Here is a 71,034-nt window from a genome sequence, read left to right as displayed (position 1 = left end):
TTGAAAAGTACTAAAATGTGAATCAGTGCTGAGTTACCTGGAAACTCCAGCTTAAGAAAAAAGAACAGAAGAGGATACTGATTTTGTATAGCCGGTTGTCAGAACTGTGGTCATGACCCAAGTATGCTCCCAACTTGGGATCTGTGATTTCTTCTCTATGGAATAATCTTCCTACAGATGTATGAAGACTTCTCTCCTTCTGCTCAATCTCATCTCAGTTGTGAGGTCTTCCCACCCATCTTATTTAAAATTACAACTATCTACCACACATCTCTCCTACCTCCTGGAAGTCCCTTATTTACCTTATCTGTTTGTTTTCTTCTTCTTTACTTCTTTACCTACTGACATTATATATATATATATATATTTTTAAAAATTTTTTGTTTATTTTCTGTTTCCCATAACAAGAATGTAAGTAAGCTTCATGCAGAGGGGGACTGCCTATGTTATTCTCGGCCTGGTTTCCAGCACCTAGAACAATGCTTGGCACATAGTAAGTACTCAAAAAGTCCTTGTTGAAAAAAATTTTTTAAAAAATTAAAAACAAGAGAAAAGATAATAAAAATTAAAATGGAGAAAAAAACTTAAAAAATAATCTGTTGAATGAATGGATGAATAAATTAACGAAGTAAAATTTAAACATGCATGCAGTACACAATTGTCTGTCCATTCTCTAGCCCCAGAAATAACAACTGTGACTTAGTTTTCCAAATGAGCCCCTATGTGAGGCAGTTCACCTCACTATGCTTCAGTTTCTTCATTGTTATAGTGTGGCCAGTGATGGCCTCCAACCCATACAGATACTATGCAGATTAAATAAAATAATCCATAGAAAGCCCTCTTGTAGGCATTAAATTATAGACTTTTGAACTAAAGAAATCAAATTTTTGACTACCTGGACAGCTCCCAATGAAGGCATTGTTAACATTCCCATTTGGCAAATGACATAATAAAGACTGAGGACTATACAGAGCTTGCACCTTACAGTCAGGGACCTTGGATTAAGCCAGATCTGTGACTGCCTGAATGACCCAGCGAAATAAAGCTGGATAGTTCACCGCTATCCTGATACAAAGATCTCTTGACTGTCCCTGAAGCCATTCAAATTTGCAATCCAAACAAATCTAGTTAGTTACCTGAGGGCAAACACTTTTTTATCTGTGGCCATAAAACTATTAGAGGTACCATAATTTGAATCCAAGTTCAACTAAAAACTTTTAAAGGCTTTCCCTTTTCTCCCTATTTTAGGGAAGAAAAAAGAATTTTTTCCTCAACCCTCATAAATTCTTAGTTGGAACAGACTCCTGCAAGACAAGACAGATTAACAAGAGAAAGACAAACATTATTTATTAATTTATCTTTTATATGGCTGCCCAGCACAAACATTACTTTATTAACATGTATATGGCATATATACATGGGAAACACCCAAGGAATGAGTAATTCTCAAAGAGGTGGCTTTGTTTTTTTGTTTGTTTGTTTTTGTTTTGTTTTGTTTTGTTTTTAAAAGATGACCAGTAAGGGGATCTTAACCCTTGGCTTGGTGTTGTCAGCACCACGCTCACCCAGTGAGCAAACCGGCCATCCCTATATGGGATCTGAACCTGTGGCCTTGGTGTTATCAACACCACACTCTCCCGAGTGAGCCACAGGCCAGCCCTCAAAGAGGTGGCTTTGAACTCCAGCTTATGTAGCATCTTTGAAAAGAAAAAGTAACTTTTTAGAAAAGACACAAGACAAAGGAAAAGGGACTAAGTCTTTAGGGGTGGCAATATGGGGGAAAGCAAATGGCAGATGAAAGCTAGTTTGTAAAGCCTGTCATGTAGATTCCTTTGGTGCATCTCCAGGCCCATAAGGGTGATAGTTGTCTTCAGTGGTTAACATTTGCTCCCCTGAGGTAAGAGGTGCAGGATACCTTTTGTTTTTATAAATCTGTGTCCTGCTTTCAGGCAGATAGAGGGAGTACAGAGAGTTTTCCCTGCATCTGCTCCTTCTAAATTGCCTTCAACAATCCTTATGCCAAAGAGGCATATTTTGGGGTGGCATATTTTAGTCTCACACACAATAAAAAGCTCCAGATCAACTTCAATTTTCAAGGTCTGAGTAGCACAAAACAGAAAAAAAACTGGGCCCTAATTTTTATACTGAAGCACAATTGAGACTAAAACTAAAGCAGAACCTGCTCAAATGGGAGACAGACACAAAGACTCCTGTTTAACTCCTCTCAGGGCCTTGCATCTCACTCAGAGCAAAAGCCAAATTCCTTACAGTGGCTATGTGGAAGACCAGAATACGCCATCCCAAAATATGAAAGATTGTTGAGCTGAAGGCAGTTAAGAAGCATACACAGGAAAGCTCTCTGCTGTTCCTCTATTTGCCTAAAAGCGGGACATAGATTTATAAAGATAAAAGTTATCCTGTCCCACCCAGCCCCTTTACCACGAAGAACAAAGGTTAACCACTGAAGACAACTTTCACTCTTACAGGTCTGGAAGTGCGCCAGAGGAATCTACAAGGGTACTTGAAAAAGTTCATGGAAAGATTCTGTTAAATACAAATTATGGGATGCCATTGTTTTGAACTGAGTTCCTGTACTAGGCACCAAAAGAGCAGAATAAAAATCAAAATGGAGTCACCCCTGCTAAGTTCCATATCACCAAACTTAAACAAATTTGTGGTCTGATCTTCTGAGAAATAAGGAGAGATAATAGCCAGTTTCCCAAACAGGCCAGTTTAAATCTTCAATAGGCATGATAAAGTCCTCTTTAATCCTTACAAAATAAGGATAGCCTGAAGTAACTTGAGGTTAATCAGTTATTTTTTTATTGTTCCATTTCCCTGTCCCAACCTTACAAGGAAAGTAACTTCAAAATGACCAATCTGTTTTTTGTTTTTTATTTCTGCTTTCCTCAGCCTTTTCTGTCTGTAAAACCAACCTCCTCTGTTGGGCTTATCAGAACTTATTCTATTTTACGTCAAGGAACAAAGTGTTGCCCAATTCTAGAATCGTAATAAAGCCGATTAAAATCTTTACAATTGTAATTTTACCCTTTGACAATTTGTATTATCCTTTAATTCTATTTTTCCAAGAAGTTTTCTGAAGTGCACTTGCACATAAGATTTGCTAAGCTAGCCTTCATCTGCCATTTATTTGCCTTCCCCCCCAAGATGCTGCCCTTAGAGACTCAGTCTTTTTCCTTTGTCTTCTCACTTTTCTAAAAAGTTACTTACGTTTGTTGAATATGCCATGAGGTAGAACTCAAAGTGCTGTCTCCATGTGCATGTAAAATTTAAACATGTTAATAAATTTGTATGTTCTTCTCTCGTTAATCCGTGTTTTGTTACAGGGGCCCATTTCAACAAAGAATCTACAGAAGTGTTAAAGAAAATTAGTCTCCCTCTATACCTACAAGCCCCTACATGATCTGGCTTCCTTTTGTTTCTCCAGTTTCGTCTCCTGTTGTCCTCTGCTCATTCCACATAGCCACCCTGGTAGCTACTGTTACCGGGCGACATATACAGGTTCTTGATCCATGAAAGAAGAATCTTTCGTGGAATGGCAAAAGGAAAGGAAGAAAGAGACAGAGAATTAGAACACAATAGGGCTTTATTACCAAGCAGAAGTATCTGCCAAAGTGCACAGGCATCTCCACCAGAGAGAGACACACATGCCCCCAACCTTCTCCATCCTCTCCGTCCCACTTGCAAACTCGTAATGGCCGACCTCTGCCTCTCCTGTCCCACCTAGTGCACCGACCGTGGCCGATCCTGAGTATTTATGTGCAGCCTCCCCGGGGCGCGTCCCCACTCTGCCCTACCTCATTAGCTCTCTTCCTTCTCATCTCCCTGCAGATTCCATGCAGCTTGCTTCCTCACTTTTTTCAGCTCTTTGCTGAAATATTATCTTCTGCGAGGTCTTTATTGCTCACCTTATCTAAATTTCAGCTCCCCATGACACTCCTAATTCTTGCTTTTTCTCTTTCTCATCATCTAACATGTGACATATGATATCTACGTATCTGGTTAGTCTGTTTTGTTCTCCAGATGTATTCCCAATGCAAAGGTCAACATCTTACACATTGTAAACTCTCAACAAATATATCTTGAGCAAAAAAATCTTAAAATTCGCCAATGTTAAAGAAATATTATTTGCTGGGGGAGTAATGATGACATTATAATTAGGTTTTTAAATGATACATATTGAAATATTGAGAGATGAAATGATATTTGCTTTACAATAATCAAGGCAGTGGGATGAAATGGCACAGGATAAATTGAAGCTGGATGAGAGGTACATAGATTTATTAAACCATTATCTTTTTCCATATATTCTAAAATGTCACATAAAGTTTTTAAAAAATGAAAACAATATCTGAGAAAAATTATAAATTGCTAAATAAAAGCCATGGAGAAGGACCAGCTGGGTACCCAAACAGGACTTGCACTAATCTGTACAGAAAGGGCCCCATGTGAAAACAGGAAGTTATTTTGGTCTGCCAAGACACCCAGGATAATGTCTGTTTTTCCTTGTCACATCCCTGAAAACTTGATAGTGCCAGTCACTGGAAGCAGCTCGTTGTCTCAGCATACGCTCACATTAGCCTTGCCCTGAGAAATTGCTATAAAAGCCAGGTGCTATTTGTCTCATTGCAGTGAGATAGAACAGTTGTCAAGCAAGCTAGAAAATCCTCTCTTGAAGACCAGTATATTCTCTCTGAAGGCAAAATACAGGGAAAGCCTGATTCAATTACAAGCGTTACTTCCAAAAGTTTGTGGAAAAATAGATTTAAAGATAATGTTAATCTTTCTATAGATCTTTTGAAGATCCCTCATCGATAACTACTTGTTAAACCTGAAGTCAAACAGGAGCTAATTTCAGGACTGAAATTCATGTAGCATTGAGTTTCAGCATCTGCTACCTGTTGGAAGCACCTGAGATTATTATTTTTTTCTTTTTTTTTAAAGATAACGGGTAAGGGGATCTTAACCCATGGCCTTGGTGTTATCAGCACTGCGCTCTCATGAGTGAGCCACTGGCCGGCCCTAGCACTTGAGTTTTAATAATCACTATTGCCTGGGCCCACATTCCATAGACTCCAATTAAATTATTCCTGACTGGGCCTCAGGAAAAGATATTTTTATAAAAGCTCCCCCAAGTGACTGTAACATCACATTGAGACCGCTGATTTATAATGAAATCAAACTATTTTAGGGGCTCCATGTTATGCGCACTTTCTTCAGACAATGTTTGTTATGTAAACGACCCAAGCAGTTTGCAAAGGTTCACTCGTGGTGAGAGTTCACAGGCAAGCTGCTTTTATTGATGAGACCAAAAATGACATTAAACTTGGCTCCTTAAACTAGTGTTCACAAGTATCACCCGAGGCAAACTTGGCACAATACAAATTCTTACTCTAGCCTTGGGTGAGGCCTGATAATCTATATTTTTAACAAGCTCCCAGGTACTTACTATGCTGCCAGTGGGTAGACAACCTGAGTAGCAAGAGTGTAGAAGCCACCAATTTGCTTTGGGTTGTCATCAATAAAATCATTAGATCTGGATGGAGTGCTGTAATCCTTTATTTTTTGGCAGCTGGCCAGTAAGGGGTCCATACCCTTGACCTTGGTCTACACAACATGCTCTACACAAGTGAGCTAACCGGCCAGCAAGTGCTGTAATTTTTCATGAGCCATATGACAGAAACACTAAAAGCTGCTTTATCTGTATACAGATGGGGATTGAGGAAATTACTTGGTTTCAAACGATGTCCACATATTCACACCTCCACCTTTCTCAAATGTCAATGCCAAAACCTAAGAACCTTTAGGACTAAATTGCAAAACCACGCCTCCCCTATTCACCCGAACCTAAACTTTCGTGGGTAAAAGGAAAAGCCTCTCAAGCTGTGAAGACTTCACACTTCATTACTTCTTTCAAACCGCCTAAGACGACAACCCATTCGGCCCACACCGGCTACTAAAGTCCAAGCATACCTCAAAACTCCCAGCTAATGAGAAAAGTATGCTTTAAAAGCTTGTGATCTAGCAGTTCCAGGACACTGCCAGAGTTAATCAAGCAAGTTCACACGGCTACACATAAAGCAGACCCTCAACTGAATGTCTCAAATTCAAAACGTTTCTGGAAAACTACACAGTTGTCTAAGGTAATTTACCATGTAATCGACTGGGCAATTACAGCTGCTTTAGCGAGGAAGTAGGTGGCTCTTAGAAGAGCCTTTGTGTTGGATTTAACAGAGAATGCCTTACGCCCTTTCCCCACGGATGCGGCGAGCGAGCTGGATGTCCTTGGGCATGATGGTGACGCGCTTGGCGTGGATGGCACACAGGTTGGTGTCCTCAAACAGCCCCACCAGGTAGGCCTCGCAGGCCTCCTGCAGCGCCATCACGGCCGAGCTCTGGAAGCGCAGGTCGGTCTTGAAGTCCTGCGCGATCTCGCGCACCAGGCGCTGGAACGGCAGCTTGCGGATCAGCAGCTCGGTGGACTTCTGGTAGCGGCGGATCTCGCGCAGGGCCACGGTGCCGGGCCGGTAGCGGTGGGGCTTCTTGACGCCGCCGGTGGCCGGCGCGCTCTTGCGGGCTGCCTTGGTGGCGAGCTGCTTGCGGGGCGCCTTGCCGCCGGTGGACTTGCGAGCCGTCTGCTTTGTACGGGCCATCTCCAAGTTAAACCACAGGGAATTGGCAAATAAGTCAAGAGAGACTTGCCTTTATATATCCTCAGAAACATCCTGATTGGCCTTGCTGCTTTTCAAATGCCCCGCGCAATGAAACCATTGGCTGAAGAGTCAACGACGAGATTTGTGAATTACTGGAGATTCTGATTGGATGAATTACTCCGACTTCCAATTTCCTCTTTGCTATAGTCTGCGATGCACGAGAGTTAATTTTCTAAAGATTTAATTCCGCGCTTCTCAAACTTTAATGTCCATAAAGAACCACTTGAAGATCTGGAAATATACTAATTGTGATCCAGTAGATGTGTGGTGGGGCCGGAGATTCTGAGGACACCGCGTTGAGAATAGATTTTACAATACTTGTATTTTTTGTTTTTTGTTTTTTTTCCAAGTCCTCGGACTGCCACTTCCTAACTCCATTCTGAAACCTTTTACTTATGATAGGATTTCTGGGTGGAGTACCTTGGGACATCACGGGGAAAGCCCCTGGCCGTAAAAGACAGGCACACAACAAGGCTCAACAAATGTTCATTGACTTCTGTATGTTCAGAGCTCAAATGACATTTTGCTTCGGTTCGGAATTTGAAATGCCCCGGCTAAAGAGAAATATCGCATGTTCTCACTTATTGTGGGAACAAACAAACAAATAAATAAACCAACAAGGGGAAGAAAACACAACAGTCATAACAATTTCTTGAACTTGTGAACAGATATGTTGAGGGGGGGAGGCGGGAGAGGAAGGGAGAAAAAGGAAGAATTGGTAAAGGGACACGAAAATCAGCTGCACTGTATATTGATGTTAAAATTTAGAAAATAAAAGTAAAAAATAAAACTGAGTAACTGACCTGGCTGATTTTAGTTTTAACAATGATCCTATTGCCTTGCCATTTTCACTGGGTCCTAATGACATTCCAGGGTACCAGAGTAACTTGTTTTCCCTAAAGCCCCCTAGTTCTTTACTGTTGGTTTGACCTAGTGAACACTGGTGAAGGTGCACTGGAGTGAACCTGTCCATCTAAACACTATAAGGTTTTGTAAACGCTGCTAAAGCTTGCTAACTCCCAACTATGCTAAAGTACTTACTCCAGATATTAAATATTTTTTGTTTGTGTTTTTTTTGGTACTAATTTTCCTAGACCACATTCAAGCAAAGGACGCCTAAATAACAGTATAGTAGTGACCTGAAAAAATTGAAGACCTACAACTGTCTTTAAGTCGCACAGAATGTAAAATCATGACTCTTACAATCAGTTGCAAGCTTTTTATGTGAAAATGTGAATGGGTCTTAAAAGAGCCTTTGCATAAAAAGACAGTAACTACACACTAACATCTCGATTGCTTCACTTTCCCTTGGCCTTGTGGTGACTCTCGGTCTTCTTGGGCAGCAGCACGGCCTGGATGTTGGGCAGGACGCCGTCCTGAGCGATGGTGACTTATTTACCCAGTAGCTTGTTGAGCTCCTCGTCGTTGCGGATGGCCAGCTGCAGGGGGCGCGAGATGATGCGCGTCTTCTTGTTGTCGCGGGCCGCGTTGCCCGCCAGCTCCAGGATCTCGGCGGTCAGATACTCCAGCACCGCCGCCAGGTACACGGGCGCGCCGGCTCCGACCCGCTCGGCGTAGTTGCCCTTGCGGAGCAGGCGGTGCACACGGCCCACGGGGAACTGCAGCCCGGCCCGGGAAGAGCGGATCTTGGCCTTGGCGCGAGCCTTGCCCCCCTGCTTTCCGCGTCGACATAATGACGTATCGAAATGAATATTCAGAAAAACCAGATTGATTCTGGCAAGGTGCAAGCAGCTAGGCAGTTATACTCTGCAGGAGTTTGATAAAATACCCTAAGCGATTGGCTGAACACAAATTTCAGCCAATCAAAAAGTAGGGCTGGAGTACGGGGGGCGGGGGGGAAGACCTCTTCTAATTTAAATAGTGGCTATAGTTGAAAGGTCAAGTTATTTAAGGTTGAGCTAGGGAAGAGCCAATGAGAGTTCGGAATCAAGAAATAGCCTATCAGGTAGTAGATACTGAAGAACCAATCAGAAATCAGAACTTGCCATCCCTAATTTGCATGTAGATCGCATAAATACTAAGTTCATTTGTTCTCTTAAGAGCATTGTTTCCCATCATTTGGAACTGATATCTTTGCCTTCAATATGCCGGAACCAGCCAAGTCAGCTCCGGCCCCGAAGAAAGGCTCGAAGAAGGCGGTGACCAAGGCGCAGAAGAAGGACGGCAAGAAGCGCAAGCGCAGCCGCAAGGAGAGCTACTCCGTGTACGTGTACAAGGTGCTGAAGCAGGTCCACCCCGACACCGGCATCTCGTCCAAGGCCATGGGCATCATGAACTCCTTCGTGAACGACATCTTCGAGCGCATCGCGGGGGAGGCGTCGCGGCTGGCGCATTACAACAAGCGCTCGACCATCACGTCCAGGGAGATCCAGACGGCCGTGCGCCTGCTGCTGCCCGGGGAGCTGGCCAAGCACGCCGTGTCCGAGGGCACCAAGGCCGTCACCAAGTACACCAGCTCCAAGTAAATAGATCGAGAGGTACTGCTAAACCCAAAGGCTCTTTTAAGAGCCACCCACGTGGTCCTTTGAAGATCTGTAACTCTTTAGACTTACTGAATAAAAAGACTAGGTCTTTATCAAAATGTCGCGATATATTGCTTCTTACCCTATAGTTTGTGATGTCCGTAACTGCATCACGCACCTTCCCCTGGCTATTCTGAATGGCTTGTTCTAGGTAGAGTTCACCTAGAAACAGCTCCATACTTCCTCCTCCACACTACTACCTCGAGAGATTTTGTTTTCCTTTACATTTTTTTCATAATCCCATTCATTTGGTCAAAGTCTGGAGTTGTAAATCGTCCTAAATCTAAACAAAAATTAAGGATTACCGAGAAAGCGAAACTACGTTTTGTAATTTGCTGCTGTTAGCTTGCGAATGGCTCCAGCAGCACCTGATGGCGCAACATCACCTTTGTTGGTTGCATTTACAAACCACGTCATACATTCAGATATTCTCCCCGTTGTTTCGAGTCCACTAACGTCTCTACGAATTTCTTATTTATCAGTTTATCCTTTTTGGATTATTTCACGTAGCTATAATTATTTCTTGGCAAGATCAGAAATTTCTATCGTCCGCTAGAGTTTTCTAGCCAGGTGAACGTACTGAGGTTTCAGATAACAAGCAAGAGGACAGCATGAGGGGAAAGAAAGAAGTGAAAGTTTCCCAGTGATTTTCTTGGAGTGGGGGTTGGGCGTGTGTGAATATGGGGACCTGCTTCTTTCAGCCTCTTCATTTTTAGGCTCCAAGGGCTCTCAGAATTTCCTGAGTCCTAGAACGACCTTGTCCGTGTGTACTTCATTCCCTGAAATTTCATTTTGAGAGAAGAGGGTTTCAAGGAATTCACATTTGTGTGATCATCCATAGCATACGCTAAGTCACTGATTTCACCCCCTGTGAAATGGAATATACGGTTTTACAGGTGAATTACCCGAGGAATTAGGGATCTGAATCCCATCTACCTGATTCTAAGGACTATTTCCAAACTATTAAGTGACTTTTTCTCAAGCAGGAGGTTAGTTAGTTTCACTCATAGAAATGAAATTTAGGATAAATGGAATTAAGGGAAAAGTAAAACTAGTCAGGAGACAACATATATTCTTTGTTACACGGCAAAGTCCTACAACAGCAAAACTTCTTTAAAAAAGAAAATATATATATATAGCGACCTTTGGAGCCTAAAGATCACTTGGCAGCAAGTTTAACTTTTCTGAGCACTGTGTTGTGGAAGGGAAACCATGGGCACTAACAATGTAAACCTGAGCTCCAAAATCTCATTTTCTATTTACTAGCTACAGGTCTTTATCTGCAAATGCCTATATAGCAGATTACTGTTAACATTAAGTTACCCATTTTGTAAGGGGGCTTGTGAAGAAAAATTCCCCAAGCTCCATATGTAATTAAGGCATTCATTTCTTGCTCTCCAAAGCTAATTTTAAATATATTTTAAAACAATGTATTTGTGAAATGAAATATTTAAGCATGGTTTAAGGGGGAAAAAATCCCTTAGGATGTGATACAGTTTGAATTCTGAATTTGGACAATTTATTTAATCCCTCTGTGAGCATTTCCTTACCATTAAACGTAGTAACTACCACATGACGTTGCTGGGGTAACTGATAAAAGAACACAGTAAAGCACTTAAGATGATGCTCCCAACAGTGTGAGCTGTGGCTAAAGCCTCTGCTTGAAGCGATGGGGAAGGCACCTTTGTCCTGCCCACATTGGAAGTTCAGAATTCTGAGGCCTTGAACCTGGCAGAAGTTTGCCAATCCTACTAGCTTTTGATGCCAGTTAGGGTTCCTTGTCTGGCAGTGTAAACAAGAACTTTCTAATAGTCCAGTGCTCTCTTTAGAACCATTTCTTTCCTCTGGCTTGTTCTGAGGACATCCTAGATCCTGTGGCTGTTGGACTTTCCTGCCTTTGCTTTCCGGTTCAAGCAGCACATGTCATATTTTCCAGGAACCTTCCCATGCCCTGACTAGAACTATGGGTACCTCCTTCAATAGTCAGATGCATTGGGCTGTAAGGAAAGAAACCTAGAAACTCAAATAAAAATTGCTCAGTAATTTTTAAATTTTTTTCTCCCCGTGCTTTCTGCCCATTTTGCTAACCCGCCAACATTTATTTTCTCCCCATTATTTAACGTTTCCCTCATACCTCCAAACTGGAACCATTTTTTTTAGATGGACTTCTGCAACTTGATAAGTATGCTTTTTAACTGGAACATAGGAAATTAGCTGCCTAATTAGGGCCAAACTGGCCTGAATCCATTCTATTCCTGAGTCACTGGTCACTTCAAAGGAAACTAATTCATGTAAATTCCTTTGCTTAAAAAGCTGAAGAATACAACCTAACCCCCAAAGTAGAGGTAACATTATCTTTAGGCTGTGATTCAAGTAGCTGCTACCTCTGTATTTGTCATTCCTATAGTAAATCATTCCTGAAATCTACAAAAAAGAGGGTTACTACCTCTCATCTACCCTCAGCAGTGTATATATTGATGGTTTTCAGGACACGCTACCCCCAAATATGGCACCTTGACATAGTGAATATTTTAAGGTGAAGGAATTTGAGAAACAGCATGTGCAGGAAGATCCCCTTGACCTTTCCCAATTCCTCTCCCCTACAGCACATCATAAGACCCTCAAGTGAGACCCGTGGAGGCTGAGAGGAATCTGAACCAAGAGGCCTTGCTAGGTTTCCCCTCATTCATTACCCTTAGCTCATTCTCTTCTTTTTGTCCTACTGCATTTCTCTACCATGACTCTCCACTCTTCATCACCTTTGTTAATCTGTCTTTTGTTACAGGGGCCCCAGCCAATGAACCTAAGATAGGTAAAAGGAAAAGATAAGTATTCTCCCTTACAGCATACACTAGTTGTGGGTTTGTGTCTGTGTTCTGTGTGTTTGTCTATCTTTCTAGGGTAGAGAAGCAGGCATAACAATGAAAAGAGCCAGAGAAGGTGAGAGCATGGTGTTACAACACCAAGGTCAAGGGTTTGGACCTCCTTACCAGCCAGCCTCTCAAAAAAAAAAAGAAAGAAAGAAAGAAAGAAAAAGAAAAGAGCCAGAGAAAAACAATCATAGAATGAAAATGTTTGAGAAGTATAGTAGTTTTCTAGGGCTGCCATAACACAGTATCATAGACTGGGTAGCTTAAACAAATTTATGTTCTTACAATCCTGAAAGCTAGAAATTAAATATCAAATTTGTGAGCAGGTTTGATTTTTTCTGGGGCCTCTCTCCTTGGCTTGTAGATGGCCATCTTCTCCCTGAGTCTCACATGGTCTTTTCTCTGTGTGTGTCTGTGTCCTAATCTCCTCTTATAGAGACATCTCACATTGGATAAGGACCCACCCCGATAACTTCATTTTACATCTTTAAAAACCCTATCTGCAAATACACTTACGTTTTCAGGTTCTAGGTGTTAGAACTATTTCAACATAAAAAGGGGGCAAGAGGGGAACAATTCAACCCATAACAAGAAGTATGGCAATTAGGCTTCTAAATACTACATTAACCAAGTATCCCACAGGCACCTCAAACTCAGCAGGACCTAGAATGTCCTCATTATACTCCCCAGCTATGCTTACTCATCCAGGTGCAAAATGTAGTCCCCATCCTAGGTTACTATCTTTCCTTTTTTGCATATATTTAATAATATACACAGTCATATTAATTCTAACTTCTAATTTTAATATTGTTCATATTTTTGTTTACTTTAGCTAAAAACTAAAAATATAAATGTTGAAGCCTAGGAGTTTGGCTAAAAGTAGGTTTTATCCATAAAGAAATAGTATGTAGCTGTTAAAAATAATGTTGTAGAAAAAATAAACAAACATAAAATATGCTTATGGGCTAGTCTGAGGGAAAAGCAATTTTTCAAATAGTGTATTCTCATTTATATACATTATATTATATTACACACATATGCACACATAATGTAGTCATAGGAAAAACAAAAACAAAGAAAATAACAACTAGAAGGATCAATGCCAAAACACTACAGTGCTGCTACATTTTTTTGGGTGAAAGAACCAACTCCTCTTAAAACTTTTTCTATTTGGTTCTCTCTAAAACTCCCAATGGTGTGGTTAAGAAACAGGAAGTTGTCCCTCAGACCCTTTTATCTCCAAGTTTCTTTGTCCTATGTTAACAAAATTAAAAGTAATTAACTCAACAAATAATTATTGAGCACTAACTATATACCAGGTAATGCTAGGCCGTTGGTATAAAAAAAAATGAATAAGATATTTTTAAGGTATAAAAATAATAAGATATTTTAAAGATATAATTCCTTACTAAGAAAATTGAAAAATAAGGCAAGAGAAAAATATCCTAGCATAAAACAAAAAAACTGAGAATTATTTGTAAACTACTTAGTAAGTTATGTGACTCTAAGTGTATGTTGTTGTTTATAAAATAATTGGACAGTGACCTCAAAGAAGATCAAATGGGAAATTTAAGGAAAATATGCAATGTGATTGTAAAGGCCAGAAAAGTGTAAGGAATTTTTAAGGCAAGAAATGGACAGAATTCAGGGTCACAATTACCTCTGGTGGGGTAGCAGGAGGATGAGATTAGGTCAAAGCAATTATTGGTAATATTTGTTATACCTGGTTGGTAATTGGGCCAGCCTGTGGCTCACTCGGTAGAGTGCGGTGCTGATAACACCAAGGCCATGGGTTCGGATCCTATGTAGGGATGGCCGGTTTGCTCACTGGCTGAGCGTGGTACTGACAACACCAAGCCAAGGGTTGAGATCCCCTTACCGGTCATCTTTAAAAAAAAAAAAAAAAAAAGATACCTGGTTGGTAATTGGGTTCAAGCATGGTCATCATATTATCTTTACAACTTGTACATGTATTTAATATATTCTTCTATATGTATCTAGAATATGAATAAATAATAACATTCAAAGTGGAAAAGTCACTTCACCTTCCACAAAAAAGACAGACTCCCTCCCATGAGCTATTAAATGTTGCTTGTATTGGAAATTTGGTTAAAAGAAAAAAATTTTTTTAATTTAAAAAAAAAAACCACCCCTTATAACCCAATAGTCTGTAGATACCCAGAAAAGACAAGTAGGGCACTTTGCAATTGTAAATTCATTTAGATTTGTATTCATTTCATTCATTTTCACTCATCCAGGAACTTGTTCAGATAAATTAAACACATAATTTAAATACAATATGCTCAGTGCAACAACTGTTTCTTGTCAAAGATTAGAGAATTGTTCCATAATCAGAACCAATGGAGGGAAGGGCAGATTTTGCGTGGCTCCCTGTTATCCAGAGTAAATTCCAGATTCCTGTCATTGCCTTAACAGGCCTCCAAAACCTTACACCAAGCCTCGTATCCAATGCATCAGCTATCACTCCTGATACTAACTTGAATTATACTCTCTTCTGACATCCCATATAGTATTCCATTTCTGTTTCGCTTTTTATGGGGGTATGTTTTGACTCTCTAAATAGACTGCAGGCCTTTCAAGGGCAGTTAAAATAAAGCGCAGGGGGTGGGGGTGGAGTTTGCAATGTTAACACGGCGTGGTCACAGACAGCCTTAGTGAGAGGATATTGGAATACAAACCTGAGGGAAGTTAGGGAGCAATACCTACAGACATCTGGAAGCTGAGCAGACGAAGCAGAGGAAACCGTCACTACATAGTCCCCGAGAGAGAGATGTACTTCAAGAAAGTTCGAGGGGCTAGTGGAGCTGGGCTTAAAAAGGAGCGGAAGAATAGCTGGATTTGAGGCCCAAAACATAACAATGACCAGAGAGTCGGGCCTTGTAGGCCACTGAAAGAATTGGGTTTTACTTTGAGTGAAATGAGAGCCTTTGGAGGGTTTTCAGCAGAATGACCTGATCTGATTTGCCCTTTATTGCAATCCTTCTGGCTGCTGTGGAACCAGGTGATGAGGGTCTGGCAGTAATGAAGGTAAGAAATGGCAAGGAAGTGACCAGAGTGTTAGCAGTAGTAGGAATAAGAAATGGTTGAATTCTGTTTGTGTTTTCAAGGTAGAGCTGTTGACTTATTGATGGATTGGATGTAGGGTGTGAAAGAAAAAGGACAAAAAAATTACTCCAAATGAAAGGGTAGATTTATCAGTCACCAATTTCAAGATGAGAGGAGCTGTCTTTGCAGAGGTAATATTAGAAATTCTGGGCTGGCCAGCTGCTCAGATGGTTAGAGCATGGTGCTGACAACATCAAGGTCTGGGGTTTGATCCCTGTGCCAGCCAGCCACAAAACAAAACAAAACAAAAAAATTCTGTTTGAGGCCTGTTTAAGTTGGAAGTGGATATTAATTGGACTTTCAAGTAGAAATGTCAAGTTGGTAGCAGAGTCTCTGAGTCTCGAGTTCAAGGAACATCTGTGAGCTGGTGATTTAATTTCCGTATCACCAACATATAGGCAGTATCTCCACTGCAATAAGGAAACATCAGTTCAACAGAATCAGACAGAGATTTTTGTTCTTGTTGTCAAGATTTATCTCAGAGCGATTAGGAGCAGCTGAGCTAAGAAAAGAGAAAATGCAGCATCAGACATAGGACTCTTTAAAGCTGAGTTCCACAAATAAGCTTCAGGAAGCCTGAGAACTCCCTGAAATTGCATGTAAAATATTTGAGCAGAGTAGGTGCCTTTTGGAGAGGGTATGTATATTTATTACTGGATCCCCAAAATGATGTCCCCATGGCTCTAACTTTAATAGATTATTTGAGTGAGAATTTCAATTTTATTGTATACTTTTATTACTTGAGGGTATTTTTCCACATCTGTAAAATAAAGATAATATTTATTCTGTTTGTTCTGAGAATTACAGGAGAAAGGGAGAATTACTGGAGAAAGTACTTGTAAAAGTGTAAGTTATGAATCCACATGTCATGAACACAGAACAAACACTTCTTATTTCTCTGTTAGTGCTAAGTTCTTGAACTGCTTCTGTTCATTATCAACTCTCTTTTCTAAGAGACTTTATCTGATCTGTGGCTTTTTTACTCTCATGCAGTTATACTCTGACAACTCTCAGTTGTTTCCAGCCCAGACCTCTTCCCTAAACTCCAGATTCATATCCAACTGCATATTTCATATCTTCCTCTTAGATATGTAACAGGCACCTCAAACTTTGGATGTCCAAAACTAAGCCTGTAATTCTCTCTAAAACGTGTTTCTTCCATATTCTTCCCAATTTTAGCAATTGCTATATCTCCATCCCAGTTGCTGTGGCTAAAATCACTGGAATCATCCATGAATTTTCTCTCTTATGCCCTACATTCGCTAGTTCAGGAAAAACTATCAACCCTGCCTTCAAAATGTATACAGAACGCAACCACTTTTCACAGCCTCCTCCATTAACACACGGGTCCAAGCTACCGTAATCTCTCAACTGTGTGATTATAGTAGCTTCCTTATAACTGGTCTGGCTCCTACCCTGGCCCCATCACAGTATATTCCCCATCAGGCATTCACATAGACCATTCATTTTTATTTATTAATTTTTTTTAAAGATGACCAGTAAGGGGATCTTAACCCTTGACTTGGTGTTGTCAGGACCATGCTCTCCCAAGTGAGCCACGGGTTGGCCCTTACGTAGACCATTTAAAAATACAGACCAGAGGCCGGCCCGGTGGCGCACTGCTACAGTGCGCCGTTTGAGAGCGCAGCAGTGCTCCCGCCGAGGGTTCGGATCCCACATACAGACCGGTTCCCGCTCACTGGCTGAGCGAGGTGCGGACGCAACACCGAGGGTTGCGATCTCGTTGCCGGTCAGGTCCGGTACGGGCGCGACACTGAGGGTTGCGATCCGTTGCCGGACACGAAAAAAGACAAAAAGGAAAGATAAAAGTCAAAGTAGTTACATTGTACTACAAAACCATGTAGGAACTACTGGCCTCCATTTGCCTCTAAGACCTTATCTCCTTTCCTTTCCCACCCTTCCTCTGACCAGCCACAATACCTACTTGCTACCTCCAGGCCTTCCTATTTGGTGTTCTATTTGGAATACTCCTTCACTTTTTCAATATCTTTTTTTCCTCAACCATTACTTATCAGTAAAGTTTCCATCATCATATAATTTAAAATATCACCTCCACCCTCTGCACATTATGTCTTTTCCTGCTTCAGTGATCTTCATAGCACTTAGCACCATCTAACACACCGTTTTATTTATTTTGCTTGCGTGCCACACCCAGTACACTCCATGAATATAGAAACAGTGTTTTGTTCAGTCATTCACTGATGTAATTCCCAGACCATAGAACAGTGCCTGGCACATGCTATGTGCTCGATTTTTTTGTTTGTTAAATTAACATTCTCATACGTTTTTCTCCTCAGTCCAGTGCCTTAGCTCTGATAACATCTGTTTGTTTATGCACGAGTCCATATCTCTAAAAAAGATGACATTCAAAATAACTCCATTGATTTTTCCAGTTTGAAAGTATCACCCTGATTACTTGCTGACCACAAGGAGAAAAACTTTATTTTTCAATGGAACTATCATCCTAAACAGGCGATTGATCATCTTGAATTTAGATAAACCAGACATAATGTGCCCCTGATGTGGTGCAATTGTATGTACATATTATCTATAAACTGTTCCTGACAAGAACATTAACCTGATTTCAATTAAGTCTATGGAAATCACTTCACTTTACATGGCGTGTAGAGTATAGAAGCCAAGTAAAATGGCCCCATCCGGAAAAAAAAAAAACCAAAGAACATTCTATAGATCTGATCTCCAGCAAATCAATGTCAAAAAAAAAAAAACGAGGAAAGAGGCGGACGGAGGAGACTGTCTTCGATTAAGACTTGAGACAGAACCAAAAGCTGATTTAATATTTTCTCAACAAACCACATCTGCTATTGAAGAATATTTGTAATGTACTTAATATGGGCTAAGATCTTAGGAAATTCGAGTAGCCGTGTGATTATGTCGGAGTTCTTTTGTTTTGCTTAATTAGTGTCTACTTTGGGGTGAAATGTCCTGATGCCTGCATGCACTTTTAAATAATGCTGTCATCGCTATTTGTTAATTATTTAATTTAGATGTCTACCCATTGTTTAATTTAGATGTTTCTATGCAACACATGAAGTTAATCAAGCAATATCCTTTCTACTTTTTTGTCTTAATGCTTCCGTAGTAAGTTAGAAATACATTAGTCTATGCGGCATACTAGCCAGCTCATCTCGTTCGTGTTTATTAGCTCCTCTTCCATAGCTTTTTGTACGCCAGGTTTACTTCACATGGGAAAGGCAGAGCGGACGCGGTGCCTCTGGACGTAGGCCCGCGCTCCTGCCCAGTGAGGACGGCTCGTTACGCTAATTGGCCTTTGTTCCAGGGCTTCCCTTCCCGCCGCCGGGGCGCGGGCTTTCTTTGTTCCTCGCCCTCCCCGCCATCTTGAGCACCATCAGGCAGAGCAAGATCGCCCCGCGCTCTCGGGCAGCGAACCCGACCTTTCGGAAGTACCCAAAGTCGTGCGTTCTTGAAGGAAGCGTTCGGGGCGGATGTGCACCCACACCAGCTGCCTTACTGCCACCTTGAACGTTAGGGTGCCCGGGAAAGCTTGTACAGTAGCAGAGACAAGTGAGTTACCATAAAGCAAAAAGTAAAGCATAACATTCGCTGTACCTGGGTGTCAAAACACTAGATTCAAGCCGAGAAATATTACCTGAACTTTTCAGCGCAGTCACTACACGCCTTAAGAAACACCGGCCTAAAAAATTCAGCAGCAACGCAAAACATGGCAGCTCTTTTACGGAAAAATGTGGGCGGCCCTGAAAAGGGCCTTTGAGAAATGGAGTTCGTGGAGAGCCTCAAGTAGTCAGCTTAGCCGCCGAAGCCATAGAGGGTGCGTCCCTGGCGCTTGAGCGCGTAGACCACGTCCATGGCGGTAACAGTCTTGCGCTTGGCGTGCTCCGTGTAGGTGACGGCGTCGCGGATCACGTTCTCCAGGAACACCTTGAGGACCCCGCGGGTCTCCTCGTAGATGAGGCCGGAGATGCGCTTGACGCCGCCGCGGCGGGCCAGGCGCCGAATGGCGGGTTTAGTGATACCCTGGATGTTGTCGCGCAGGACCTTGCGGTGGCGTTTAGCGCCTCCCTTCCCCAAGCCCTTTCCACCTTTCCCACGTCCAGACATAGCTAATCAGCAGCACTAGCTTCAGCAAAGTGAAGCTTGAGCAGGGCAGCACTTCCTTTATATGCATGGTTATCGGACCTAATTGGAGACTGAACACGCGCAAGCGGGAACTTCCGTTTGGCCCGCTGGTCCGACCCCTCCAGGCCCAGCTCAAGATGACGTCACCAAGGCTCTCTCGGGTCCCCGCCCACCAACCTCGCTCTTTGCAGAGGCGTTCCCTGAAAGTCCTGCATTTCCAAACGGGAATTTTCGGGCCGTTTTAGCAACTACGTCAGAGTAAAGAAATTAACATTTTTCAATGATTACCATTTGCTGCTTGGGACGCTGTAGGACGATTGCACAGGAGGTTGGCCCACACTACAGGAACTGCAGCAACCCCCGTTGAGTGCGAGTCCAGCTTTGTCCCCACGTTTACAGTGCCTCCGGAATTGCCGCTCTGTAGCACAGCCCCACCAGACCCAACCTCCCCTGCGGAAGAGTCTGAAAACTGCAACATTTCACCCTCTCCAGCACCAAGCCGAGGGAAATCTGACAAAAAAGGTTTTCTTCTCTAAGGCAAATACGTGGTTGGTGATTCCGTGGTAGAATTATCGCCCACCCGCCGCGCGGAGGTTACATTCCGGATTGTTTTCTCTCAAGCTTGTAATTCACATTTAAATATCTAGCCACCTCTCACATCTGCATCCAGTAATTTACTGGTTTATAAATGTTTACTTCTCTATTACTAGTTTTGTTTTCTCTTTGATTCTGGTAGCAACATTATTCCGAAGAGAATTAGCAACTCGTAGGAACCAAGGTATTAAGATAAATAGGCGATTTACCGCAAGGTGTTTCTTTTTGTTGTTTTTCCTTTTGAAATGTGAGAGTATGAGCACAACGCTTTAAACAGAGTTAAAGAAGTTATTAGGTGACAGGTTTTAGTGGCCAGCAGAGTGGCGCAGCGGAAGCGTGCTGGGCCCATAACCCAGAGGTCGATGGATCGAAACCATCCTCTGCTACAATTTTTGTTCCCTTTAGTTAAAATTCTGGAGCTCAGTTTCGAAATAAGGTAAGAAAATAAAATGAACCCAACCTTTTTTTATTATTCCTCCAGATTTAAAACTATTTCTGGAAAATAAACGTGATATAGCTTACGATCTCTTCGAATATCTTTCACGGACACCTAATTATTAACTCTCGTGTTACTGCTTCTCATAATAAACCTAATTTATAATAAACCATAATAAACAGATTTCTTCTGTTGCCAAAGAGGCAGCACCACTGTTGTCAGCCAGTTATTCTGTTCCAATCACCTCCCCCTTACCTGTTGATAAAGGAGAACTCTCCCACCCTAAATAGTATGATGTCTGAACACATGACACCTGACACTGGATATAGATAAGATTGATAGCAATTTATTAGTCACATGTGAGGGTAATTCAAAAAGTTCATGTAAAAATGGAATTAAAAGATAATATGAATCTTTCCATGAACTTTTCGAAGTCCCCTCATATACTCACAGCCTGGGAGAAGAGGGCCCTGCAGGCCATTCAGGGCCATAGGGGTTGCAATCAGGAGCAGAATGAACCAGAAAGAGTTTTAAGAAGCAGGCTTTGTAGTAATGAGAGTGGGATGACCGCTGTTTACCCCCAGAGTATGTCATTGGCTTGTTTCAACAGTTTGGAGGGCTTGCAGGGAGATGAAACACATTAGGCTGGGTGGGATGCAGCTGGTCTGGCTGATTAGGGAACCCAGGTGGCCCAGGTAGGGAGCCTTTCCTGCTCATTTGGGGCATTTTCTAGCAAAACAGAGGAACTTTTGTTTAGGCCTTTTGGGAACCCTGTGAGAGTCAAAGATGTCAAGGCAACACTTGGAATTTTAGGCCTTACGATACAGTCTGGAGTTATGGCAGAACAGATAGTGAAAAGGCAGGTCATAAGGGGATGAGTACACAGTACAAATAGATTTAGATTTTATTTTTCTGTAAGCGATAGGAAACCACTGACCAATTGTCAGTGAAGAATATGATCAAATTCTCTCATTAAAAAAAATCTCTGGAGTTTTCATGTTTGTGGTGTGCTCCTTGATTGGTTTATTTTTCAGCAAGTCATTTCTCTGAAGTCTGACTACTCCATACTGGTGATCTCCACTTGGATGTTTAATATACAACTTACCATGTCCAAACAGATCCTAAACTGCCCCCCCCCACACACACACAAACACACACACACATGCACACTTCGCTCTCAAAATGGTTCTCCTACAGTCATCCACATCTCAGTAAATGGAAACTTAGTTGTTACAGCAAAAAAAAAAAAGCTTGGAGATGTAGATGACTTATCTGTCTCACGCCCCCAATCCAATCAGCAAATCCTTGAAAACATATCCAGAATTAAACCACTTCTCACTCCCTCCACAATCACTAAACCCATGATGGTCTAGCCACTATGGTGGCATTTGAATATTGCAATATCCTTTTAACCAATCTTCCTGCCTCCAGGAAGAAAGAGAGCAAGAAATCCATATTTGATTTTTTGCAGGATAGAAGAATCCTCTTGTTGAATCATCCCCAGATTAAAGATGATTGCTGATTTTTTTTTGAAGTATATGAGAAATTCACCTAATTTTTAATTGAGATGTTAATATTTGCCAGATGTTATTCTATGGACAGGGAAAGAAACACTATGTAAAAGGCCCCATTTCTGTGCTCCAGAAGCTGCTAATTAACTAATCAAAAAAACCCAAGACTTATCACAAATGAATCATGAGTGCCATTGCTCCTAGTGTCTGGGATTTAGGAAAATTAAGGAAATGCTTTATGTGTAGACTGCTGACATTATCTTCAAACAAGGTACATGTGGTCACAGAGATTCACTGACAGATTTGAAAAAAGCCATCCAAAATATAACTTTAAATCTATATCCCATTATGGGGCCAAGCAATCTACAGAACACTATAAATACCTTCTCCATAGAATTTTATTGTATCATGTGTTTGTGGTGATTTATCTATTATATGTAAAAATTATTAATAGGCAAAATTTTTTAATTCCAATTGTGTTTCTTCACTTCTTAACATATGGGAGCCTCAAAAGATAGTAATGGCCCTGGACCTCTCTACACCTCTGAGAAGCCCCAGGAAAAGTATTCTCTTCTTTTTCAAACAAATAAAAAGTGCCCTGATTTCACATTATATCAGAGAAAAGTGGCAGAAGAGCGTGGGGAGGGGAAAATTGTCATGTCTGGGGGCCTGCAGAGATCCGCGCAGGGCAGCAATAAGGGTAATGGTGCAGGAGTTGCCTTGTGGTGCTTGCAGGTGCAGTTTCCTTGACAACTCTCTAGGCAGACACTACAAGTACATGTAATATGTATAGTGAATGTGTGTGAGCATCAATAGTGGAGAAACCCTAGGTAAGCTTAATAAGATATATCCCTCAATGCTGACAATATGCAATATGAAAGAAAGTGAGCCGAGATGCCGGGTACCGTTCAAGCTTTATTAAAGAAAGAAATCGCCGGGCTGTATTCAAAATGGAGGACAGCCCGGGGCTGGGTTTGCTAGAGTTTATAATAGCTTTTGGGCCTGAAATGCATGGGGGGAGAGACCATTAGGTTGATGTAACTGGGTGGAGAACTGCGCTTATGCAGAAGCCCGAAAGTTGTTTCTAAGTCAGGAGGCTTCTGGTAAAGGGAAGGGGGAGGGGCTGGGTGCTGGAGTGGAAGACGAGGCCGGGGCTGTTTTCTGCTGGTGCTTCTTGTGTGCACAATGGCGCGGGTCACGTCCAAAATCCATCACAATACTTTGGCATCTTTTAAGTCCGACACACTCCACTTTTCCTGCTTCGGGAAGCGTAGAGCAAACGACTTTTCTCTCCATTAAGTGGCCATATACAACACCAAAATATTTGTCGATCCTAACCCTTCATAAAACCCTATTCTGTGGCCCCAAATAACCCTCATAATCTAGTTCTCTTTCTTCCGATGATGATTAAGCATGGGCGGCGCAAACGCCATCGCCATTTTGTCATTTGTATGCAGCTTAAACGAAACACTGGGGACGAGAAGAAAGATTGTTCTATGTTGCAAGAAAGAGGTGCTGTGGGAGACCACATGGCCTAATGGACAAAGCGTTTGACTTCGGATCAGGAGATTGAGGGGTCGAGTCCCTTCATGGTTGATTAGGGTGCGTCTCTTTTTCTTTTTTCCTTCTGTGCACTCCTACGAAATTAGATTACCCCTTCTCGTTGGAGGCGGAAAAAAAACACCCTTTCTTTTTCTTCTATAAACCCTTTTCTTTCTTCCTCCTCTCCTTGAAAGGCCAGGAGGAAACCGTTCTCAAAGGCGTTGGAAGAACTAGTACCAGAGTGAAGAGAGGCCGAAAGTCAAAAGTGCATCAGGCCATCCAATATTTGGGAGCTGTCACGTTCTCTCCAAATTTGGATTTTGACCACGCGGGTTTCAGTTTCTCAGGCAAGGATTTCCCTGAGCCTCTGGAAAAAAGGAATTCAGATCTGTAAACCGACCTCTCTGGAACTGGTGCGTCTCCGACCACTAACGCCAGGCCCCAGTGCAGTTGCAATGGGAAACCTGTGGCTTCTCCTTCACCATCTCTTCACATTTCTCTAGTCTGAGAAGGCCTGTGGAGTTTCCACTCCTGCTGGAGCCTAAGTTACTGCTTTTCACTCTTCCTCTCTTTTTCTATCTTAACTTTTTTGCTTTAGTTTCGTTGCCATCAAAAGTATGAGAACAGGTCATATTCAATTCTAAATTGCACAGCAGAAACATTACGGTCATTAAAAGAGCCCGACTGTTTCCAGTTTGTGTGTGCAAACAGGAAGACAGGGAAGACAGACGCACAAAATATGTAAAAACACATTTTGTATGCCTAAATAACTGAATTTAATAATAATGTAGGATTAAGGAAAAGTAATTTCCAATTGTTGACATCATGGTGAAACACAGGATGTTTGACTTCAGACAGGTTCATTGCTTCAGACGATGTGCAGTCCATGAGTGAGTTTGTAAGTCAAAGTAATGAATATTAAAACATGGTAATAATTACCTGTCCCTGTCCCCTGTCTCTTTGTTAGATCTCTGGCTGATTCTGGTTTTCTCCAGTCATCTGTAGATTCCAAGCTGTATTAAAAAATTGGGGATTGATCATTGATTCCTTGACCTTGACATTTCTTTGACTATCAAGTGTCAATGTCTTAATGTCACGTAAAGCCACACTCCACTTTCCTCCCTTTCTACAAAACCTACCATTTACACTAAGCATCCTTTTGTAAACTAGAGAAAGTACATAACCTCAAAAGAAGAACAACCTTTTAAAATGAATAAAGTTATAGTTGAGAAAAATTCACGTTGCTTTTTTTTCCTTTCTCCTTCATCTCTGACCAGTATTTAATCCTCTGTACCAGAGGATGAACAAGACTTTCTCCAGAGACTACACACACTCCCCAAGCATTAAATGGAAGTGGAAATTCTGATCCAAGAAGATAAAATGTGCCTGACACAAATTCTTTCCTTTTAATTTTCTTTCTTTTTCTCCTGCATTGACAGCAAAGGATACCAAAAGGAGGAGAGAGCCTTTCCATACTGGAAAGGGCCAAAAGCAGGAAAATTGAAAAAGACAGGGCAATATGTGGACATCCTGTGTCTTAAATGATTACTGGAGTTTAGCACTTGTCTCAGATTCAGAAAGAAAAATATGTGCACCCTCTGATTAATGTGTAAGCCCTTCTGCTTTGAGAAGGGGATTCAGAAAAAGATAACCTAAAAAACACTCTTTACAGATGGATGAAAAAAGTGACTGAAAGAACAGAAATAAAGAAAGATTTCTGGATGTGAATCACAAACACTGGGAGTTAGTTGTTCCCTGCTGGACAGGGAAGAACAGATTCATAAATTTAACGAATGTTTATGGAGCACCTAGTCTGTGCCCACTTCTCTTCCCAGCCACTATTCTAGGCACTAGAATTCTAGAATGTAGGATCTAGGATTCTAAGATCACAATAAACAAAGAACACAAAAATTCATGTCATTAAGAGGTCTGAGGATAGGCGAGAAAGGAGGCAACACAGAAAACACAAAATAAATAAGTAGACTATATAATATACATCATATTGTATATTAGAATAGAGAGTTTCTGAAGGAGTTCAAAATATGCCAACCTGGCATATTTGCTATTTTGATTTTAAAGGCACTTGAAAAACAGCAGGTGCAAGAAGATCACTCTAACCTTCCTTCTGTCTGTCTCTCTCTCTCTTTTCTGTTTCTTAAAAGCAGAAAATCCTCATGTGAATAATGTCCTCCCTAAACCAGTAGGAAAGTATAACACTTATCATTAAGAATGGGAAGTTGAGGCCAAGGGCAATCTGTACAAATAAACCTTGTTAAACTAACACTTATCTTTCTAGTTATTTCTCCACCCAAATAACTACCCCAGCTGAAGCCCCTCCACTTTGTCACATTTTTATAATTTATTACACCCTGTCTAATTCAGCATGTAAGCATTCAACTCTAACTGCATCTTGCAGTGTTCATCTTCTTATGAAGGCTCCCATGTCACATAAACTTGTATTAAATAAGTTTGAATGTTTTTCTCCTGTTGATCTGTGTTATGTCAATTTAATTCTTTGTCCCCTCTGGAAAAACCCTCAAAGGGTAAAAGTAAAATCTTGCCTCTCCTACAATTCAAAATGTAAGGATTTTTATTATGACTTTCAAGGAGCAAAGTCCATATGTTTCAGTCAGCTCTTGTTCTGTAAGAAAGAAACACAAATATTTAAAATTGCATAACCATAAGCATCTGTGTTTATCAGCTGAAGGTCGACAGATGTAGGCCAAGCTTATATGGATGGCTGTATTCTTTTAAGGTATGGGTACAGTTCACCTTAGCTCCTTGGCTCCTCACTGCAGGGACTCTGGTTAGTTTGAAGTATATTCTTTCTGGGGCAAAGGATAGAGGGACAGCAGCTACCCAGAGGAAAATTCCTCTCATGAAGATGGCAGAGGTGCATAAGGGCAAGCCCAACTATGCAGGCATATTTTAAGGCCCTGATTGACTCGTGCCTGCTAATATCACACTGACCAAAGGCATTCTCATATCCACACCCAAAGTCAAGAGCCCTGGAAGTACACTCTATCTCTTTGGAGGAATTGCAAAGTTATTAGGCAAAGGGCTTGGATACAGGAAAGAATAAAGAATTGAGGTCAACATTTTCATCATATGAAGAGTCAATGCAGGTTTGTGAATTTTAGAAATTATTAATTCTTTCTTATTATGTTAAACCTTATTGCATTTAATACTACAATTTATAAATTTGTATGTATTTTGAGGATGAGAAAAGCAGCCCCTGATGGCCAGAAATTGGACTGACATTAACAGTTATGCCTCGGTGTTACTAGGAGCTGGCTTGGTACTCACAGCTAAGTACTGGTCATCTCCTTTTGAACATAACCAATCTCAAAGGACACTAACAACAGGCAAGGCCACTTTGTGACCATTGTGAAGTAAGATAAAAGCAAGAGAGTTCATAATCAAATTTGAGGTGAGATAGAAAACAAGATTATTGCCAAGTAAAATTGACCAAAGATCCCTTCCTTTTTGGCTTAAATGAGTGACTACTGCTTCTTTAGTAATTATAGCCATAGTTCTGCTTTATCCTCTCACCTTCTAAATAAAAATTATTAGAATATCTAATCATAGAATTACCGAGTCAACTGATGGTTCACAATGGCATTGTGTCTCCCTCATTGCATGAAGCCAGTAAATCCAACTTTGTTCAACCACAAGTGTGTTCTTGTTGGTCTTTGGCAGTAGATCACCAATAGTCCTGAATTTTGAAACACTAAATATTACAGACAGTGAGGCAGCTAACTTTTATGTAACACCTCCCTTTTGTCCATCACTAAGCCAGATTAAGGGGAGATGAATTAGAAAGTTGAAGACAATCTTTATGTGTCATAAACGTAATAAATTTTTCCAGTCTGCTGTATTTTAACATTGCTATATTTTTCTTTAGATATAGGATTTGGGGGGCCAAATGACAGTTTTTAATTTTTATTTGTCAATTTTATCAATCTTTTTCTTTGTGATTTTTTATGCAATATAAAATTTTATGGTTCAGTGGTCTTCCATTATCTCAGAGTAATATAGTATGTGTAACCAATCCCTACTGATTATACATTTATGATGTTACTGATACGTATTATTATAAAGAGGGTTGTGTGGAACTGTGGAATATACTATAAAGCATATGTACTTCACAGGGCCTGGTTTTCCAAAGTCTTGCAGTTTCAAATATTGACCTTGCAAGCACAGGAAATTTTCCTCAGGCTATAAGTCTCTGGTACGAGATAAAGAATTGTGGCATAGCAGGTTGCTGGCTCAAGGACAGACTAGTTACTGATTGTTATGTAAAGATACTGAGAAATTGCTGTAAGAAGGAATGTTTGCTAAGATCAAACTTATGTTGATAAGGTCACTTAATTGTCTACTGGAATGTCATCTGGCTTGTTTCACTGAAAGTTTCCAGCCTATACTGTCAAACTATAACCCAACCTATGTCTCTTCCTGTAACTTCCTGGTCTGGAAAATAAATGCAGGAAGAGAACCCCAATTCGGTGTTAATTTCCCAAGGAAGGGTTGCCTCTTGCTGGAGGGTCCCAGGGTAGTTAGCCACTTCAGGGCTTCTCACTGCTCAGAAGAGATGGGCTTTGAGTAATCCTTTGCGTCTCCATCACCCAGGGGAAGTGGGGTGACAAATCCGTGAGGGGCGAGGCAACACAAAGCAACATGGAACAATCCTGTAATGGGTCAATATTTGCACATGTCCTATTAACTTGGTATAAAATTACAGTAGTGGACTTTATAGGTTAGATAGTATATATACTTTTAAAGCTTTGATATAAATTTTCAGTGGTTCTTCCAAAAGGATTTCTCCAGGACAGACAAATATCAAATTTGTTATACTAATTTCCATTATTAGAAATGACTTTGGGGCCGGCCCGGTGGCGCACTGGATAAGTGCGCCGCTTGGGAAGCGCGGCGGTGCTCCCATCTGAGGGTTCGGATCCCACATACAGACCGGTTCCCACTCACTGGCTGAGCGAGGCGCGGGAGCAACACTGAGGGTTGCGATCCGTTGCCGGACACGGAAAAAGACAAAAGACAAAAAAAAAAAAGGAATGACTTTGTTATGGGCCGGCCTGTGGCTCACTCAGGAGAGTGTGGTGCTGATAACACCAAGGCCCCGGGTTCGGATCCCATATAGGGATGGCCAGTTAGCTCACTGGCTGAGTGTGGTGCTTACAACACCAAGTCAAGGGTTAAGATCCCCTTACCGGTCATCTTTTAAAAAAAAAAAAAAAAAAAAGAAATGACTTTGTTATTGTATATATATTGTGTATTGTCTACTAATAATGTACCACTAGTAATGTAAGTGATATGTTTCTCTTTTGTTTCATAGGTGTATCTTAAGCACGTGAAACAGTGCCTGGTACATAGCAGGTGTTTAATAAATAGTTGAAAAAGGGCAATATGTGTATGGGTGGGAAAAATCAAGCCCAGGAAGGGAATAGGCAACAGTAGTCAGGGAAGTACCAGTGGAAGTGATATTTGGGCAAAGGAGGTGAGAATTTGAGCCAAGTAAATATCCGAGAAGAGTTCCAGGAAGAGGAAATAAGTGCAAAGACCCAGAGGTAGTAGCATTGTGCTTGGAGCGTTCAAGGAACAGCAAGAAAGCCAGAGTGGCTGGGAGAGACAGAACAGGAGAGAGTGAGATACGATGTGAGGTCAGAGAAGCCGTAGTAAAGCCAATCACTTAGTCTTCAAGGCTTTTACACTGTGTGAAAGGGGAGAGGATGGAAAGTTTGAGACAGGTGAGTGACACCATCTGACTTACCTTTTAGCAGAATCGTGCTGGCTGCTTGGGTGAGTACCGAATGTAGCAGAACAAAGTGGGTGGAGGGAGAAGAGCCAGAAGGCTAGTTCAGGGTGGTCTGGACTAGAGGGCAGCAGTGGAAGTGTTGAGAAATAATTTACTTCTGGATACATTGTAAGGAGAGAACCAAGAGGCTTAGCTCTTTTCTATTTAATGTATTCCTCCTTCATTGCTCTCTAGTAGTGAGGGGGAAAAAGTCCTTTGGGTTTGAAAAAGGTGAGGGATAGAGGCAAAACTGCCTTAAATCTACTTCCCTACTTTGCAACACTACCAGGGACTTGGGCACATTTAAAATCATTAGGAGTGACAAATGCCCTGAGTATACTCTGCCTGGATGAAGTTTCAATCCTTCCCCTCTCTATATCTACACACACACATGCACACACACACAATACGCCTTTAAGTGTTTATTTTATAAATATCTGTTGAATGTTTACAACGTGCAAAGCTGGGGCTGGCAAGTTAGCTCAGTTGGTTGGAGCATGGTGTTAATAACAACAAGGTCAAGGGTTCGGATCCTGACCAGCCACACCCCCCCCCAAAAAAAAAAAAACCAACAATGTGCAAAGCTGGAAAGACAAGGATACAAAAGGGTGGTACCCCTTGAACATTCTTCGCAGGAAGGTAAATTGACAAGGAGGAGTAAGACTTCTCAGGAGTCCATATCATTGAACATCTCTGATTCTTTGTTGAAAAAAAAAAGCAAAATGTACAAAACATATCATCCAATTCCCAAAAACAACCTATTAGCTTTTAATTTGGATCACCACCTCCCAAGTTTTTATTTCAAAGATTAAGTGGGTTAAAGTTTGTAAATCATCTTGGAACCATATATACCATAGATACAATTCGAAAACAGATATTGCCTGAAAATACACACTTCTTAGGCCTCAGTCCTCATGAGACATTGGGAGATCCGCACACTTAGGAGAAGTGCATTTCAGGAGAGGTTTTCTGTCGTTTTCTGTCAAAAGTCACAACCCCAGTCTCAGGGTTTGAACCTATTAGAAAAAACTTCATCACCTTAACCACTTGATCTAAAACAACCTGGTTTACACAAACCTTAAGGAAAGGTTGGTTATTTAATAAGGAAAGGTGGTTTATTTTTTAAAAATTGCTTTGTCTGCTATCTCCTTTTTCTCATCTGTAAAAGAGACGTGATAAACGGGAGAAGTTTTTCAGAGAGATCATCTTAATGGTTTCTGCAAATTTTGTTGTTCTACTCTGTGTAGACAGGCCCTAGCCTTTCACTTGTAAAGTGAAAACAGATGACTGGTGAGGTTTTATGAGATTATATGCTAAAATTAAGATGTAAGTGGCAGAAGATGATCAAGGAAGGGAGAAATAAAGAGAGGCTGGAAAGCTTGGAAAAGGTTTTCAATTTAAATTAATTCAGCTAAAATATAAAGAGGCGAGTAATGCTTTCTGTTTGCAGATTTATTGTAAGGGGGAGAGAGTTACATTTGCTCCGGGTCTTGCAAAAGGTTTTTGCCAGGAAAAAGTAGAGACCCTCCTGGTAGAAGGACCAGCATACGCAGAGCATGTGAACAGTTTCCGCTCCTGAAAGACAGGGACCGAGAGCCTTGGACCTGGAAATATACATGAGATTTAAATGGCGAAGAGGATTAAACGAAAACCGCCAAGGGAACCAAGACCAACGAACGGGTGGCACAGTGAATGAAGAGAAGAGCATGGCTTGTGGTTCTCAACCCAGGAGACTCACTAAAGTGACCTGTGGCAACAACACAGACCTCTGGACCCCAACCCCAAAGATTCTGATTGAGCCTGGGGGAAGAGAGGACATTAGGACGTTTTGAGAAAGCTTCCCAGTTGGTTACGTGTAGTTTACAACCACTGAACCCCGGGGCAGGTAGGAAAGTCTCCTGAACAGCCCCTCTGCTTGGGCCGAGGGAGAATACTGTATAAAACAGGGTGAGTGTATGCGTATGACTGACAGAGAAAGACTGTTCGTGGCAGCACACCTTAGTTTTTCTCCCCCTTACTTCCCAAGGGGGTGGCCCTTTCACGTACCTCTTGCTCACCAGGAGCTAAAACTCTCTTCCACAAGGAAGTGGGAAACGACGAGGATGGGATTCGAACCCACGCGTGCAGAGCACAATGGATTAGCAGTCCATCGCCTTAACCACTCGGCCACCTCGTCACCTTGACAGAAGTCCTTAATAAATATTATTTCCTTACTCAACAGTGTTCCATTTTGCAATTTTTTGTTCCTATCACGTTTTCATTGAAGTATTGCGTTTCCTCTCCATAAATAGCCCTCTTATTTTTATAGAGACAGAAAAAAAGAAGAGGAAACAGAAGTAGGGGAGAAATATGGACCTGAATAAAGATGATAAAGTACACTTCCTTAAGGGAAAAAAATTGGAGAAAATAACAAAGAAAAATGGAGGTAGACTGCTTTTATTTTAAAATCAATTTGGATTTTGCCATTTCTATTAGGCCATGTATATTGACACCATCATTAAATCGGTTGTTATATTTATTGTTGCGTTCTTGGACACTCCCCTCGGTAGGATTCTCAAGGATGCCTGACATGCGATGACAGTAAAGTCCTTGAGAAATAACCATCACCTCTCTAGCAAGCCCAAGTAACTGGTGTGATGGGTTAAGGTCAAATTGTGATTGGTTCTGAATGTCAAATTTGTCTGTCCTGGACTTTATCTTAAAGAATTGTGGGACCATCTGAGGGATTTTTGTTTCCTTTTGTATATTTTGTAAAGGAAAATGTGACAAAAATTATAATTTAGTATTGTCTTTTTTTATTATTACCTATTTCTATGTCCTCCAGTCAAAGACCATCACGAATACACCTGCAGTTGGATAAGTTGGGTTTGTAGCTGCTGCAACTTGGAAGAACACACATCATAGGGAACCTTGGAGGACCTCAGTAAAAAAGTGTTTTAAAAGGCCTTATTATGGCATCTGAGCTTGTGTTGGGGGATTTGGGGAGGGTGCAAGGAAGCGGGGCTTTGTTCTGGATTGGATGCTGTCAGGAAGGGAAGGCATAATTTTGCAACTGAGTATCTTAATGAATTTTATCTAGAAGGAGGTATGAATAGAACGAAGTTAATGCTATTAAAGCAGTGGTCCCTCATATTAGTTGGTAGAAAGGGATGTTTGGTATTTTTATGGTTTGCACAGTGACCTTGTTTTATTATCTATCTGTGCTTGGACAAGATTATGAAATGTTTTGTTTTTGTTGTTTGTTTTTTGCTTGGTTGTTTCTGTCCCATTTCATGACGACTAGAGAGGTCAGTCTGATGCTGATATTCAATAAGATTGTTTTTGTTCAACAGAAGAACCCCATGGCCTAGCAGTGGGCACCAGTCTGGTTCCTGACAATACCCAGGTCTAGTGGACAGAGTCAGGCCAGTTGCTGGATGCCAGGGATTACTTTTTTCTTTTCACCTATACCAAATATTATTACCAAAAAATTACTTGTGTGTGTGTGTGTGTGTGTTATGAAATGATGTAATGTAAAATAAATAGAAAAAAAGGATAAAGAAAAAATAAAGATGAAATCTGGAATATGATCAGGATTCAAATTGCATGCCTTAAGGAGGTATTAAGGAATGATTTAATAAATATCAAATGTTATTAAGTATCAAATCAGTATCAAACCATACCAAGCTAAAACAGATAAAATATATAAAGTTGCATTTTTAAAAAAAAAAAAGCTTAGGTGAGTGACAAACTAAAATGTTTTTGGAAAGGAAAAAAAACCCGATTATTTGGTCTTGGTGGTGTTGGTATTAGGAATTATAAAGCATGATAAGCAAACCTAGCCTGAAGCATCCATTGGCTCTTTCATTCATTCAATTTTTTGGTGAGTATTTATTGAGCATATCATACGTAGCTGACACTGTTCTAAGTACATGAGCATACACCACACACAAAATTCCCTACTGCAGTGAAATGTAACTATGTAGAAATAAACAACAAGCAATTTAAAAATCAAAGTATACAGTATGTCAGAAAGCAGTAAATGCCTTGGAGTGGTGGCAACTTGAATAGGATGGAGAAATGGGGTGTTGCTTATAACAGATACCTGAAAATGTGGAAGCAGCTTTGGAACTGGGTAATGAGCAAAGGCTGGAAGAATTTGAAGGAGCAGGCTAGAAAAAGCCTAGATGCTGGTGGGAGTTTAGAAGACAAGAAAACCAGGGAAAGTTTGGAAATTCTTAGAGACTGGTTAAATGGTGGTGAGCAAAATGCAGATAGAAATATGGACAGTAAAGGCTATTCTGAGAAGAGCTCAGATGTAAATGAGAAGAGATTCATTGGAAACTGGGGCAAAGATCACCCTTGCTTGAACTGGCAAGGAACGTGGCTGCATTATGTTCATGCCCAGAAGATTTATGGAATGTGGAACTTAAAGGTGATCACCCAAGGTATTTGGCAGAAGAAATTTATAAGCAGCAAAACATTAAGGAAGCCACATGGCTACTTGCAACAGCCTATGCTGAGTTATTGAGGCAAAGGAATGACATAAAGCCAGTATTTGAAAGGGAAGCACAGCAAAAAGATTTAGAAAATTCACAGCCTGGCCATGTGGTAAAAAGGCAGAGGGCATTTTCAGGAGAAAAATGCATTGGTGCAGCCCAGTAACAATTTGCTAAGGAGATTAGTACAGAAGAAAGGGATTATCGAGATAAGGGAAAAAAGACCTTGAAGGCATTTCAGAGATCTTGGAGGCTGCATCTTCTATTACAGGCCCAGAGACCTAGGGGGATAGAATGGTCTCAGGGAACAGGCCCAAGTCACCCTCCATGGGTTCCTTGCCCAGAGCCACCTTGGGAAGCTGCTTCCAGCACCAGCACGAGCACCCTGGCTGCTTTGGCTGCTTCTGCTGTGGCTAACTTGACCACATGTGTGGCTGGACCCACAACTTTGGAAGATGCAAGCCAGAAGCCTTGGCAGTGTCCATGTGGTGTTAGGTCTACAGGCTTGCAGAATGCCAGAGCTGTGGAGGCTTGGGAGCCTCTACCTCTATTTCAAAAAATTCATGGAAAAGCCTGGGGGCCCAAAAAGAGATCTGTCACAGGCACAGAGTCACTGCAGACAGCCTTCACTAGAGCAATGCTGAGCAGAAATGTGCAGTCAAAGTAGCAGGAGAGAAAACTCACCAGCATCACGTCTAGTGAAGCTGTGAATGTCATGGAGACCCCAGACTTGTGGAGCTACCAGCATGCAACACCAGCTGAAGTGTGGTCTCAGACCAGGAAAGCCATAAGGGAAGAGCTTCCCAAGGACTTGGGGACCCAATACCTGCACCAGTGTGCACAGGACATTGAACATGGAGTCAAGGTACATGATTTGCAGCTTTGAGATTTAATGCCTGCCCTGCTGGGTTTCAGACTTGCGTAGGACGTGTCTCTCCTTTCTTCAGGACTATTTCTCCCTTTTTGAATGTGAATATGTATCCTATGCTTGTCCCGCCATTGTATCTTGGCAGTAGACAACTTGTTTTGGTTTCACAGATGGGACTTTGAACTTTGGACTTTTGAGTTGAATCAAGTTAAGACCTTGGGGATGGAATTAATGTATTTACCTATGAGAGGAACATAAACTCTAGGGGCTGGGAATGATATGGATTGAATTGTGACCCCCCAGGTTTTATGTATTAGAAGCTTAATCCCAACTGTAACTGTTGAGGGTGAGAAATCCTATTATGGTAATTGAAAGGTGGAGCCTTGAAGAGGTGATTAGCTTCTGAGGACCATGCCCTAATAAGTGATTAATAATGATGGTCATGAGCATGGTTCTGAGGACTTTAAAAGGAGAACATGTGCAAGTCTCTCTCTCTCTGCTTCCACCATCTCGCAATGTGATAACCTGTGTTGCTGAAGCCACCATGGAGGAAGCCCTTCACCAGATGTGTTCCCTGGACTTTGGACTTCTCTGCCTCAGAAATGGTAAGTAATAAATTTCATTTTCTCACAAATTACCCAGTCTGGGTATTTTGTTATAAGCAACAGAAACAGACTAATACAGGTGGTCAGGGAAAAATTAGCTCAGTGGTTCTCACTTCATGCTGCACATTTGAATCCATGGAAAACTTCTGAGAAATATCCACGTCAGGGCATCCACACAGATTCTGATACAGAATCCCTAGAGATTCTGATTCATTTGTTCAAGTGATACTAGAAGAGTGGCAGTCAAGTTCTTTAATGCCAGCTTAATTATAAAGGAAAAAATGTAAAGGAAAACAAAGCAAACCGAGGCCAAGAGATAATTTTCCCAGTTGGCATACACCAGGAATTGCTCTCAATACAGCATTTTCTGACTAAGCAAAAGAAGGTGCCTGCAAACTGTCTGTTATAGCAGTAGGGCAGCACCAGTTAGGGCTTGTATTAGTCTGTTTTTGTTGCTTATAACAAAGTACCTGGAACTGGGTGATTTATAAAGAAAAATGAAATTTATTTGCTTACAGTTTCTGAGTCTGGGAAGTCTAAAGTCTATCTGGTGGTAGCAACAGTGACCCAGGGGTCTCCACTGCAAGATGGTGGAAGCAGAAAGAGCAGAGAGAGAGAAGACAGCCTCTCCTCTTCTTTTAAAGCCCTCAGAACCACGCCCCTGACCCTGACCACCATTTTTAATCCATTCACTACTGCATGATCCTACAATCCAATCACCTCTTCAAGGCTCCACCTTTCAATTACTGTAATAGGGTCTTCCATAGTCTTAACAGTCATAGTGGGGGCTAAGTTTCCAATATATAAAACTTGGGGGACACAATTCAAGCTTCAGGGAGTTTTGGGGGGACATAAGTCAATCCACTACAGGGCTCATTCTGTCTTGGGGTCTCTAGGGTATTTAAAACTTAGTGTGGTAGGCACACTTCTTGTGTAATCCCATCTCTTTGAGTGTGGGCTGGATCTAGTGACTTGCTTCTAACCTATAGAATACAAAAAATGTGATAGGATGTCAGTTCCATAGTTAGGTTAGAAAAGATCCTGACTTCCATCTAACCAAAGGATTTGAACTAGTGCCTTCTCAGCTTACAAGCTTTGATGAAACAAGCTGCCATGTTGATGAGGCCATGTGGCAGGGAATTGAGGATGGACTCCAGTCAATAGCCAGCAAATAACTCAGGCTCTCAGTCCAACAACCTTTAAGGAATTAAATCCTGCCAATGACCATGTGAGTTTGGAAGTGGATCCTTTTCCAATTGAGCCTTCCAATTGTAGATGACTACAGCCCAGCCAACAGCTCTAATGCAGACTATGACAGACCCTGAAGTAGAGAACCCAGCTAAGCTGTGCCCGCATTCCTGACCCTCATAAACTGTGAAACATAATGTCTGTTAAATTGCCACTTTTGTGGCAATTTTTTATACAACAATAGATAACTAATACACTCAGGAAGGCCTGATGGCCCAGAGAGCAATAAATCCTAGGGTTAAAAGGGAATACGGTTGAGAAGATACCGTACAAGATACCGTAAGATTGCCAGATCTGAGTTCAGATGCTAATCATTACACCATGGAGCCCTTACTTAAAAGTCTCTCTATTGAAAGACGTGTATAAGCTCGATCCAGATCTGTACATCATCTTTCTAAAAAGCCATGACAGATAGATTAAATCTAAAGAACATTAATAGATACCTGCAATTTATTAATAGAAGTTATGGTAGGCTGACTAATGGCACCAAACATAGGTTCACATCCAATCTTTGGAACCTGTGATTAAATCACCTTGTGTGGTAAAAGGGGCTTTGCAGATAAGATTACATTGAGGATTTTGAGATGGGGAGGTTATCCTGGATTATCCACGTGGACCCAATGTAATCACAAAGGTCCTTATAAAACAGATGCAAGAGAATCAGAAAGAATAGTAGGACATGTGATTACAGAAGCAAGAGGTGATACAAGGAAGGGGACACTAGACGCTGGAAAAAGCAAGGAAATGAATTTTCCCCTGAAGTCTCTAGAAGGTATGCAGCTCTGCTGACACTTTGATATTAGATTTCTGATCTCCAAAACTGAAAGAAAACTAATTCATGTCATTTTAGGCCACTAAATTTGTGGTAATTGTTACAGCAGCAATAGGAAACTAATACTAACATGCTATCATCACTGGGGTTAAATAGGCAGGAGCAAGTTTACAGGGGTTTTTCTGCAACAATTTTTAGAGGCTAGAGGAACTCATGGGGTTCTTCTCTTGCCATCATTGAGAACACTGGAAGATTATTTTGAAATGTGATTACAGAGTCAACAGAAGGAATTTAGGGTCCTATTGATAGCTGGGATTGCCGTAGTTAGAGTCCAGAATGTTAACCGTTATGTCATGGGACCTATGTATAAGTAACCTTCAAGGAAAAACTTGTATACTACTGTATCTGGTCAGGTGATCTTTAAAATGTTTTGGGATATGAACACTAATAGAGTGTTCATATGGAGACAATGAGAGTGTATATGGAGACAATGAAGGCTCACAGGTGACTGTGATGGCTAAGGTCTCACTCAGTGGTTTTCACATGTTCATGTCTGTTCAGAGTTAGCCTACAGAGCATTTGGAGTGAGCTCTGGAGAAGAAGAGAGTCACAGGTGGGGCCTCTGACACATGAATCCTTAATCGCCCCAGCACATAATTAACTTACAGAGATCTGACTGATCTGGGGCACCAGCAAGCAAAAGCGGGCATCAAAAGGAGAAATTCTAAGGGGACATGACGGTGAAAGGGAGAGGGCAACTCTCAGTAGCCACAGGAAACAGCAGGGAGCTGGATGTTTCTCCAGGGGAGAGGAAGTGCAAGTCAAAGGGAGCGTCTATACATGCCAGAGTGTACACCTGGTTAGAGTAAACTCTAGGGCAAGATCACTAAAACTGAGACAGACCCAGAGATTTGAAGTCGAGGTGCTAGCCATTGCATCATGAGGCCCTTGAAGGTGGATCTCTACTGAAAGACTGATGGATGTGTACTTCTTCTAACAGACTACTTAATCCTCCAAATACTGTGGGCAACTCATTCACTTGAGGAGTTGTACTGGGTATAGACAGTAGCAGGTCTAGGATGTGTAGAACTGCACCGCTGTGCAGTCCAAACTTTTTCAGGACACTTTTAGTGCTTAGAAGCTGATGGAACACTTTAAATAGGCTTCAGGAGAGGAAGGAACTGGGATTGGGGACTGTAAAACATAAACTCTTAATTCTGGGGGCCAAGATTATAACTTACTAGAATCTAAGGAACTCTGGGCAAAAAGATAAGAAGGGACATCAACTGAAAGGGTGAATAAGGCTAGAATTCTAGATAGAGAAGTAGTTAGAGACAATTTTCTCCAGGCCAGGGGAAACATGCTGATTTGGAGGAAGTAAATGGCAGCACTTGCAGCCAGGTGTGTACACCTCCAAGGCTGGCTAATGATTTACAAGACTCACAGAGGAAAAATCACCAAGATGTTGCTGAGGTCACAGAGATTTTGTGGATGGTCCCAGAGGAGTCGCCAAAACAAACAGGTTCCTGGGAGTGCTAACCATTATACAACGCGATCCTTACATGATGAGCTTGCTACTGCAATTCTTATTTCAGGCTGATACATTTTAAGAGGGTTCCAAACAAGAAAAGATTTGTGGCAGGGGCCTCTGACACATGAATCGGTAAGCACCCTGAGCACACCCTGCCTGTCTGACTTCGTAAACCCAGGCAAAAGTATGTGTCAAAAGAAAAAGTGAAGATTCTATCTACAAGAACACAAGGTGATAATAAACTGAATACTGCCCAGAGCCCAGAAATGAGAGTAATAGTAGTTGCAAGATGCTCCTGGTGAGAAGAAGCTCAGGCGGGAAGTTGCATCCACAGACTGGGGTGGGATGTACTGCCGGTTTGAATAAAGGACGGATGATAGGTCACTGGAGCTAAACTGTCACTAGAGCCAAAACAGGCCCCATCGAGACTTGAACTCGGATCGCTAGCTTCAAATGCCAGGTTGCTAACCATTATACCACAGGGCCACCCGTTGGCACACTTTCCTAAGAACTATGTACATACGCTTTGCAGAGCATGTCATTCTGTTCAGTATTTTGTGTACTGTAATTTTTAAGAAATAAGAATAGAATATCCGCTGTATCACAAATAGCAGAGGGTCTAAAAGACTCACAAGCAATACGAACTTTTCAGGACCACGCTTCTGTTAGAAACTGAAGGAACCCAAACCCATCGAGCACTCTTCAAAAAAAGAAAGAACTGAGGTCTAAGATGTGAAAGATCTATCCTTAAGCATCCGGAAGACAGTTTAATTTACCAGGATCTGGGAAACTCTGGCGTCCAACAAAAGAGGAGGGGCAAAATAGGACAGGTGAAAAAGTAGGAAACACTGTTCCGCAGGGAAGCGTTTTGTTGCTAACTGGGGAGCTTGGGGGCGCAAGTGCTCAGGTGTCTCTCCCCTCTTCAGGGTGCAGTAGCAATTTCAGAGTGAGGTTAGGGCTCTAAAACGGTGATAGGTCCCACCGAGATTTGAACTCGGATCGCTGGATTCAAAGTCCAGAGTGCTAACCATTACACCATGGGGCCGACAGTTGTAAGCTTCCCCAGCAAATTACTGACAGCGTGTTTATAGTACGTCGAATTAGCTTGATCGGAATGTTTTCTTTCTTGGACTAGCAAAATAGGTACATACATGTTCCCGGATTCTAAGAAAGCAACAAAATTACTCCAGCCGGCGGAAAGCCAGACAGAACTCTCCTTTGTTTGCAATTGTTCTAACCTGTTCACGGAGAAAAGATTACGGACTTGCCTTGCACAATCAGAGCTGTGTGCATTATACTGAATTCTTAAACCAGGCCATGATCGTTTGTCGACCTACAGGTTTATAGAGGAAAGGGTCAACACTTAGAAATCTCTTAGGACATTTGTCCATATGGAAACCTCAAGAAGAAAAAAATGTTAAATGTGTAGGGAATGTTCTGATAATTAAGTTAAAATGTAGGGGATTTACTGGTAATTTCGGGGATAAAAAGAGAGCTTTTACCTATTTAAATATTTCTTTTAGTATTTTTTTTATTTGGCTTATCTACATTTCCTAATGGATCGATTGCTCGTGTAATAATAATTTTCGTTATATTTATTTTACTCTTATTTATGTTGCATAAACAGTTTGTGGATGTGTTAGAGTTAAGAGAGTTTGAGAACAAAACAGGTTTAAAAATAATAATAATAATAATAATAATAATAATAATAATAATAATATTTAACCGGCATCTGAAAACAGTTTTGAAAATTCTCTATTATTTCCTCTCTGCAATGCTGGCCTCTTAAAGTGGTATTACACGAGGCTATAGAAGGCAAGAAAGACTGGAATTTTTCGTTTGAGATACTGATTCAAAAATATCAGCATGCTCACGAGTAGTATAGTGATGCACTCGGTGTACCCAAATTCTCGTAAGAACACCAAGCGGAAGAAGTTAAAGGCAGGCGAAGTTTTAGAAGACAGACATGAACTAGATTTCAGAAGTCAGACATGAGTTGGATTTAGGTTAGGGAAGCAACAATTAAAGAAAATTCAAAAGCAAAACAGCCTGTGCGTTTTCCCAGCATCTTTATTAGTCTTAGAAATTCCTAATGTTTTCAGGCAGTTTCCCAAAAAACGTTTTCAAGAATTTTTCTCTACGTCTTCTTACATGGAAAGACTACAACTATTTGTTTCCAGATTTAAGGGGGAAAGATAATAACAACCAAAGAATACAACCTATTCCGTATTGTTATTTCACTGCACAGGCGGTATACCAGGTTTGTACCTGCAAAGAAAATACTTTTTCGTAGTCGGCAGGATTCGAACCTGCGCGGGAGGATCCCAATGGATTTCAAGTCCATCGCCTTAACCACTCGGCCACGACTACATACGTATTTTAATCCCGGGGATATATTCCCATGAGGAATAATATCTTTCCTGTTAAAAATATTCTTTAAACCTGTTTATTCAACGACGCAACAGATACGGAGTGCCTGTCATCATAGTAAAAAGATCAAGATTTTTTATTTTTTTAAAGATCAAGATTTTGAAGTTTGAGATGTTGATAAAAGGAGTTATCGCAAATTTCAATACTCCTCTGACATACGAGGTACTAAAGACCTCAGCGTGGACACATGCAACACGGGTAGTGGTCTCCAAATCTGGGAAACTGAATGACCGACTCGCCAGACGTAATTATGATTTACCATTACTGAAGATTGGAAACTGGGTACTCTAACAAATTATAGTGGGGACTCTTACACAGCCATTTCTGGTCCACAAACCTTTGAAAGAGGATGAGTGATACACCTCATCCAATCCTTTTTTGGATAAAGTTATACCTTTAAGTCCTATCTCTTTTTTGTAAGTAAGTCCTATTTTTTTGTTGTTGTTTTGTTTTTCGAGGAAAAAAAAAAAGAAAAGAAAAGCCTCTCCATAGCAGAGGATGGTTTCGATCCATCGACCTCTGGGTTATGGGCCCAGCACGCTTCCGCTGCGCCACTCTGCTTACATCTTAGCAGAGGATGGTTTCGATCCATCGACCTCTGGGTTATGGGCCCAGCACGCTTCCGCTGCGCCACTCTGCTTACATCTCAAAACCTCTTTCGATAGTTTATTGGAAGGTATCATTTGCGGCATTTCTAATTCTAATTGTATTTTGGCGGCTCCCTCAAAAAGCAAAAAATACATTGATGATCCCTGTGTAACTGCACTCCACTTCCAAATACCAACGATTTAGAATTCTCCACCGGAAAACTCCCATCAATTGAGGTCGGAATTCACTCGAGCTCGGACGGAATTACATTTCAGGTTATTGGAAAAGCAAACGCACGCTAATTGGCATAATTTTTAAAGCTGAAGTTGCAGAAACCCTGGCTTTTCCTAGCCATCCTTGGATATCTACACAAAGCCACGGTAAGCATTTCTTATTTGTGGCTTCTATCGAAGACACATCTTTATTGTTGAAAAGGTAAGCGCACTGCATTGGCCGGGAATCGAACCCGGGCCTCCCGCGTGGCAGGCGAGAATTCTACCACTGAACCACCAATGCTTTATGCATTAGCTTTCTTTTATCTTCCTATAACCATGTTTATATCGTCCCTAGATTATTAGTAAACTAATGAAAACGTTTGTTTTTTCTCCTAGGATTTTCTAAAATCCAATTAAAGAAAAAGCTATATCTAAATATTCTGAGAAAACCTGTAAGCTAGAAGGAAGCTAAACGTCTCTGACCCTTGACGACTTTTTAAGGTGAAGAACACCTATAAAAACCTAACATATGAAAGTGTCTTTCTCCATCCCTCCCCCAGTTTGAATCTTAAATGAAAACAAATCCCGAAAATCTCTCATTTAGAATGTAAGCCAATTTGATTAATGCACTAGATCAAAGTGTTCTTTCAATTCCGAAACACCCAGTTACCCTCATTTTGGAAAAAAAGATATTCTGTTGTCATTCTGTTTTGGAGACACAAGCTTGGCAAGGAGGGTATTGTCATTGGAAGAGGGAATGATAAAGTACGGTTTCTGCTGAATCCTATTCCATACACACATCCCCATTACCTGCCCCTGGAGAAGATGACCACCAGTTGCTGAGGTCACTGAGGCGCTTTGGAATCAAAAGCCAAAGCAGTGCCTGGAACTAAGTGGGAGATATGGCGCCTATTTTTGAGGACTTTTCAGTTGGTTTAGAGAAAACACACACACACACACACACACACACACACACACACACACACACACACACACACACATGGAATACCATTAATGAACAATGAATGAAAACTAAATTATCTCTACTAAAATAAGTCTTGAGTTTGAGTTTCAGGAAGGTAATGGATTCTGATGGCCTGAATAATAAAACATGTGAAAGCCAGGAGGTTTCTCACATGCCTCTATCCCACTTTAGTATCCTTATCTTTATCTTTTCACCTTTTCTTTAAAATAGAGAAGTTGCAGTGCCACATTATGGGAGGGTTTATTTGGCAGCTATGAACAGGATGCTTTGAAGGGGAGGAAAGGCAGGAAGTTGCAATAGCAAATTAAGAATCTACTGCTATTTTTCTTAAAAGAAGAATTTAGGTCCATTTAGGTTGTATCCTTACAACAGAATAATACAGAACTCAAGGGTATGAGTGATATATAAAAACCTGGTCAAGTTACATAATTTGTTAGCGTTTATTTACTCATATGTAAACGGGCCTTTGAGTAGTTGACCTACAATCCTCAAGGGGCTATAAAGGTAAATTAAAACTGTGCCTATTAAAGCTGCTTGAAAAATAGTATAAAAGCACCAGATAAAAATTAGGTACCAATAATTATTTAATGCAACTTTTTAATGAAACACTGGAAGTCAGGTATTTTACTTTATTTCTATTATAAACAGAAATCTTCAGTATAATGCATGTAGTAAGTGCTTGTGTTAGTTGTTCTGAATTGATGTCATAGTGTAGAAATTTTAGAACAAATACCCAAAGTTTATTCTTCATGTGTGATATAAAAATAATCTTTATAGCATGCATTCTTTTTCCTCAGATCTTATTTACCATTTGTCAAACCTGTCTCCCGAAAATATCACCTAAAACACCACTGAAAGAACAAAGCTGAGTTTATAGGGTGTATTAGTCCGTTTTGTGTTGCTATAACAGAATACCTGAGACTGGGTGATTTATAAAGAAAACAAAATTTATTGTTTACAGTTTCTGAGGCTAGGAAGTCCAAAGTCCATCTGGTGGTGGCAACAGTGACCCAGGGGTCTCACATTGCAAGATGGTGAAAGGAGAGAGAGAGAGACTCTCCTCTTCTTTTAAAGCCCTCAGAACAATGCCCCTGACCACCATTTTTAATCCGTTCACTACTGCACAGTCCTACAATCTAGTCACCTCTTCAAAGCTCCACCTTTCAATTACCATAATAGGATTTCCCACCCTCTAAACATTCACAGTGGGGACCAAGTTTCTAATAAATAAAACTTGAGAGACACAATTAAGCTTCAATAGTTTTGAGGGGACATAATTCAATCCACTACATAGGGCATTAACTCAAGGGTATTAATAGTGTCTCAGAGCAAAAGGGCAAAGTTGAGCTATTTGCTGAGATTTTTGAGATCTAGATTTTGATGATCTCTCAAAATCTAAAGTTTAAAATTGAGTAAGGATCATGATATATTTTAGCACTGGTAGACACAGCCAGGAAAGGATGTTAAAGTGAAATGTTGTATTTGTCTTCTATTGCTGTGTAGCAAATTGCCCTAAAATTTAGTGGCTTAAAACAACAAACATTTACTCTAACAGTTTCCGTGGGTCAGGAGTTCAGGAGTAGCTTACCTGGGTGGGGGTCTGTCATGAGGTTGCGAACAAGATGTTGACAGGAGCTGCAGTCAGCTGAAGCCTTACCCGGGGCCAGAGAATTCTCTTCCAAGCTCACTTGGCCATTGGATGGAAGCCTCAGTTTACTCACCACATGGGCTTCTCTGTGAGTGAGTATCCTGACACGGCAGCTGACTTCCACTAGATCAAGTGATCCAAGAGAGAAAGCAAGGCGGAAGCTTCAGCCTCATGAGACTTAGTATGACACTGTCACTTCCACATTATTTTATTCACTTGAAGCAAGTCACTAAGTCCAGCCCACACTTCAGGAGAAGAAAATTAGGCTCCAGCTCTAGAAGGAAGCCTATTTCTGGACATATTTTAAAACCATTACAAGGGCTGAAAGAGTACTGCATGTACAGTGCTCAACTTTCATTCCTTGCCTTCTGTTGAGAAGCTGATAGGTCTTTCAAAAAATTCCTGAAAGAAACAATAGAGTGTCTGGAATAAACAAAAAGTTTTTGCAAATTTTAGCTTCCTGGGCACGGAACAGGTAGTTATGTTTATGAAAATAGTGGAATAGTAAAGTCATGTTAATAGAGAAAGTAAACTGTTGGGATATTTTCAATTCTCACATTCAAAATAAGCTCCCATAATATATGTTTTGTTTTCTAAGAAAAACTTAAAAATAATTACTTTAAAAAATTAAACTCTGGGGAAAAACTTGGCTTACAATAAATTTTAAAATATCCAATGTCTAAAACATCTACTGGAAATAAAGCTTACTTTCCGGTACTCTGTATTTTTTTAATTAAAGAAGCTTTGGGTTGGCATTTTATAGAAATGACATATTGGCTTCTACACTGAAACAGAGACAGAATGTAACATTTCCTTATCAAATGCTGGAATCAATAAATATGGTTATAATATATCACTGTCAGACATTCTGACTAGAAGACACACTGGGGACGGGGTGGGGAATGAGACCCAAATGCTCTGCTTTAAGATAAATTTATGAAGACAGAAGAGTATAGATGCAGAAAATCTAAGATTGGGAAATCCATATGTGAGATAGAACAAAAATGGAACTTTGGAAGTCATTCAACCTCCCAGACATGATTATTATTGCCTTGTTGTGGTCTTCTGTTCTAGGGTTTGGACCTCAGTTATACTGGTAGAGCAAATTCAGTGAATTTATCACCTGAAGGGAATTAGGCCTTAAGGACTGATTCTCACTAATAGGACTCACAGGAGCCTGAGGTCTTAAACCAGAATACAATTTATTAATTTGGAGAGGAATGCATAACTTCAAAACTGGAATGCTTGTAGCCATAGTTTCGGTCACCTTGATCCTGGTCATGAAGTTCCCTAGAAGTGACTTAGCAATGAGAAGAGATCCTGGTGACATACCATTAGCAAGGACCTCCCTAGTGGCCAAACTTTAGTCAGACTTCACTCAGCCCTCTTCCCCACTAGGCCTCAACCTTGGTCAGCTAGCCCAGTTCTAGCAAGAATCCTGCTGAGCCAGTTTATTGAGAATTTTTCCACCCTTGACATCTAATCAAGCTCCTCTTAGTAATTTTCCATCCATTGACCCCCCTGCCCATTGACTATAAATCCCCAGCTGTTCTTGCTATTATTTGGAGTTGAGTTCAGTTCTGTTCTAAAGTCTCTCTCCCCTACTGCAGTAGCTCGAATAAAATGTCTTGTTGCTTTAAAAAAGTGTCCAGTGCAATTTCTCTTTAACACCATCAGAGGGAAAAGAAGTAGGTGATCTTGAGGGATATTTCATCCAGGTTATGATAAAGGCTGATGAATTGCCCAAGGCTAGTTTTAAAAGGTGATTCCTATATTATTCCTTATCATGTTGCAAAAACTCCAACAATTACAGTTGAACTATCTATTGCATCTTTCCTGATGCAGAGAAATCTAAGCTTTTTGTCATATATACAAAAACAAACAACACTGCACTTACCTAGACTGTATGCATAGGTAGATTCTTTTCTCTGCCCTCCCACCCCTTTCTTTCATCAGAGATAACTCTCCTTTATGGTCCAAAATCCTGCTTTGGTATCCACATTCTCTGAATTCCTCCCTAAATCTCACACTCTGCACTCTTGGCACTCACATAGTCAAAGGCCATCATTCTTATATCTCTGTGCTATATCTGGATCAATATAGACTTATTCTTGTAAACCTTGTAATTTATCCTAATGATGAGTTTATTCTGACTGCTATTTTCTCCAGAGCAGAAACCCAATGATGAATCATCTCTCTATGGAGCTCAGTAATTTAAAAAAATAAATAATTTGTATGTTTCCTGCTTTTCAAAGAAAAACTTTTTATGAAATATTTTAAAAATACAAGTCAGCAAAAAGCAAACAAATTAAAATAATGCCTAGCCCCACACTCAGAGATAACTACTATCAGTATGGTGGTATAACTATTAACCATATGGGGTACACAGTAAATAATTTCTTAATATATCTTTTGTATATTTCAAGGGCTATATAAACTTTGCTCTATAATAAATACATTTATTTAACCAATTCTCTCCTGTTAGTGTTCTGGGTTGATTATTGTTGTTGCACCTCTACGATTCTGAATAATCCTGTCTTTGCTATATCATATAACAAAGATTCTCTCCTTGACCAAACTCTAGCCAGGCTCCTCTGAACTCTCTTCTCAACTAGGCCTCAACCTTGACTTAAAAGACTTAAACAAGACACTGACAGAGTTTCTAAAAGCTCAAAACCACATCCCTAGGATGATCCTAGTCCAGCTTAAAGTACCTGCCTGAGAAAACTCAAGGCTGCCAAAAGAATTTATTTTTTGTTCCGAACAATACCTGAAGATAGGACCCCTGTCTTCCACTCTGTGGGAGGATAGGAGCCTAACTTTTATAAGCATCAGTTAGCAAACCCAGATGGGTTTCACATGAACCGCTTTCCAATTTTTCTAATTTTTTACTTCTCTGACTCTGCTGAGCCCAACTTACCCATCTCCCTATTTCCTCATTCTCCATTTAAAATGCTCAGCCACCTCTGCCCAAATTGAAGTTGAGTTGAGTTCACACAGGACTCTTTTTCTTACTGCAATAATATATTACTAATGAAAATCTGCCCTTTCCAATTTAACTAGTGTCTGGCTTCCAGGTTTTTTAAATTTTTTTTTTTTTTTTTAGTTTTAGTTTTAATTAACAAATAAAAATTGCATTTTGTTCAACACAGGAAAATTTGTGAAAAAGTCTGTGGGGGGGTTTTCCCCTATTTTTTTATTCTTATTTTTGTTGTTGTTAAAAATTGTGAAAGACTTTGAAATGGACCCCCCCACCACCACCAAAAGAAAAAATAAAGGATGACCATGTGTCTAGTGTAGTGCACATTTCTGGGTTATTTCATTCTTTAGAGACCTGTACCCTTCATTGTCTTGGAGCTATTTTACAACTCTATAAGCAGTAGAAAATGTGTAGTTGTGCAAATGATTCTTGTCCATAGAAATGCAAATGAATTGTGTCAGAGGGAACGTAAATGATTTTTGTCCTGTGGATATAGATCAGTCTTGCTTCTATTTAGAAATTCATTCAGCATTCCTGATTGCTTGTGTGTGTGTGTGTTGTTAATTTTCCTTTAATTGGTTGTAATATTTTACAGGTTCAATCATTAATTATCGAGGTAAGTAAAACACATGTTCATTTTATATTTGTATGAAAGTCATGATTTTAGTTTATTTATCCTTTAATAACTACAATTTCCACATGAACTGGTGTCCGAAATACCTAAGTTCCTGTTTGGTTTGTTCCTTAATTAGAACACGAACTTGAGCAAGTTATTTATGGCAAGCTTCAGTTTTGTTACCTGAAAACCAAAGGAATTATATAAAACTTGCAGAGAAACTAGCATCATGCCTAATATATAACAGGCACTACATAAATGTTGTCCCACCTTATCCCTGGAGCAGTTCCCAATTTAGTTGCTGTTATGAGCTGAATTGTGCAAATTCATATGCTTATGCCCTAACCTTCAGTACCTCAGAATGTGACTGTATTTGGAGATAAGGACTTTAAAGAGGTGATAAGGTAAAACGAGGTCTGTGGGTGGGCTTTAACCCAATATGAATGGTGTCCTTATACAAAGAGGAGATTAGGACACAGACACACAGAGAAAAACCACTTAAAGACAGAAGGAGAAGTCCAGCCATTTGCAAGCCAAGGAGAGAGACCTTAAAAGAAACCAACCCAACTGACACCTTGATCTCAGACTTCCAGCTTCCAGAACTGTGAGAAAGTAAATTTCTGTTGCTAAAGCCACAGAGTCTATGGCAACCCTAGCAGATTAATACAATTGGAGATGGCGAGGTCTGGAGTAAGGCAAAGAAAATAATTACTGTACAATACCAGTACACAATTTGACAGAGAACTGTACACCTTTTAAAAATATAGTAAAGTCAAAAATGCCTGCTTGATTTTTTTTTTAACGACAACTATCCCATCTATCTGTTTTGAAAGAAAAGATTTTCTTTCTCATTTTATTATAAGGCAAAAGACAGGACCAAGGAACACCACAAACATATTATCTAAGTAACATAAAAATACTGTAATTCAGTGCATTCTTCGTGAAGTAACTAGCCTTAAGCTTTCATTGCATAGGTTCCTTTTATGAGAAAGAATAAAGAAGGGGACTTAGGATAAAAGATGGTTTCCACTCATTGTTCCCTGAGTCAGCAGGCCAGCATGCAACCACCGCACCATTCTGCTACCTTTATGAAGGTGCTTAGCAAAGCCATAGTAAAATCTAAAACATGCCCTGTCCTTCCCTAGTTCCTCAAAAACTGAGTGCCTTCTGTGTACCAGACACTTTGCTAGGCACTAGAAGCGCAACAATAACGTACACAGACTGGTCCCAGCCCTCGTGGAGCACACATATGAGTACAACAGCATGAGTCACAGACAACACATTACAGAAGTAAAGACGATTTGGGAAAATGTAGGTGATTAGTGTCCAAGAAATTAATCTTCAGGAACATACAATTGGAGGGCACTGTCTAGAGATCAAAGAAAGGCTCCCTTGAGGAAACTGGCATTTTCGTTTTGGTTGACCACTCCAAGTTGAGTGTTTGAATCATGAAGTGAAGGATGGAGAAATTCCTTACAGAGGAAACAACAGGGACAAAGGCTCTGAGGTGGACAGGAGCAAAATGCATTTGAGGGACTGAAAGAACGTCGATGTGCAGAGAGGGCTAATAAGCATAGCTGGTTGTTTTGCTTTTGTTTTAAGCAGGAAAATGTCAAGATATGATTTGCACTTAAAAAGCAAACGTAATATTATCAAAACATCACATTGTACCCCATACATGTACAAAACTATATTTCAATTTAAAAATATTAATTTTAAAAAAAACAAGCATTTAACTGAGCAAGAGAAGATTTGGGAAGACGAGTTAAGAGGTTCATGTCAATATCCCCGGCAAGAGATAAAAGATGGAAGGAAAGAGGCGGTTGTGGTAGTGGAGCGCGGCTGGCAGCTGGGATATAACGAGGAGGTAAAACTCAGCAGAACTCGCTGCTCGACTGAGAAGTGAAGAGCGGGCTGCGTCCAGTTTGGCTCCAGGTTCCCGGCTCACGGGCGCGAGGGTGGGGATGAAGCTGCGAAAGCACCAAGTGTTGTAGGCACACAAGCAAAGGAAGATCGGCAGGCAAAGAGGGCAGGGGATGATCCAGGGAGAAAAAAATCAACATTTTTGGACTTAACGTAGAGGGAAGGGTCCTCTGCAGCTAAAGGATGCGAAAAGAAGGGATCAGAGAAGAACGGAGACAGGAGACTATGCGGTATCTGCTGCCAGAGGAGAGCGTTTAAATTACATATCCCTTCAAAGAGGGTGGCAAAGGATGCTTTCTCCAGGAAGGGAATTTATTCTGCATTTTAGAATCCCAACAGCAGCTAAGGGTAAAAGCTTTCAGAGTGACAAATTCATTTCTTAGGGTTAAGTCAACAACACACCTCAGAGGAAATAAAGTCCTCTTTCCATTCGTTTCTCCCCTTCCCCACCCAAAACACAACTAAGCATGACCTTGACGTGACTTGAACACGTAACCTTCTGATCTGGAGTCAGATGCGCTGCCGTTGCGCCCCAAGGTCACGCAAAATGTACGACAGATCCTATATCATTCCCTTCACTTTCCCTCAGAGATTTTATTATTCGGTTTGATTATTTTTCTCTCTCCACTCTTAACAGCTTCACTGTGACTTTGTTGAAAGAACTAAGGGATTGACCGGATTAAATATTAAATTGACCAGCTTAAATATTAGACCCAAACGGTCCATGTGAGAAAACTCAGTTGTTTCTCACGTTCAATCTTTCCATTTATCAAAATTTTTCTGTTTGGAGAAAAATCATGTATGTATTGGGTTTAGATCCTCAGTGAAAGAGGAATAAGAACTGCAACGAAATTTGCACTACTACTTTTCTTATAAATGCACTAGACTTCTCCCTGTTCCAGAACAGACTTCCAGCCTTGCATTGCCCTGCGGTACCCGGCCTACTTCTTACCTCACTCAATCCTATCCGCACGCCCGCCCCATCTTCAACCTGGCGAGCCTCAAAAGCCTAGCATAAGTAGCATCTGTTCCCCAAACCCTCACTTCTCAGGATCCGTGGGCCTTCTGGTCCCTATTGTATACAAGAGCCACTCAGTTCACAGTAACCCCCAAACAAGCTGCTAACATTTATTGAGCTCTTACCATTTTCTACTAGCCCTGTGGGTCATCTTCCTCCAGCCCAGTGATTCTCAAAAAATGCTCCCTGGATCAGCAGCAGCAGGTAATTTAGAAACGCAAATTATAGGCCACACCGCAGGTCTCCTGAATCAGTAACTGGAGCTGGGGCCTGGCAGTCTGTGTTTTAACCAGCCGTCCAGGTGATTGTGATGCAGGGAAAAGTTTGAGAATCACTGCTCCAGCCTAGAGGACCCAATATTTTGCTCTTTCAAGAAAGTAAACTTCCAAATATGCTAATTATCTTTATTTGATTATCACATACTGTACACAAGTATTGATAGTCAACTCTGTACCCCACAAACATGTATAATCGATTATGTTTCAATAAAAATAAAATAAAAGGAGTAACTCTAAGAAAAAAAGAAAGAAAGAAAAGAAACTTCCAGTCTTCCAGGATGGAAGAGAAGCAGTGTATTAGTTTGCTAGGACTACCATAACAAATAAGGTGACTGGATGACTTAACAACAGCAACTTATTTTTTCACAGTTCTGGAGACTAGACGTTCGAGATCAGGGCATTGAACGGACTGATTTCTTCTGAGGCATCTCTTGTAAGATTTTTTAGGGAGGGAAATTCCTTGATTTACAGTACTTTTACTATCTTGCAGCTGGCGAAAGAGCAAATTCTTTCCTCTCAACCAGTTTGCAGTGATTGCAGTGCAGGACCACGTGGCCTAATGGATAAGGCGTCTGACTTCGGATCAGAAGATTGAGGGTTCGAATCCCTTCGTGGTTGCTTGTTGCTGCTTTAGCTACCCCAGACTGGTGGGTAGTCATCTCGTTCCTTTAAAGGATTGTGTGTGTGTGTGTGCCTTAAGGCCTGTGATCAGAAACCTATTCTTTTTCACTTTAGCTTAATAACTTTATCCTCTATGTATTTTTTTTTCCTCCACACTCCTTGCCTTTGCTTTGTACTTCTTATTCAGCCCCCACGTGTCTCGGCCTCTCCACAGTACACCATACAGTCCATTCATTCTTAACACCTGGGAGCTTCTTAGAAATGGAAACTTTCGCAGCAATCCTCCTTTCCCAGTCCGAGCCACCCTTAACGTACTAAATTACAATCTCCGTGGGTGGGGCCTAGGATTCTAGGTTTTAACCAACTCTCCAAATGATTCCTTTGCACACTCGAGTATGAGAACCTTTTATAGACTTTACTAGCTGCGTAATGTCCCTCAAGTTCTTCCCTGTCCACTCGACGATAAAGTGCAAGCACCTCAGAGCCTTTTACAATTTAGCGCCAACCTACCTGAGTTCCAAGGTTGTCATAACAGAGGTAATATGAAGAGGCTGTGAAAACTCCTTGAAAAGACGGGCATGAAGGAAGGCAGGAAAGAGGTCAAATCTGACAAAAGTACCTTCTAATAAATGTAGAAGAATCACCATCTGCAACACTCAGAAAAATAATAGACCCAGGCAAAGAACGTTAACGATGTTAAAACTATTAGGAAAAGTTATTGGGAAACAACATATGTGCATAGAGTCAAAGTGCCACTCCAAGATTACTTGCCAATTTCAAAGGGAAAAAGAAAGAACTCTGGGGGCACCACTTTATCTTCACTATAGTGGGATATCCTGACAAGTGCCTTCTGATGTAAAGTTACTACTGTGTAAAGTACAGTGTCTGGCCAAAAAATGTTTAACCTGAATCTAATCACTCAGCTCAATCAAAGGGATCTAATCAATTATTTAGACTTACCTTTTTGTTTAAAGGGAATAAGAAATAAATGAAAAGATGCCATGAGGAAACAGTCAGACAAATCCAGAATGTGGGACATTCTACAAGACAATAGGCTTGGACTTTTAAAAAAGCCATTTTGTTTGAACAAAACAACAAAAAGCCTGGAGACTGTTTTAAACGAAAAGGGACGAAGGAAACATTACAACCAAATGCAGTAAATGAACTTCGATTGGATCCTGGTTAGAAAAAGGAACTCTAAAAGATATATTAAAGATGCTTAAATAAGGACTGGATATTAGATTTTTTAAAAATTGTTAAATTTTTTAGTTGTGATAATAGTATTGTGGTTATATAAGATGCATGTTTTGGTGATACATGTTTATGTATTTAGGTATGATATGTCATAACTTCTGCAAATGAATTTCATTCAATTCAGCAGAAAAAGGTGGATAAGACTAATATGACAAGATGTTAATCGTTGAATCTGGATGGTGGGTGGACAGATAATTCTCTAATTCTTTTAAATTCCTTATAAGCTTGCAACTTTTTATAATAAAAATTGGAATTTTTAAAAAAGGCTTGGCAGAAGCTGTGCTATTTAAACATAGGCCCCGGAGGATGAGCACAGGGCTCCAAGCAGGCAAGGCAGAGAGTCAGGGTGAAGAAACCAGCACCATGTGAGGAAGGGCAGATCCTTTCTCTTCTCAGGAGTCCCAGGCTCCCTTGGCAGAGAGGACAGAAGGGGAACTGAAAAGGCTGGACAGATGCCGAAGATGAGAACCTCCTATGTCATTTGTGATCTTCCCTGTAGTCTTATCTTAAAGATATTAAAGGAGAGAAAGGACTCAATTAGATTTGCAGTCTCTATTAGTGCTGGCATAGCCCTACCTGCATAATCTGCCCCCAGCTACATCTCCGGTGTCATGAGTCATTGCTGCCCCTCCCAGTACTGCTCCAAAAAGCGACGTTTCAACTAGACAGAACTTTCTTCAGTTCCTCCCATTTTTCATGAGGTTTAGGTCTAGAGCACTCACCCCCAAACCCTGTTTTGACTCGATCCTACAGATTCTTCAGATCTGAGTTTAAATGTGACGACTTCCACAAATATTTATTGAGCACCCATGGAGAATTCAGAAGTAAAGAAGGTAGAACTGGATCCTTTCTTCATGGAGTTTAATGAGTTAATCTTCTTTGTGGCTGGGATCTAGCACCTCGCATATGGGCTACTATGGCATACCACACCTCTCACTTGTACTCAGTTGTAATTGTTCACTTTTGTATTGGTTTACTGTAGAAATCCCTGAGAGTAGCAGCCATTTTTTTCTTGCTCACCATTGAAAAAGCAGCATCTAGTACGGTGCTTGGCACATGATTGTGCTCAAAAGAGATACTGGGGTTCTGTTCTCGCTTTGGAGGTGTTCTTTGTATATATTTTCAGACTATTATCCACAGAATATCAGATACAATTGCTTTTCCCCTTGTGAGAGAAGGCCCCATAGAATGAAGAGGATTTGACTCTCAGAAATATTTTCAATTTTCCAATTTCATTCAGAGATGTTCTTTCTTCTGGTTAAAATATTTTGAACTTTATGAAGATACAGGAGATAGGCTTCCCTGTAGAACATTTTGGTAAATCCAGATTGTTGAATTTTAAAATGGTAGTTACAATAGCAGCTGACATTTGTTTAGCTCTTAATATATTGCAGTCACACATCTAAGTGTTTGAAGATATAGGGGATTTTCAAGGAACATCTTTGTCAGATTATTTTTTGAAGATAAATTTTTTATTAGGCAAAAAGTATGAGAATCTTTGATGTTGTTAAAATATATTGCTGGTTTGCTTTCTTAAAAAGACTAAAAGAGTATTCCATTCAGTTTACTATGTATGTGCCTGGAATTGAAGTTGGTTAGCTTCTCTCCAGTTTTCATTGATAGGACATGAACCTAACTATTACTAAATCCCTAGTAAAGAAGTAGTGTAGGGTGTGTGATATATAGTAACATGTAAGCAAGCATGGGATAGCTGTAGTCGTGGCCGAGTGGTCAAGGCGATGGACTAGAAATCCATTGGGGTTTCCCCGCGCAGGTTCGAATCCTGCCGACTACGAAGGTGGACTTTTGTATCTTGAGGGTGTTCTCTGACCCATAAATCTGTTATAAACTTTCGGTTATCTCACATTATGTGAAGATGGATTCGCATTGTCTAAATTCAACTTCCTGTAACATTTTTTACAAGCTGCATCTAAATTGATTTCCCATTGCCCATGAAGAATTCATCGTTCATGAGTGCACCAAGTGAGAAGAACCACTAGGTCTATGTTTTGTCCTAATTCGGAGGGTTTTGGGGGTTCAAAGTCCCGATGACCAGGAGAGAATAACTTGAAATAAAGTTTTCACAGTCATCTCTAGAGTGGCTCAGTAATACCACCTTTTTCTATAGGTGTAACACTTACACCATCTGTGGGTGGGCCAGTGGCGCAATGGATAACGCGTCTGACTACGGATCAGAAGACTCCAGGTTCGACTCCTGGCTGGCTCGTTAATACCGCTTGGTGGCTCTTTTATCTGATAGGGGTTTCACAAATTCCTCTCTCCCAAATTTATTTTAATTAAAAAAATTTTGTTTGAAATATCGCTTTATCACTTTCACAAAAATATTTATAATATAAAGTCGAGCTTTAGTTTACTACTCTTCTTTAGCATACATATTTTCTTTAAATTAAATCGCCAAATTGGAGTTTTCAAAATTGATCAACCCTCACATTAGTTGATAAAATTTTAACAGAGGGAAAACTTTTTAAATGCATCATTCTGTGAGAGTTACGATTGAGAGTTTCACAAAGTGAAGATTTCTAGATAGCAAACATTTTTAGGTTCTTTTCTATGCTTTCCACATATATGTAATTTAAGGAATCAAATATTTCACAGGATTTGTTAACAAAAACCAAGTCTCTTTTCTTCTCCTAGTCGTCCAGCATTTCTTCCCCTGTATTTACCTACATGTCTCTCAATAATATGCTTATATCGTTCTTCTGTTGACTTTGTAGAAGATGAGTAATTGGTTCGAAATTCCTTCTCACACCCTCGGGCCGGGCCACACAGTGCGCACTTCCTATATCGCCATTCCTCTGATATTATTATAGCATTTCTGATAGATCAATATTTGTAGCTTAAAATATGGTGACTTTGTAAAAACAATTCAACAGGCAAGCTAAGAAATAAAATGCTGTTTTCCCTTCCTCACTTTTATTTCCCTCTGACATTAATAATTGTCTTTTTTTTTATGATGTTTTTGTTTTTATTGCTTGGTCTTCTGTGCATTTATCACCAGTTTAACCCCAAACTTTTCACTATTTGTCTAAACAATCTCCAGAAATTCAAACACATTGCAGTGTCTGTACATTTCATCTTTCTTAAAAAGTGCCTCCCACAGCCTTAGACCTGCTCAAATCTGGAAAGCTTACCCCTTCACCTGGTGTTCGTTTGCTCCTGTAAATCTCTTTTGATCATCGTCCCAGGAATTCCCATTTTTTCTCTCCTACTGTGAATCAGTACTTTCTGTATCCCATGTTTTTCTCTTTTTCTTGATTTGCTGTCTTGTTTTAGTATAGCGTGTCCTCCAATTGCTTGCTGAGAAAGCATGCATGAGGTAAATACTTCGAGATCTTCCATGTCTGAAAAAGGTTTGGACTCTATCGGCTCATTTGGTTGATAATGAGGCATGGTATAGAATTTTAAACTAGAAATCATTTTTTTTTTCTGGAATCCAGTGTTACTGCTGAGAAGTCTGAAGCCATAAGTAACCTGTTTTTTTGTGGGTTTTTTTGTTTTTGTTTTTGTTTGTATCTCTCTCTCTGGAAATTTCTAGGTTCTTTTCTGCAGGTTTGGTTTCTCTTGAGGCCTCTCTCCTTAGTTTGCTGTGCCCACACGTGGTCCTTCCTCTGTGCACATGAATTCCTAGTATCTCTCTGTGTATCCAATTTTTCTTTTCTTATAAGCACACCAGTCAGATTGAATTTGGGCCCACCTTAACAGCCTCATTTTAACTTAATCGATTCTTTAAATGACATATCTTCAAATATAGTCACGTGCTGAAGTACTAGGGGGTAGGATTTTAGCTTGTAAATTTGGGGGGACACAATTCAGCCCATAACACATATTCTACGTTAATACTAGCCATCAAATATATGAGAATACTTCAAAAAAGTTCGTGGAAAAATAGAATTTAAAGATAATATGACTCTTTCCATGAATTCTTTTAAGTACTCTCATACTATCTTTCTGATTGGAACAGATGACTTTTAGACATACAAATCCTTTTCAAGGATGCTTGTATTTTCATTTATAGTGGTCTAATTGCTAAGCTTGGCTATGACTCAGAAAGTTTCACATTACCCTCCCAAATTAGTAAGATGTCTTAATGGGGGACTTTTTAATTTAAAGAACAAAAGAGAAAAGAAGGAAAGACTTTCATGTAGTCTGGCTGAGGGGAAATCTTCTTTTTGGTGGGGGCAGAGGGGAACCTTCTGAATCAAGCAGGTTGCCTCTTTTTTTCTTTCTTTAAAAAGTATTTGAACTTGGAAAGCAGTTGCCCTGCAATTGTAACAATTCATTAACCAATAGAAAACCAGTTTTCTCAGAGCACGAATTAAGAACCTCATAAATATGAACCTCACAGAGAACCACTGGATTTTTTTAAAAAAATCTATTTAAATTTCAGGGCTAAAATGAGAACAGTTCTCCATGGCATGTTAACAATGTATGGTTTTAATGTCTCAGAAATCTGGCCCCAGAAACCTTTCTGATATTACCTTTTAGTACTTGTTCACTAAGCTTCGGACCAGGGGTTTTTTGCTACTCCTGGAGCAAGACATGAATGTTCTTTTCTCAGATCCTTTGCATTTGCTATACTCTACCTGCAACCATCATCCCCCGGATGATATTGTGGCTCAGTCTCCTTTAAGTCTTTGCTCAAATGTCTTCTCAGTGAGCCCTACCCTGATCTATTAAAACATGCAGGCCCACCCACTCGAACACACACAGGTGCGCACGCGCACACAAAGACACTTTATCTTCCTTTCCTGTCTTATTTTTTTCACAGCTTGTTTATTGCATGTTTCCCCACTTAAATGTAAGCAACATGACGACAGGGACTGTTTTTTTGGTATTTGTTTTGTTTTGTTTCTGTAGTCTTAAGACAACACAGTGACTGGCAATCAAATTACTTTTTGTTTAAATAAATGAATAATTAGTGAAACAGAGTAAAGAAAATTGGGAAATTAACAAGGGAATAAATGAATGCATGCTTTGGTCATTAAGATGGCAGTGAGTGTGGGGCCACCTCAATGTGATTATAGTTATTCATGTTTATCTTTGGTCTCCAAATAGAAAATTAATTCTGAATTTGCTGGAAACAGTGCTTATAATCGTGCAGAGAGGTTTAGAGCGTTACTACATTGCTTTGCTGTTTACTAAATGCATGACCTTGGACAAGGTATTTAACCTCTAGAAAACCCGAGGAGTCTCATTTGTACAGTGAAAGTAATAATAAGTATTTACTCTGTAGAATTGCAAAGACTAAATGATTTAGAACTTGGAAAGCATTTGGCCCCACATAAGTGCTCAATCATACAAAAGCTTTTGTTATTTTGTTATTTTTGTTGAGTCTAGTTTTGGATAGTAATGTATTACATACAGATATGAAAGCTCTGAGAGAAGTGCGAGTCAAAATAAGTTCCTCACAGGTCTCGATGGCAATTGTGTCAGTTCCATCCTAACACTGGCGCAGATCTATCTCGAAAAGAAAAAAAAAAAAAAAAAAAAAAAAAAAAAAAGAGAACCCGGAAATTCTAGCAGAGGATGGCTTCGATCCATCGACCTCTGGGTTATGGGCCCAGCACGCTTCCGCTGCACCACTCTGCTGTGCATGTTAAGTGCGTCATAGCTAATATTCAGCTTTTCTCTGCTTTGTCAGTTTTTCAAATCATAGAATTGTATGTTCATTCTTTTTCTTTCATAGTAGTAACCTATCGTTTATAATACAATAACCATGGGCTTAGACTAACTACCCCAAAAAGGGTTAATAAGAAATAAGAGAAAGTTATTTTGGATACACTTCGGTGCAAAAATGCATGATTAGATATAACATCTGTCACTGTGTATCGTGTGAACAGTACATCTATAACTAAATGTCTACTGATATCCTAAATAGCATGTTTGAAAGTCATTGTACCTACTGCTAAATTTGACTGGCTTGAAAAAAAAAAAGTAAAGTCACTGTAAGTTATACAAAATAATACAAACTCTTCCAAAGAAATAAACGTACTTTTCCTTTCTTTTATGCTGTACTGTGCTAATTTATAATCTGTTGGGGGTCTCGAGCCCCAGGAGGGAAAAACCCGGCAAATTCATGCACTTTTTTTACATAGGAGTTTTACCGGGTTCAGGGAACCTCTAGCCTAAGAGACTAACTTTGTCTCAATAGTTCACTACCCATAGTTTCAATTTGGCAAACTTACTGTGTGCAGGTTTTCTGCCTCTGGAAACGAACTGACTCCTGGAATCCCAAAGATCCAGCAATGTGCTATGTAACCCCTCTAGCGTGGAAAAAACCAGCCCGGGTGTGAAGCGGGTGAGTTTAGATGGTCATCCACTAAAACCAGACTTGATGTCTGTGAAGACTGTCAACGCAGCTGAACGTTGGAGAGTGAGCGAAGATGGAGAGAGAGCCGCCAGCACAGACATGATCTTGGAAGAGAAGGCCAGGGGGGTTAAGAATAGAGATGAACCTCTGAAGAGTGAAATTCACAAATTTTGCAATAAGAGCGCAAATGTCTTCACTGTCCCAGAAATAAGCCGCCAAATACAACAACATATTCCTGTGCATACCTGCCTATTAAATAAATAAAAGAATTTTGAGGAGGCTACAATAATTGAGCATCCAAACCAGGGAGAAGCAGAGAAGGCAAAGATGACTAGCGACCACCCCTCCCACGCCGGGGAGTTAAAAACCACTGACCCCGACGTGATTTGAACACGCAACCTTCTGATCTGGAGTCAGACGCGCTACCGTTGCGCCACGAGGCCTCCCGATAAGGTATTTTTATTAACTTATTAACCTGATCTATGGAATTAATTTTCCCTATGCAGAGAAGGCCACGCAGAGACCATTATTCTGGCTGCAAAACAATGCCTGGCCGCCTTCTGGATCAAAACGCTGTCCACCTAATCTCTGCACCCAAATTGCTTCTATTTTCGCCTCTTCCCATTCATATTCCATTTTTTTTCTTATCTAGTTTTCTCCATATATTTCAAAAATAGACATTTTAAGAGTTTGTCGTTTTTGTCTTTATACATTCTGTTTACGGTCGGTCTTTTCGGAGTGGAATCGTGTGTAGCTGGAAGTAAACGATGAGAGTCCTTCCTCCCCCACCTCCTCTCCAATAAGAGATGCTGACCAGGGTGTGTTCTGAACTCATTTGCAGAGTTGATTATCGATCCTAATTAGTGTTTCGGTGAGATGAATTCACGTGGAGGCTGGCGCGTTTAATCTGTGCGGCATCCCTTCTGCGAGATGGCGGCGTCTCCCGTACCCTCTGTTCCCCTCAGCTGACAATACGGGCCTGATTTCACACCCAGACAGAATCAGATCACCGGATCTGAAACTGGCCCCAAAAGAGCAAGAAACCTGTCTTCGGGAGCGAGTGGGTTACTCTGACACTGTGCTTCGGCTGGTTAAAACGCCGGTCTAGGAAACAAGAGGTCTTAGTTTTGAATGACAGCGGGGTTTGCGGGGGGGACCTGAAGTCTACGCATAGACCATCTCCCCAAATACTGGAGGGGACACTTTAAACCCCTAGGAAAAGATATTGTGAAAAGTGACCCACTGCTGTAAAACAAGCTCTGAAAATTAAGGTTTCCCTTTCGTAATCATAAAAAATGCGTCCAGAGCCCAGGGTTCCAGCTGGGAATTATGAAGAGCCATAAATACTCAATTGAAGGAGTTGGTGTTTGACCCTGTAGATAGCGGAGTAGCTTTTGTAGGTTATATGCGGGTATTCGCTTGTTAATCATCCTGTAGGGTTGTGGAAAGAGATTAGAGGGTCTGGGTGAAGGGTGTGTCGGGAGTCGGAGGCATTGGGCGGTGGATGAACCGGCATTCAGAAAATAAACGAGCAAGGGTTTAAGAGGATCTGCAGACTTTTACAGAAAGGAAGGAGCCGCAGATCCTCATAGGATTGCTGTGAGTTTACGAGGGAACTTCAAAAAGTTCTTGAATTCAAAGATAATACGAATCTTTCCATGAAATTTTAAAAGTACCCTCGTATTTATGTAACGTGCTCTAAAAGAATTTATATATGCCTGGTACAGATTGAGCTCTCAATAAATCTTACTATAATTGCTATCATTATGAAGTTTGGTGAAATTATTTTATTTAGTTTTTCTTCCAGCTGCTCCACAATTGTCAAGGTTGGGTGATATTCTTAAATGCATTTGCCCACATCACCAGCCTCATTCAACAGAAATTGTGGTAAAACTTACATTTGTCAATTGTTGGTTTCTTCCATAGATTTAGAATTTGGTGTTATCAAACAGAATTGAATGGGTTAGCCAGTTAACTCACTCGGTAGAGTGGGATGCTGATAACACCAAGGCCAAGGGTTCAGACCCCCACCGCCAATAAAACAAAACAGAATTAAATGAATTTGCTCCTTTCAGATGTTAGAGTTAATCTTTTTCTCTAATAAGGAAAACAAAAAAAATTAGTAAAAATGTCCATCATCCCAGGTTGCAGCTAAAATCAGACAGACCATTGACAATATCATAGGGCTGCAATAGGAACCTGGAAAGTAACATCACTCAAATAGGCAATTGGAATTAAAAACTCAGTGAAACACTTCTAACTCATAGATGTTTCTTTATTCACTTGTTTTGGTTAGTATTTAATGGTAATTCACAGCACAGCTGATTTCTGTCTGGCTGTTTATAATTAACTTTTTCTAATATAGAAGTGACTCTGAATAAAATTTTCTAAATTGGGTAATTGAGTCTCAGTAACAAGTATCTGGAGCACCTTGAGGTTGAAGTTGCTTCTCTCACTTTGTCCTATTTCAAAACCTATGTAGCCTTTTACTTCCCAGAGCTGAATACCCATGATCCTAAGCCCTGCAGTTTTGCTATTTACACTATTCCAATCTGAGGCTCCAGCAAGAGTCTTCAGGTCCCCCAAATCCTGAGTCTTAGCACCACATCACAGTTATTGCTGATTTTGACCACTTCTGGTATCTATGTCTTTGAGTCCATGTTCCTGTCTCTACCTGGTACCTATTCCAGAAACCTGGACCCAGTCCTGAAGATCTAAGGAAAGAAACTCCAGGAATAGGCTGTTTGGCTTTTGCAAGACCTCTCCCACCAACTACCACTTGCTCACCATCACCCACCTTGAACCACCTGCTGACAGACTCCGCTTGTTTGGGTCTCCAAATGTCTTTGTTCCTGTCATACATCTCATCACTGAAATCTCCTTACCCATTTTGACAAGACACACTGTTGAAATCTGTGTAGGACCATCTCCTGACTGCTCACCAGAATACAGACATCTGTCTGCTACCACTTCCTCTGCATAAAGCTTCCCCTCTCAGCTGGGCTCTCTCCTGATTCCTGCAGTGGGCCTGTCCTCCCCAAGTCTGCTCCACCTAGTGAATGGGCCAAGTTCCAGTCCGCCTCTGCAACACTAATATTGATTTGTGTTTGGGGTGGAAGCACATGTCAAGTGTAATTAAACTTAATTAGAAGATTCATATCCATTAATATGGCTATTATTTTAAAATAAAGAACAGAAAAATAACAAATATTGATGAGAATGTGGAGAAATTGGAACACTTGTGCATTGCTAGTGGAAATGTAATATGGTGCAACCATTGTGAAAAACTGTATGGTAGTTTCTCAAAATATCAAATATAGAATTACCATATGATATGATCTAGCAATTCCACTTCTAGGTATATACTCAGAAGAACTGAAACCAGGGACGTGAACAGATTATTTGTACACCAGTGTTCATAACAGCATTGTTCCCAGTAGCCAAAAGATGGAAACAACCTAAACATGCATTGACTGACAAATGGATAAACAAAATGTGATACTGCACATACAAGGGGTCTTCAAAAAGTTGGTGAAAGATTTGTATCACCTTTTAATTCCATTTGTCCATGAACTTTTTGAAGTACCCTTGATGAAATATTATTGGGCCTTAAAAAGGAAGGAAATTCTGATACATGCCGCAGCATGCATGAACTTTGAAAACATTAAGCTAAGTAAAATAAGCTAGACAACAAAAGCGCAAATATTTTACAATTACACTTGTATAAGGTACCTAGAAGAATCAAATTGAGGACAGCAAGTGATTACCAGGAGCTACAGAGAGGGGAGAATGGAAAGTTATTGTTTAATGGGTACAGAATTTTAGTTTAGGATGATAAAAAAACGTCCTGAAAATGAATGATGGTGATGGTCGCACAACAATGGGAATGTACTTAATGCTAGTGAATTGCACACCTAAAATAGTTAAAATGGTAAATTTTATGTCATATGTATTTCGCCACAATAAAATTTTTTTAAAAAAAACTAAAAGAGAAAAGTAGAGACAGAAATGAGGAGGAACGGGAGGTTAGAAAGGGGGTTCACAGAGGTATAACACCTTTACTTTTCTGGTACAGAAATATGAAAATCTGTGGGTATGTTGTGTATAAGGTTGGTGCGCCCACCGGGCATGACTGTGATCTCATCTCTGACTCCTCTTTCCCTTGCCACTCTGCCCCAGCCACATTGCCTCGGCAAGAATAAAATTATAAAGTTTTCTTCCAGGAGGAAGGCAACTTCCTCCCCACACTTTCCTCTTTAGGGTGCCTCCTTAAAAACATAATAGGCTCAGGGCCAGACTGTGGCTCACATGGGAGAACGTGGTGCTGACAACACCAAGCCAAGGGTTAAGAGCCCCTTACCGGTCATCTTTAAAAAAAAAAAAAAATAATAATAATAATAATAGGCTCAATATAAGGAGATTTTTCATTTTACAGTTCAAGATTATGGCCTTCTCACCCTTGCAACTGTAAACACATACCTTAAAATTAATTCAGGAGTTCCCCATGAGATGTACAAAAGAAATCACAAGGGGCATCCATTTGTCTCTCAAGGAGATAATAGAACTTTTACTTGTTTCTTCTGCTTTACTGTATAAATTTACGTGACTTCTTTCTAGACTCAGCCACTTTTGTGCAACCTTACATGCACGTAAATCTGATAATGCTTACTCAGTCATGCATTGTGTTCTCTCTTCTGTACTGGTATGAAGGGATCATTTGTTGGCTGGATTGTTTTATTTCCCCAAATACACCAGGCTTGGTCCTACTTCAGGGCCTTTGCATTTGCTGTTCCCTCTGCCTAGACCCCTCTTTCACCAGATATTTGTATATGTCCCCTTGTCTTTTAGGTCTTTGTCAACTTCTCATTGAAACCTTCCCTGTTCACTGTTCTCAAAATGCATACCTCTCTGACTCTCCCTGTCTCTTTTCCTTGCATTATTGTTCTCTGTAGCACTTGTCAGCATCAAACATACTATATATTTTGCTTATATATTTATTTGTTATCTATTAAAAATAACTAAAAGTAACTAAACTAAAATCTAAGACACAGCCTCTTTTTGGGGTCCATCCAGGAGGTCAGCTTGCCCTCCATGTATATCCCCATTGGCTACCACAACCCCCTCACTACCACATCATGTCTACAGTTTTCTGCTGAGAACAGGAAGTCCGCCCACAGGGACAGTGGCCTTTCTAGGAAGTCAAACTCCCAGGGTAGATATGTCCCTCCTTTTGGTTGTAAATCCCCCTCTAATACAGCACACAGTTAATTTCTGTAGCAGAGACTGCCATAGTACATTTATCACAGCATGTTCCTTTTTCTCTTGAAAACACAGCTAAGCTACACTTCCCAACCTCTGTTGCAGTCAGATGTGGCCATGCGGCTGAGATCTATACAATTGAATGTGTAAAGAAGTTTTGTGACTAGGCCAATTTGCAACTTTGAGGCTTGGTCTAGGAAAACCTCCCATGGGGATTTGTTTCTGTCAGTCAAATGCTGAAAATCCAGTGGAGGACTCCATGGCCCTAGATGCCTGAGACACACAAGGATCTCTTTGCAACCACTGCGAAAACCAACCAGAAAACTGTGCATTAGATGTTGTCTTGGGAGGAAATTTTTATTAAATTGAAAAACAAGACTTACGGGTTCCTGTGTTATAGAAGCTAGTATCACTAATACATTACTAATACAATAACGCTTTATAGTCCTTTGCTCATTTGTCTTTCATGTTTTGATACCTAAACTCTAAATCTCATAATCTTAGAGTTCTCATAAAACACCAAATGATAAAGTTACTAGAATCATTAACACACACACATGCTACACATGTGGCAGAAAATACATGACTTTTTCCAAAATTCTAAAAGTTATTACCTCATTTAATAATGCAACATTATTTTGCAAACTAATCAAGTAGTCCTCTTGCACTGTAACCCCTCATTCTAAAATTCCAAGCTGGACCAGAACTCCTTCCCAGAGCCAGGCACACCACACCAGTGCCTCAGGGCCCACCTGGCAACCCAAGACCACACACTCCCCACAACCAGGCACACTGCCAGTGCCAAGAAGCATGCCAAAAACATCACCTCTATGTGGGTGGCCCACCGCAGCCTCCACAATAACCACAGCTGCTGCAAAAGCAGCTAGACACCACAACCACCACGCACTGGAGTACACTGACACAAGGAAAGTCACCAGCAGAGATAAAGAAAAGAAGAGGATGTCTCTCTCCACAAAGCCCATTTCAGAGTGACAGAAGAAGCGTCTGCTCTATGATAATATTGGGGGACCTGATCACACCTCTCAGTGTTGGGCAGATCGTCTAGGCAACAAATCAACAGAGTAACCATTATTCTTTCAGAAGGAGAGAAGAAATGTAGGGTATTTAGAGGGCGGAGGGGGGAGGGAGATGGGAATGGGAGAGATGGGACAAGGGGCATAAAGAATAATTACGATTTGTAACAATATATATGCTAGTAATATTGATTTGATTAACATATCTCAATGTTGAACCCCAAAATATGTACAACCAATTTTGATTCAATAAAATTTTTTTAAATAATAAATAAATAAATAATAAAAAAAATAAAAATCCAAGCTGAGCAGAAATTTATAAATGGATGGTACTCTTTTGCAAATGCAACACTATCCCAAAAATCTCATAATAAAGTGGACTTCATTCTAGGAATGATCTTATTTTAGCCTGACTTTCAGATTTCTTTTCACTGTTATCAAATCAAAGACTTTTCCTAAGTGCAAGCTCATTTCCACATTTATTTTTCACTGGGCTACTTACTCTTCTGGTCATTCCAGGCAGTGGTGTGCTGGTAAATGTTTAACAACCAGCACTCTAAGGAAAAACAATATCCTGGTATGTACTGTTGACAATTTCTTTGGTAGTATAAATTCTCCCACCATGGATGATTCAAACTATAGATGTGAAGTTACTAAAGTCACTGAAGTCACTGAATGCTGAGCTGGGAAGAGATGTGCACCATAGGCTCCCATGAAGTCTGGCACTCCACCAATGTCTAGTCTATAGTATTACTCAACAGTAATGACAATAGCAGCTAATATTTATTAAGCACTTACTGTGTGCCAAAAATATTTCTCTGAATTTTTATATGCTGTCATATCATTACATTCAATCCTCACATCGAGTCTGTGAGGCTGTGTTGAAAATGTAAAAAATCGCCCCAGCAGCTACAAGCTAAAAGCTAGAACAACTGAACATAAACAATTTTTATAGCATAAACAATAATCAGGCAAAGCCGCTCTGTTATCTGTGGTAGAAAAAGATGGAGACAAGATCACTCCATAACAATGTCTGGAACAGGAAAGCAGTAAGGACACTCTGCAACCACAAAAATGAGTAAACACCCCCTTTGCCAGCATAACAGAGCAACTTTGCTACTAATGACATTCCCAGCCCCTCTTTAGTTCTCCTGCCTCCTGGGTAAAAATTACTGGGATACACAGTCTCTGAATTGCCCGCTTCCTGGCAACACCCAGTCCAGAGCTGGCATCTGATGCCCTTTCACCCTCCTTAAAATAAGCTTCACCCAACCCCCTTTTACCTAATAACCTAGTATTCATGCTACTAGTGTTCACTCTCCCTTGCTGCAGCAACTGAAATAAACCTAACTTTTTTGACCACACATGTATTCCTAAAGGTCTCTGGTCAGTGGACTTTAACAGTGTCAGTAGCTTCATTTCACAGAAGTGAAAATTAAAGTTTAAACTGAAGAGTCCTTAGGGTGCCTGTTGTTTGAGGTCAGATTTCATACAAGAGATCACTTCACCTTCCCACAAGAAGCAGACAGTCTGGGCTGAGTTTAAGACATTGTCAGAGAAAGCAAAACGAACTGGCTACCAGGATAGGGACTCACAGGTGGATAAACCAGAGATTAGCAACAGCAAGAAACTGTCAACACCCCTAAGGATGGAGAGACAGTGGGAAGAGGTGGTAGTAGAGCCCAGAGTGGGAGCTAGAGTGGGGACAGTGGATGTCCCAGAGATGATAAGCAGGAGCTAGAATCCCAGAGGGAGGATCTTTTTTTTTTTTTTTTTTTTTTTTTTTTTTTTTTTTTTTCCAGAGGGAGGATCTTAAACCCTGGGATGGAAGCAGCCGCTACAGGAGACGCTTCAGGAAGCAAACAGGGATAAGAAATATCCAGGCTTCAGGGTTCTTCCTGCATGCCAATCTTTTGTTAGTTCTCCCATTGGCTAAACCTACCCAGAGCCACCTGGGAAATGTAGTTCTCTTTGGTGCAACACACACCAAGAGAAGGGTGGGGAATGGATCTAACAACAAAAAGGCAACTTGATTCACAAAATAACCCTCCCAGTAATGATCAAGGTATTAAATCTACAAAAGACATTTTTTAATGCACTCTAATAAACATTAGAGTTTGCCCTTTGAAACAAATCCTTCTGGTATGCAGTTACAATAAAAAGAATTCTACTGTAACACAGATTTCCGCTTTATATGTATTTAAAATATATAAGTTTTAAAGCATAAAAATCATAGAAAACAACAATTACAAATATTCAATTAAATTAAAATATATTTCTTTCTAACATGTAAGCATGCAGTATGTAAAATACATGCCATACCCCAGGTATAGAAATGCTACTACATCCCTGATGAAAGACAGTATTTTGATAGGTTTGGTAATAGGATTTGGGGGTGGCTTATATTAAATCTAAAGAGCTTTAATAAAGAGCCAGGCCATGATTAGTTAAAGGCCAATTCCTTTACCAGATTTCCTTTCTTTGAGTAAAATATTTATTATTTTTTTATAAAAATTTACAACTAGACTTCTAGAAAGATCTCAAATATCCAAAAGTCCTGAGGTTAGATAGAAGGTCAGCAAACACCTCCTAGGGCCAAATCCAGCTTACAGCTATTTTTACATTTTCTATGGTGTATATAAATGAAAAGAAGAAGAATAGTCTGTGGCATGTTAAAATTACATGCAATTCATCATGGGTTCAGATCTCCGTACCAGCCAGCCACCAAAAGAAATGAAAGAAAAATTATATGTAATTCAAATTTCATTGTCCATAAACAAGGTTTCACTTGGGCACAGCCATGTCCGTTTGTCTATGGCTGTGCCACAAGAGGAATTATGACAGAGACCGGATGGCCCTCAACAAATATGAAAAGAAATAATATCTTGCCCTTTACAGAGAGGCAGCCACTCTTCTCCTGGTATCTCCAGAATTTTTCTTGTCATGGAGACAGCACAGATCTGGGCTGGCAGAAGGATCTGGCTGCTTCCAGAGTGCACTGCTCCTTGAAGGAGTTAAAAATATGCCACTCTGGCATATTGTCTATTTAAGTTAAAGGCATTTAAAAAACAGCAGATGCAAAACGATCACTTCTTTTTCTTAAAAGCAGAAGATGAAATTCCCGTGTGAAAGATGTCCTTCCTACACAATACTACAGAGAAGACAACATTCTTATCCTCAAGGACAAATAACTGAGGCCAAAGGAAATCTGTACAAACAAGCCTTGTTAAAGTAACCCTTATCTTCCTAGCTACTTCTCTACCCTATTAACTACCCCAGGCCAAGCCTCTTTGCTTTGTCACATTTTCAGTTTACTGTATTATTCTTTGTCCAATTCAGTATATAAGTAACTGACTCTGTTTCTTTGGGTCTTCATTTCCTTATGAGGGCTACTGTGCCATGTAAAACATTTATAAATAAACTTGTATGCTCTTCTCCTGTTAATTTATGTTATTTCAATTTAATTCTCAGACACAGGCAGGACCCTTGGAGGAAGGAGGTGGAGTTTGGCCACCCCCAGAGCCCAAGTCTGCAGCCCTGCAGGAGTCCTGAGCACGGGGGCCTCCAATCTCAGCGCTGGGCCCACCTGCCCTCCTCCACATGGGTTCACAGCCCTGACTGGAGGCCAAGCTGAATCTCTGTTCACAAGTCACCATTGTATTCTCACAATATGATGATACAGTCCACATTCCTTTTTTTTTCCTCCTTAACTGAGTTTGAGTTGCAATGTTAGAAGCAAAAGTAATAGGGTATGAAAGAAAATTCAGCCCTTGGTGTGTGTGTGGGGGAGGGAGGGTTACTTTAGGAGAAATATTCTTTCCATTTGCTGGGGAGAGTAGGCCACTATCACTTTCTTAATAAGCAGAAAATTAAACAGGCTCTTCATGGTTCTAGATTGGCGATCCACTCATTCATTCAACACACATTTATTGTTGGCCTACTCTGTGCCAGGCACTTTTCTAGACTTCAGTTAACAAAATAATTAAAACAAACAAAATCCTTTGTTGGATGTCGCTATTTCTGGAGGTGATCCTAGGTGCATCTAATGACCATGAAAGGAACTAAACTGACATGCTAAGCCTGCAAAGTATAAAGATGGAACGAATCTGAGTCCTTGATGACACACACTGGAGTTGTCCTCTGTGTTGGTCAGGATTTAATTGCAGAGAATAGAATGCACTTTAGCTTGTGTAACCAGGAAGAGGTTAATTAAAAGGTACTGTCTATGCTAAGTATTCAGAACGGACTCCTAATGTCACCCTGCAGAACTGGACCACTGAGGAAGCTGCTGGTTCTTCTGTAATCAGTACTACAGTGCCACCGCCAGTATCAAGAAAACCACTGCCATCAGGAAGCCCATGCTTGCTGCCAGCTCCAGAACCATGCAGCACCTGCTACCATCTGCACCAGCAAAAAAGGACGCCTTATGACCTGCCTCTCAATTCTCAGAAAATCAGTGATGGGTCATTGGGGACTCTGCAAATATGACACAGGAAAACCAAACAACACTTGAAACCGCAGCCCCTGCTTCATCTCCATTCTCCAAATCCCATGTGAGTGCATCTGATTTGCTGAAACCAAATTTCTCCCAAATCAGAGTTGAATGAAAACCTGAGAAATGTAGTTTTTAGTTTTCCTGCCTCAACAATACAGGAAAGGCCACTAGGAAGAGGGAGGAAGGCTATGGAGTGCCATCTCACCATGTCCTTCCCCTACCTCAGAACTTCCTGTTAAATGAGAAAACGCTTCTTTATTGCTTAAGCCAATAAATCAACGTGACACCCAAGGGAATGGAATCAATTAGTGCTAGAGCCAGTCCCCATTCTCCCACACCTACCGCCCCTCACTGACTTTGATCTTCATATTTCTTCTTTCCCTGTGTATAGTTACAATATTCAATAAAAGAACACAGAGATGAAACTTTCCAGAGGAGATGGTAGCACAATCAAGTTAAATCATGAGAGGTCTTTCCTAACAGGCAACCAAAATGGAATTTCTGAGATCTACTAAATTTAGCAAGAAACATAGGACTGACACAGGTTCTTCC

General features: G+C 40.5%; 3 protein-coding genes and 13 non-coding genes across 16 annotated transcripts in view; 5 read left to right on the top strand and 11 right to left on the bottom strand.

Annotated features, from left to right (window-relative positions):
* Nucleotides 1-19,395, bottom strand: part of LOC103586565 — a 52,986-nt gene extending 33,591 nt beyond the window's left edge. Inside the window, exons 1-5 of the mRNA XM_008567860.1 lie at nt 19,089-19,395; nt 18,711-18,819; nt 9,106-9,235; nt 8,833-8,949; nt 8,134-8,407 (exon numbers count right to left, since the gene is read on the bottom strand). Coding sequence (XP_008566082.1) covers nt 8,134-8,407; nt 8,833-8,949; nt 9,106-9,235; nt 18,711-18,819; nt 19,089-19,395 — 937 coding nt within the window. The remainder of the gene's footprint in view (nt 1-8,133; nt 8,408-8,832; nt 8,950-9,105; nt 9,236-18,710; nt 18,820-19,088) is intronic.
* On the bottom strand, nt 6,222-6,674 carry LOC103586548 (histone H3.1). Its single transcript, XM_008567846.1, has one exon. The coding sequence runs from the start codon at nt 6,672-6,674 to the stop codon at nt 6,264-6,266; it is 411 nt and encodes a 136-aa protein (XP_008566068.1). The 3' UTR covers nt 6,222-6,263.
* LOC103586549 (histone H2B type 1) lies at nt 8,772-9,336 on the top strand. The gene has a single exon (XM_008567847.1). The coding sequence runs from the start codon at nt 8,840-8,842 to the stop codon at nt 9,218-9,220; it is 381 nt and encodes a 126-aa protein (XP_008566069.1). The 5' UTR covers nt 8,772-8,839; the 3' UTR covers nt 9,221-9,336.
* A 926-nt stretch (nt 19,396-20,321) lies between the features above and the next one.
* On the top strand, nt 20,322-20,393 carry TRNAM-CAU. The gene has a single exon. It is a non-coding gene; the product is annotated as a tRNA-Met (tRNA).
* An 11,006-nt stretch (nt 20,394-31,399) lies between these two features.
* Nucleotides 31,400-31,481, bottom strand: TRNAS-GCU. Its single transcript has one exon. It is a non-coding gene; the product is annotated as a tRNA-Ser (tRNA).
* Nucleotides 31,482-39,780: 8,299 nt separating this feature from the next.
* Nucleotides 39,781-39,852, bottom strand: TRNAQ-UUG. The gene has a single exon. It is a non-coding gene; the product is annotated as a tRNA-Gln (tRNA).
* Nucleotides 39,853-41,095: 1,243 nt separating this feature from the next.
* On the bottom strand, nt 41,096-41,177 carry TRNAS-UGA. Its single transcript has one exon. It is a non-coding gene; the product is annotated as a tRNA-Ser (tRNA).
* A 549-nt stretch (nt 41,178-41,726) lies between these two features.
* TRNAM-CAU lies at nt 41,727-41,798 on the bottom strand. Its single transcript has one exon. It is a non-coding gene; the product is annotated as a tRNA-Met (tRNA).
* Nucleotides 41,799-41,805: 7 nt separating this feature from the next.
* TRNAM-CAU lies at nt 41,806-41,877 on the bottom strand. Its single transcript has one exon. It is a non-coding gene; the product is annotated as a tRNA-Met (tRNA).
* Nucleotides 41,878-42,270: 393 nt separating this feature from the next.
* On the bottom strand, nt 42,271-42,341 carry TRNAG-GCC. Its single transcript has one exon. It is a non-coding gene; the product is annotated as a tRNA-Gly (tRNA).
* Nucleotides 42,342-50,660: 8,319 nt separating this feature from the next.
* Nucleotides 50,661-50,732, bottom strand: TRNAW-CCA. Its single transcript has one exon. It is a non-coding gene; the product is annotated as a tRNA-Trp (tRNA).
* Nucleotides 50,733-52,033: 1,301 nt separating this feature from the next.
* TRNAR-UCG lies at nt 52,034-52,106 on the top strand. The gene has a single exon. It is a non-coding gene; the product is annotated as a tRNA-Arg (tRNA).
* A 2,970-nt stretch (nt 52,107-55,076) lies between these two features.
* On the top strand, nt 55,077-55,158 carry TRNAS-AGA. The gene has a single exon. It is a non-coding gene; the product is annotated as a tRNA-Ser (tRNA).
* Nucleotides 55,159-55,517: 359 nt separating this feature from the next.
* On the top strand, nt 55,518-55,590 carry TRNAR-ACG. The gene has a single exon. It is a non-coding gene; the product is annotated as a tRNA-Arg (tRNA).
* A 3,311-nt stretch (nt 55,591-58,901) lies between these two features.
* TRNAM-CAU lies at nt 58,902-58,973 on the bottom strand. The gene has a single exon. It is a non-coding gene; the product is annotated as a tRNA-Met (tRNA).
* A 1,092-nt stretch (nt 58,974-60,065) lies between these two features.
* TRNAW-CCA lies at nt 60,066-60,137 on the bottom strand. The gene has a single exon. It is a non-coding gene; the product is annotated as a tRNA-Trp (tRNA).
* Between the last annotated feature and the right edge of the window lie 10,897 nt (nt 60,138-71,034).

Source organism: Galeopterus variegatus, unplaced genomic scaffold (assembly GCF_000696425.1).
Source record: "Galeopterus variegatus unplaced genomic scaffold, G_variegatus-3.0.2 Scaffold351, whole genome shotgun sequence".
Classification (NCBI taxonomy): domain Eukaryota; kingdom Metazoa; phylum Chordata; class Mammalia; order Dermoptera; family Cynocephalidae; genus Galeopterus; species Galeopterus variegatus.
This window is presented reverse-complemented; position numbering and strand designations above follow the sequence as displayed.

Coding starts and splice junctions, on each gene's coding strand:
- LOC103586548 (XM_008567846.1), bottom strand. CDS start 6,674: ATGGCCCGTACAAAGCAGACGGCTCGCAAGTCCACCGGCGGCAAGGCG.
- LOC103586549 (XM_008567847.1), top strand. CDS start 8,840: ATGCCGGAACCAGCCAAGTCAGCTCCGGCCCCGAAGAAAGGCTCGAAG.